Here is a 72,089-nt window from a genome sequence, read left to right as displayed (position 1 = left end):
TGAGTTGGAAGCAACTTGATGGTACTTAACACACACACACACACACTGTATAAAGGACACCCACTGTACATATCAATTGTCTATAAAAACTATGCAACATCTATATACCATACCAATGTGCCTATAAAACAGCAAAAGAGTGGGTAAAACAAGTGAAAAAGTAATACGCCTTCCCTAACCTCCTCAAGGTATGGGTGGCCTATTTTGATGGCTGACAACGTTACCAAACAACTGAGATGACTTGTGCAGCTCCCATTTTGCTTCCCTGCAAATTGCTTCTAGGGAATAACTTATATCTCAATAAAAAAATATGTCATCACTCAACTAGAAGACAATGCAGATCCAGGAAATTGGCTGCAAATATGTGCACTGTGTACAACAATCAGCTCAAAAAATTGGTCATAAATCAAGCGAAGTTTGGACACCATATCCCTGCATAACTGGCAAATGGAGCATGGGGGATGTAAATTCATTTATGAAAAATGTAACTGCTTGCCACGGAGGGAAGCTGGCAGTGAACCTCTCACGGATGGCATGTAATTCTCAGAACACACCAACTACAAGGAGAAAATGCTGCAGTAGTAACGAATATGAGTTAGAGGTAAGTTCGCCATCACGTCCGTTCTTCAGGAACTTGACAGCTGTGGCTTTTAAAAAAGGTTTCGAACAGAACACAAGACAGGCATTTCCAGCATATTCAGGAGAAAGAGAAGACACTGTGTGTCTCGACATCATTATTTTTTTTTCAGACATCTTGCACTTCTCCAGCCAATGCATATCATTATCTCTAGGAAGAAAACTGAGTCTCAGCTACTCATGGGAGCCTCATACTTTTAGGGTGTACCCAGATGAGCTGGAAATTTGAAATTTGGACCACGTTGAGTCCAATATAGCCTTATTTCTACAAGATCTGAAAACAGGAGATGTGTAAACTGGACATTTCCTTCAAAACAAAGGACATCCAGCATGCCTCAAAACGGTTAAGGTATGTTCCACAGAAGCCCAGCAGCAGACACCTCATAATTCTTTATGACTTAGGATGCTATCATAGCTGTTCAAAGTGTCCAACTCTTGTTGGATTTCAGCAGCTTCGGATGGGAAGGGATGATTCACAGTGGCAAACAAACAATTTAGATGTCATTGGATGAGATATTGGTATTTCCTGTGATTTGCTTAGTTCACAGCCCACACTAGCTCTAACACACAGGAGAATATTTCATTGTTTTTTACTCATTTTTTCTTCCGTTCAAAAACTCTGAGAAGATCCAACCACGAATCCCCCAGAATTACATCTGTTTTATTTCCAGGGTGGGGGGTAAAGGGCAGGGCTCCAGACAGGTAACCAGGGTAGGGTTTAGGGTTGCCAGGTCCCTCTTTGCTACCGGTGGGAGGTTTTTGGGGCAGAGCCTAAGGAGGGGAGGGACTTCAATGCCATAGAGTCCAATTGCCAAAGCGGCCATTTTCTCCAGGGACACTGATCTCTATCAGCTGTAGATCAGTTGTAATAGCAGGAGATCTCCAGCTATTACCTGGAGGTTGCAACCCTAGTAGACTTCCCTGATAGCTAGGGTTGCCAACCTCCAGGTAGTAGCTAGAGATCTCCTGTTATTACAACTGATCTCTAGCCAATAGAGATCAGTTCACTCGGAGAAAATGGCTGCCTAGCCAATTAGACTCTGTGGCATTGAAGTCCCTCCCCTCCCCAAACCCCACCCTCCTCAGGCTCCGCCCCAAAAACCTCCCACCAGTGACAAAAAGGGCCCTGGCAACCCTACTGACAGCATGTGGTTGGGAGGCTCTGCTGTAGAGGGCCTTGTCAGAAACCCTGGGCCCTGGCAGCTACCCTACCTGAGGGGGTGCTGGGGCTGGCCCTGTAGAACACTTTGCCCTTTTCCTGCACCCCTAAGGGCCATAACAGATTTGAATCTGTGGAATCTTTGTTTGGGATGTCCCAGAATTTCAATAAGTTTAGTAGCTGCTGCATGGGATCCTGACACTGGTGCCAGGCAGAAGAAGAAAAAGAGTTGGTTTTTATACCCCGCATTTCTCTATTTTTTAAAAAAGGAGTCTCAAAGTGGCTTACAATCACTTTCCCTTTCCCTAATCTGGTGTTAGGTAAGTGGAGCTGAGAAAGTTCAGAGAGAACTGTGACTAGCCCAAGGTCACCCAGCAGGCTTTATGTGGAGGAGTGGGGAATCAAACCCGGTTCTTCAGATTAGAGTCCACTGCTCTTAACCACAACACCATGCTGGCTCTCAGTGTGATTTTGCCTTTCTACCTTTGCATATTTGCGCACATTTAAATTGACCCCACCCCACAATTTTTATTATTCAAGGAAAAAAGGACGTACCCTTTCTCTGCTTTGGTTTCTTTCTCCCTTCCAAGGCTAATGAGTGAGGAGGAGAAGGAGAAGGAGAAGAAGGAGAAAGAAAAAGAAGAAAGAAGAAGAGTTGGTTTTTATATGCTGACTTTCTCTACCACTTAAGGGAGAATCAAACCAGCTTACAATCCCCTTCCCTTCCCCTCCCCACAGACACCCTGTGAGGTAGGTGGGGCTGAGAGAGCTCGAAGAGAGCTGTGACTAGCCCAAGGTCACCCAGTTGGCTTCACATGTAGGAGTGGGGAAACTAACCCAGTTCACCAGATTAGTGTCCGCTGCTCATGTAGAGGAGTTGGGAATCAAACCTGATTCTCCAGATTAGAGTCCACCGCTCCAAAACACCACTCTTAACCACTACGCCATACTGGCTCTGCATGCTGAAAAGAGAAGGAGGTTGGTTTTACTTAGCAAAAGCACGAGAAAGTAGAAGGGTTAAACCTACCCCTCCCACTGTGCACCATGGCTGTGCTCTGAGTTGGGGCCCCTGCAGCAGCCCTACAAAATGCTAGGAAAATCCTTCAGGGCCTCATGTCTTTGGGACCTAAATGCCTGGTTACAGATAAATACGTGCATGTGTACATATATTACACATTGAAGCTCTATGGGACGGGAATGGGGAATGGAGATATGAGAGGGGAGAGGCTACTTATCTGCCCTAAATTACCCCCTCCACTTAGGATACCCTTGCTGTGTGGAGAAAAAGAGAGGAAAGGAAAGAAATATTTGTCTTCCTCTTTTATAATATTTTACCTTGTGATGTCACTTCCTTCAATTAGACTGGATGCAACCAGCTTCTCCACTTGTGATATAAAGGAGAAGGGAGTTCCCTTTCACCATTAAAAAGGCAATGTTGGAGATCATGGAACATAAGCCATGTAGCACAGGGGATGTAGTATGGAGGGGAATTAGGTAAGACAGGGAGAAAAAGCTGGCTGGATCCAACCACCTGAGCAGCAATGGACTTGGAACAGACAAAGCACTTCTTCACACAATTCATATTTGACAAATGGAATTAATCACCACAAGATATGGACATCTCCACAGGCTTACATGGCTTTATAAGAGAGAGACCCAATCTACCCATGGTTCTTTACCATGATGACTAAATGGGTTCTGAAGCAGTACCTCTCTGAATGCCAGATGCTTTGGACAGGCCTACATTATTGTCTGTCTACAAACATAATGCCATCCTTTTACTTACTAATTTGTGCATCCTTCTCGGTGGGTTTACTGCCCTATAACATGAAACACAACCGTGAAATTTTCAAGTGGCAAGGATTTGAAGCCAGGTGTGACTGGACCTGCACACTGATAACACAACTGAATGAAAGTGAATACTGAACATTTTAGAACTTTGAAACTAAAACTTAAAGAAAAAAAAAAAAGCACCTGAATCCTGCTATGGCTGTGTGATGTTTTTCTGCTTGTGTGATGTTTTTCTGCTTCTTCAGTAACAAGCAAGTTAAATGGTGAGTCTGCACAAGAAAGGTGACATTTGTTCAGTTTGCAATATGATACGTGTCTAAATTGAATGTTCTCTTTTTCTGCTTCACTCTCTTTTTTAAATCTCTAGGCTATATATAAGTTTTTTCACATTAGAGAATACTGGAACTTCATTCCTAACAAAAGATTTTTCTATACCTTGAAATATATGGTTGACCCCTGGAAAACAAATGTGTGTTGCCTTCTTTTAAGAAATCAGAATTGGGGTCATACGTCACTTTGAAAACTCAAGGTGCTTTCTTTAAAATCAGAATTAAAGCGAACCCTATTAATAAATCTACCGGATGGTCATTTTCTTGGTTTCAATTAGAAGCACATTTCCAGGTGTAACTCCTACCCCCACTCAAATGGGAGAAAATTCTCAGAGATTGCACCCCTGACCAAAGGGATCCTTGCCTCCAAATTTCAAGCAGATAGGCGAAAGGGCGACATTTAGGGTTGCCAACCTCCAGGTACTAGCTGGAGATCTCCTGCTATTACAGCTGATCTCCAGCCGATAGAGATCAGTTCGCCTAGAGAAAATGGCTGCTTTGCAATTGGACTCTATGGCATTGAAGTCCCTCCCCTCTCCCAACCCCGCCCTCCTCAGGCTCCACCCCAAAAACCTCCCACCAGTGGCAAGGGGGGACCTGGCAACCCTAGTGACATTGTACAGGCCATTTAACATCACATCAAGTCATGAAAGTGAGCTTTTCCTTCCTTTCCTGGGATCCAGGCAGGGAGAGTCTTTAAAATATATCTATAAATATAATGCACAAGTTAGATGTCCTAAATCTTGTACCCTAACTTACCTCACTCTACACAGGCCTTTTTGGCATTTTTCTTCCTGCATGGCTGATTTCCCATATCGAAATCTGTGTGGGAGTAATACATGTCAAGCACGGGAATAAAATGTAGAATAAGTGCATTCTAGTTTTGCTCAAAAACACCCCCACCTTCTTTTGGTGTAAACAGGGTGTGCTTATGTTTAGTGTAAACAGGAAGATCTGTATTGGGGGGAAATTTCAACCAGTCAGTACTTTTACATGAAATAATAGAATTTGAACAATCTCAGGTCAAGAATCTCCTATTTTTCATCAGATAGAGACATGGCTTGATCATTCTTCCCCGGTCAGCTCTTGCATCTCATTAACTTTAGTGTGTATGTATTGATGGGGGAAGTGGGGAGAGCACAAACCTTCCACAAAGAAGTGGGCAAGAGGAGGGGTGGACACTATCCAGAACAAAAACCTAAGAAGAAGAGTTGGTTTTTGTACCCTGCTTTTTCTCCACCTTTAAGGAGTCTCCAAACGGCTTACAATCGCCTTCCCTCCCCCTCCCCACAACAGATACCTTGTGAGGTAGGTAAGGCTGAGAGAGTTTGGAGAGAACTGACTAGCCCAGGGTCACCCAACAGGCTTCATGTGGAGGAGTGGGGAAACAAACCCTGTTCAACAGATTAGAGTCTGCCGCTCCTGTGGAGGAGTGAGGAATCAAACTTGGTTCTCCAGATTAGAGTCTGCCACTCTTAACCACTTTCCATGCTGGCTCTCCATCTGACACAACTACAGTTGTGATCTACACTTTCATGTATACATATGAATTTTTTTCATGTGTAAAGGTCCCCTGTGCAAGCACCGGGTCATTCCTGACCCATGGGGTGACGTCACATCCCGACGTTTACTAGGCAGACTTTGTTTATGGGGTGGTTTGCCAGTACCTTCCCTAGTCATCTTTCCTTTACCCCCAGCAAGCTGGGTACTCATGTGTAATGGTGTTTAATAACATCCGTTCCCTGAGGAACAGCATAATTGTTATGTATACATATGTTTGTAAGTGAATCTGTTTCTCTGATCTGGTTATGCTGATTCTGAGGTTCTACGATTGCATCTAGTTTGTACATGACATTGTGGTTACACACTAGAAAGGCTGAATTGTGGACTTGGCCTTTGGGTGTGTCTATCTTTGAGTGGCATGATGACCCCCCCCCACTATCTTACAGATCTGATAATGGAGCCCCCTGCTTAGTTTCTACCTTACTTTAATGGTGAAGAGTGATACGTCAATCTAGGGCTGCATACAGTTGCACATGGCTTGTTTTGTGAGCCTGCTGGGACCCAGATAGACATCTTTTTAGACAAATGTATACACATCCAAGGTGAACAGAACTTGGCTCTCCTTGTTTCCTGAAGTATACAACTCCACCAAGTGCTGACAAAGTAGCCCTTCTGGCTATCAATGGTGTCACTTTTAAAATACATATCAATTGACTTTCAAAAATAGTGCTGAATGCATGGTTAAATAGATGTGCACGTTTTTTAAAAAGTTCAAGGTCCATCCACCACACAGAGGTTGGGGGATGGGATGAAAATCCAATGTGAATTTGTGTGATGCTAGAGGAGCAAGGCAGAGAGAAGCAGAGTTAGCCCTGCAGTAGAAAAACAGGCACCTACTCTTGCAGGGAATACAACCACTATGATAGAAAATAGTACAAACACCCATCCTCTGTATTGAAGGGCACAGGCTTTTGGCAGAGTCTGCATACATGCCATTTCCATCAAACGTAATGGCTGAAGAGAAGCAAAATTTACAAATTAATTAGAATCAAGAAGAAGAAGAAGAGTTGGTTTTTATACACCGACCATCTCTACCACTTAAACTAGAATCAAACCAGCTTACAATCACCTCCCCCTCCCCACAACAGACACCCTGCGAGGTAGGTGGGGCTGAGAGAGTGAGACTAATCCAAGGTCTCCCATCTAACTTCATGTGTAGGAGTGGGGAAACAAATCCAGTTATTAGCGTTTGCCGCTCTTGAAGAGGAGTGGGGAATCAAACCCGGTTCTCCAGATCAGAGTCCACCGCTCCAACCATCGCTCTTAACCACTACACTGTGCTGGCTCTCTTGAACATTGCATATTTGTGCAAACCACTTCCATCCATCCATCCATCCATCCATCCATCCATCCAATACTTTTAATGCATTGACTCAAAGTCATAGCAAACAACAGACTCAGAATAAACAATTTCCACCATGTCTAGAATGACAGCCCATCCTTTAAGATGATATTCACACACTCATCGGTCAAGTTGGTTGTTGCTGCAGTGCAGAGTCCACGGAAGTTGGTTTTTGGTGCTTCCTACAAATAGAGGTACTGTTCCCACCCCCCGTCTTGCTCCTACACCTTTAAGAGCAATCTCACCGCACAGAAAGCAGACGAAGACTTTGCCACCTTCGTTTCTATGAGTTGAGCTGGTGTTCAATAATCAAGGCCACTGAAGCAACCCTTATTCCATTGCTTCAGCAGCTCATAGGGTTGGGCAGTCAGAAAGCACCAGAGGTACTCCATACATGTCAAGAGGAAAGCCCCAAACAGCCAGCCTCTTTAGGCAGAGCTCATTTTAAAATGCTGTTAATACCCAGATGGCACACTTTTCATCACAGTGGAACAGTGCTGAGTTGACAGAAAGCACGCTGAGCGTGCCACATAGCAGGAACGCCCCCACACAACCTCTTACTTAAAGCCCCGATTCAGGTAATATGTTGTTAGTGTCCCGCCAGGATCAATTTATGTCTGCTAAGCTGTGGATTCTCTGTTGCAGGTTTTTTTTTTCTTAAACTGCCGAGAAAGCGCTTATGCAAGCACGCACGCAAATGAATAGGGGCAGAAAAATAATAGGCAGAAGTATGGATGTCAGAAGAAGTAGACCCCAAAATGTTATTTAATCTGGGGACTCTTTGTTTCCTGATTTTTTTTTTTTTTTTTTTACAGGGGCGAGTCAATGTTCCTCATTCAATTTCATATTTTTGTCAGCCGTTTTGGTTCTCCGTTTTTCATTCTTGGTTTTGTAAGTTCATTTGTTTTAGACCAGCTTTTCTACATGATTTATATGTATAATGTGTGTCATTTACATGTATAGTATGTGTATAACACAGCTCTTTAGTTTCCTGATGTACAAATAATGTTGAAAAATGCTTACACCTAGTGGGAAAAGTTTGGGATGAGGAAACAGGAAATGGTGTGAAAATAAAACATCATGGGTTTGATTTGCACAAGGGAGAAGAAAATTTAAAATGGGCATTTGGAACTGAGCCAGTAGGGATGAAAAGTTCAACACTGTGTGTGTGTGCACACAGAAACACAAATGTGCATTTAGATAGATATATAAACATATATTGATATAGAGAGGAATAACCGAAGAATAAATGCTAGCTTCTGAGGGAATAACAACTGCACAATGCCTAGGAGGCAAACCTTCATGGGTAGGGTTGCCAGCTCCAGGTTGGGGGTGGAGCCTGAGGAGGGTGGATCTTGGGAGGGGAGGGACTTCAGTGGGGTATAATGCCATAGAGTCCACCTTCCAAAGCAGCCATTTTCTCCAGGCGATCTAATCTCTGTCACCTGGAGATCTGTTGTAATAGCGGGAGATCTCCAGCCATCACCTGGAGATTGGCAACTCTATTCATGGGGGCACTGCTGTGCCCACGGAGCTCTGCATTTGAATGGGTAAACAGAGAGTCTTGTGGGGGCACAGAAGGCACAGTCCAGCCAAAGTGAAGCACCTTTTACTCCCATTATGTCTGCCATGAAAATCAATGGGAATTAGGGCAAAATTAGATGCAGTGATGGGACTGGTAAATTGAGCTCTCATAGTATTTGGGGTGTGTGTGTTTAAACAGAAGACTTGTGGGTGATTGGAGAGGGGAGATTTTTATCAGTGCCACAAGTTTTTTAAAAACTTTTCTTCCTACCTCATTTTAGTGACCTATTTTTCTCCTGCCTGAGCTGCTATTAGGACTATGTTTCTCTTAGGTAGCTGGGAAGGGGGTTTGGTGAGGGTTAGCGTTGTCAGCTCTGGGTTGGGAAATACCTGGAGATTTTGAGGGTGAAGCCTGAGGAGGGTGGGGTTTGGGGGAGGGGAGGGACTTCAATGGGGTTTAATGCCATAGAGTCCACACTCCAAAGCAGCCATTTTCTCCAGGGGAACTGATCTTGACCACCTGGAGATCAGTTGTAATAACAGGAGATCTCCAGGTGCCACCTGGAAGTTGGCAACCCAAGCCCCAGATCACTCACCAAGAGCAGAAATCAGACAGTAACCAGTGTGAAGAAGAGCCATAGCGGGCACCATCAGCCTCGGTTGACTGGTAATGGGTAGAGAAGGAAAAGAATGAGGCATCACCCCTGCAAAGATGCTGCTCATGCCCCACAGCAGAAACCTGCGATCTTGGGGCAAAGGCCTTTTGGAGTGGGAAGGCATGAGTGGGAAGCATGCTGGAAGGGAGGTGGCAGGGGCTTGGGAAATGAAGCAGATTCAGAAGGCACAGTGGGAATGTAACTTTGGGCATGAGTGAAGAATCCCTTCCAAGTGGAAGTAACTTTCAGGAGCATGTCTCACCTTGGCTTATCAATAGGGTTGCCAGGTCCCTCTTCGCTACTGGCAGGAGGTTTTTGGGGTGGAGCCTGAGGAGGGCGTGGTTTGGGGAGGGGAGGGACTTCAATGCCATTGAGTCCAATGGCCAAAGCGGCCATTTTCTCCAGGTGAAATGATCTCTATTGGCTGGAGATTAGTTGTAATAGCAGATCTCCAGCTAGTACCTAGAGGTTGGCAACCCTACTTATCAAGCAGGATGTACTCCAAGCCATAACAATTTCCTAAGTGTATGTGGGTGCGTAGTGTGAGTGTTTTTTAATTGAACTTTGATACAAAAAAAGTCAGAAATAAGTGCAATAATCTGTTGAATCCCCTTATAAAACTTACCTTCCTACTCTAGAACATTTCCAACAGATACAAAATCCATGTATATCGTTCAGTGCTCAAGTGATTCATTTCTAGGGCTGTGCCACAAGTTCACCACTGAGGTGAGAATTCTAACTCCACCCTCCTTCCACAAGAAGCCACCAGTGCTGACGACCCAGGGAGGGAGGAAGAGAGAGAAGGCATGGCACCCTGGCACCCTAGTTTACTGCCTAGTTTGCCTATATGATAGGACAGACCTTGTGGCTTAAGAAAGTAAAACATTCCAAAAACCAACACTACTAGCAGTTTAAAATTAAATCTTTTTTTTTTTTTTTTTTTTACAAAAAAGACACAATATCAAATCAAATCAGTAGGAACAGAAACCAATGCATTAACAATAAAATATAATGGGTAAAAATGGGAGGCCTGAGGCCTGTTTGACCTCCAAAAAGGCTATGCTGGAGATCTTGGGACCTGTATGGATGAAAGCCATAAGGAATGGGGGTTGTAATAAGAAAAGGAACTGGGTGAGATCCGGCAAAAAACCTAGCTGGATCCAACCCAACATATACAAGCAGTATAGATGGGAAGGCCAGAAGAAAAGTGCTGAGCCACAGTACCTCAGAAGGTAGATGCGCAAACAACAGGATCTCCATAGTGGCCATTGAGGATGATGAGAAGAAGAGTTGGTTTTTATACCCCGCTTTTCTCTACCTTTAAGGAGGCTAAGTGTGGTTTACAATCGCCTTCCATTCCCCTCCCCACAACAGACACCTTGTGAGGCAGGTGGGGCTGAGAGAATTCGGAGAGAATTGTGACTGGTCCAAGGTCACCCAGAAGGTTTCATGTGGAGGAATGGGGAATCAAATATGGTTCTCCAGATTAGAGACTGCCGCTCTTAACCACTACACCTCACTGATTGTTGGGCAGATTCACGCAGGAGAATGCGATTGTTTAAACCAGAGGTTTGAATTCTGGCTCATGGTTTTATGAAGGCAGTCTACCAGGTGCAATAAACTGGAGCAGGCTTGATGGTATGGTATAATCCTCCCTCTCTCCAGGGCTGGCATCAGAAGTTGGCACTGTAAGGCATCTGCCAAGGCCTTCAGCCCAGCAAGGGTCCGCTGATACCCCTGGAGCTGCTGCTTCTTCCCTTTGTAGATAATGCCTGCTTAATTGCTGCCTTTGTGAGCTAATAGAGACAAGAAAGAGGACATGGATAAACCACCAATGTTCACCTTGCCCTCTTCTTCTGGGGACAATGTGGATCAGGCCCACAGGGAGAGAGCAAGGAGGTGGGCCCACTGAGGAAGGGTGGACCACTAAGGTGATTTGTCCATGGGACCTCCTAGAACTTGGACCATCACTGCTCTTCTCACTAAAAGCCAGTACCAAGCACAAACCTATGCAGCTGAGGGAGCAGCTACAGACCTGATTCTCAATAATTGGAGTTGATTCCCCCATCCAAATGGCGTTTCCAAATGCACCCCCTACTTTCTTTCATATGAGCAAATGATTATTGGTTCCTCTCCTGGGGGAAAAGTAAGGCGCCGCGCTGGAGGTCAGTGAAGGTAAAACCTGTGCTGAAGGTCAGTGAGGGTAAAGTACTGGGCTGGAGGTCAGTGAGGGTAAAACCTGTCTTTGACACTGGGTGGCCAAGCCTACACTAACTGAATTCCTGCAAGGGGAGCCATGCACCTGAGGTAAATGGCACCCTCTTAGAGGCCCTTGAAAAATGCAACTACTCCTTTTGAGCACATATAGCTAGCTGGGACTTGAAATCCATTTGCCAGTCCATTCTCTGGATACAGACAACACCTTTGTGCTGACATGTGGCATGTGAGAGAAACAGGAAGGTATGGATGGCCTGAGAGTATTTACCCAGGAGCTTTGGCAGGAAACAGTGTTTTCCATAGATATGCCCCATTAGGAGTCATCTCATCGGATGGTTTCAAGCATCTCCTGCCGCCCACCATCCAGTGGAGGTGAACTCCGCAAAAACCTGCTCCTAGAAATGAAGGGGCGGGTGCTGAGGAGGGAGAGAAGGCTTTACACAAGGTCATATTGTGAATTTTATACGCTGTCTTTTTCATTTAGTGTCGAATTATACGAGGCTAGAAGACAGCCATTTCCAGTTAGTTCACATTTGATGAGGTTACTGGAATTCACGGAAGATTCTTGAGGAGAACTCTGAGCTGCCAGAGAATCATACCTTGGAGAATAGTGCATAAGAAAACATAATCATCTCTGATCGATCAATCTGGTAATCCAACCCTAAATAAGTTTACTTAGTAGGAATTCTCATTGATTGCAATAGCACTTTCGACAGAAGAAAGAACTAAGGTTGCAGCCAGCCACACCGATTCTTTGGATATTGACTCCAGAAGCAGGTCCCATTGAATTCAGCACGGTTTACTACTGTGCAAGTGTGCCTAGAATCGCAGGGTGAGCATGAGAGCCTGCGTCACTTCTCAGCCGAGTTGGCTCCAGTCCCCCGGGGCGATGTGGAATAAAGTATGAACCAGTTTCTTTTTAATATGCGGCTGAAGTTGCACCGGTAAGATCCCCGAGGATGATAGGAGGCTCGGTTATATATTCAGGAGCGGAGCAGCAGCGCTCTGTGTGTGTGCATGTAAGCAGCTGGGGGAGTGTAGCGGCAGATGCTCGCCTGCGCTAAGCTGATTTACTTGTTTAAGATCTGACCTCATCATTCTGTCAGAATGGATTCCCACCTATACAGTTAGGAAGAGCTTCGAAGAAGTGCTCCCGACACGCAGGAAGCAAACAGAAAGGAGAGAAGGCATACCAGCTTGTGTGTGGGTTTCTTCCCCCCCTTTTGGATTAAGAGAAGGCACTGAAACAGAGGAAAGAAACAGACTCCATTTCCTTTCTGGAACAACAGGATTTGTGTCTGCTCGTGTGTTTCTCTCTCTCCCTCTTTTTTCCTTGACCTGCAAAGATGTCAGTGTCTGGAAAGAAGGAATTTGACGTGAAACAGATCTTGAGGCTTCGCTGGAGGTGGTTCAGTCACCCTTCGCAGACTTCCACAGGCACCGGAGGTTGCCTACAGCAGGAAGGATATGAGCATAGAGGCACGCCGGTTCAGAACAGGCTGAAGAGCCACTCACGGGACAGAAATGGGCTGAAGAAAAACAACAGCCCAATCCATCACAACATCTTGGCACCGGTGCCCGGCCCGACCCCGGTGCGCCACCGGCCGATTCAAACCTGGCACGGGCAAAGCCTCATCGAACATCTGCAGGCGACTGAGCCCATGCCAGAAGCTGGCCCAGAGGAGAGTGGTGACAAAGACCCATCGCACAAACACACACAGGAGCTGCAGATGATCACAGAAGATCACAGCGATGAGTCCGTCGAGAGGTAAGTGTCCCAGATGGTGGGATTGCAGAAGATAGTCTGCTGAGTGGCTGGCCAAAACTGCTTTTTAAACAAGCCCCAAACACCCCCAAACCTCTAGTTCTCCCTCTCGTCTCGGAGCTATAGAAATCCCAAAGGAATATGAAATCCAGATCGTAGATAGTCTGAGAAAGATGAGGCTTGTAAGCCAAAGTAAATGAATTGCTTTTTGGTGCAATTAAATGCAATTGCTGCCGTGTGACTCTGATACATTTTGTGGCTGGCATTTCCTATCTGCCAGACGCATCTCCCAAGGAACCAGCTCTTTCACGCTTCACCTGGTTTTTGGATTCTCTTTGCATTCGCAGGCACTCGGCAACATGTTTTAATTTGTCCTAGGATCAATGATCCATCCTAAAAATGTCCCTTCCTTGCAACTTTATCAATAAGTGCAACTTTGATGAATGGGAAGCGGTTGGCGCACACACACATGCTGTGGTCTTGCTGCTGGCATCTCTGCTGCTTCCCTTGATTGCCTGTGCGATAAACATAATTAACCTTGAACCTTGTGAGAAAGCAGCGAGCTTCTGAAAGGGTTATTTCCAAACTGCATTAATTTCACCGACAGTTTGGGTGCAACGGGAAACTACTCTCTTGCCTGCATGCTTACTTGGGAGTAAGTTCCATTGCACTCAATGTGCTGTAAGCTCGCAGTCCTCAGCACACCACCAGCCTCATCTCAAAGATAACCTCCCGTGAAATCAATGGAACTTACTCCCCTGAATAATAGGGTTGCCAGGTCCCTCTTCACAAACGGCGGGAGGTTTTTGGGGCGGAGCCTGAGGAGGGCGGGGTTTGGGGAGGGGAGGGACTTTGATGCCTTTGAATACAATTGCCAAAGTGGACATTTTCTCCAGGTGATCTGATCTCTATCGGCTGGAGATCAGTTGTAATAGCAGGAGATCTCCAGCTGGTACCTGGAGGTTGGCAACTCTACCGAATAAGCATCCACGCAAATGCAGCTTTACTTGGAAGTAAATGTCACTGAAATAGCAGAGATGCTTTCTGAGCTCAGGATCAGGGGGCAAAGTGCTTTCTTTTGAATTGAACAAGATACATTTAAGAGATAGCAATAAGCTCCTGATACAGAAAGCACAGATAAGTGTGTGTGTCCTTTTAAAAAAGAAGTTCAGATAATTCTTCTTGGCCCTTCCTGAACATGCATTCTTTTACAGGGAAATTTGTTATTTATAAGGAAATGACTTTATCTGTGGTTGAGGAGTCCAGCTCCTTCAGAGAAATAGGATGAAATACCATTTATTTTCCTTTTCAGTAATTATTTCCCCCCACTCCCTGTAATACAAATAGTCATGCAAGATATGCTTTACACTCCAGCATGTTCTGGGACTAAAAATCAAACGAGAGAACCTGCATGTTTATTACCCCTCGTTGCTCGGGGAGGTAATGTATGACTGCTCTGATTCCTTAAAATCTATGTCTGGGGAACCCGAGCCAGAAAATGTCAGCTTGTCGAAATGTATTGGAAGCTGATTTGATGTTCAACAGTACAGGTGTCACTCTGGGCTCCAAACTGCCCTGATAGTATGCATGTTTACTTCGAAGCAAGTCCTGGTGCGTTCTTTGGGGTTGCTTCCAATTAAGTGTGCATGGCATTGCAGACTGAATCTGAAGGCCAAACAAATACGATCTTGGGGAACGGTGATCTGGGCACCAGACCTCTGCAAATAGCAGCTACGGAAAGGATGAGACAGGTTGGAGCCACTATGCTGGGGAACAGGATTTAATTCGCCCCAAGCCATTTTTCCTGATTGGTGATGTCTGCTCTCTGGCTGCTTTAAACTCAGGAAGGGGGAAAGACAGGGACAGTACAGGGATCGAAGACAATGCCAATGACAAAAGCAACTCGAGGGCTAGGTGGGGGGGGGGGCTTCTGATCAGGGAAAGAGAGCGTAGAGGGGAAGAGATAAATGCTCCCTTCCCCAGTGCCACTGCCCCAATCCACATAACCTAGGGTTGCCAGGTCTCTCTTCACCATCGGCGGGAGGTTTTTGGGGCAGAGCCTGAGGAGGGCGGGGTTTGGGGAGGGACTTCAATGCCATAGAGTCCAATTGCCAAAGCGGCCATTTTCTCCATTGGAGCTGATCTCTAGCGGCTGTAGGTCAGTGGTAATAGCAGGAGATCTCCAGCTAGTACCTGGAGGTTGGCAACCCCATAACCCCTTCTCCCCCGGAGCTGATTTTTACTGCTAAATTACATCTAGGGCAACATGGTCAGTTTGGACTTGACTGAACAATGGATGTGTTGCCATGATTCCTTTCTGTAAAATTTTAAATGAATCGATGTAGTTGCTACTGAAAACGAGTGAAACTTGGCAGTCCATTGAAAATATTCACATTCCCTCCAGGAATGTGGAATGGGGCCCTAGAGTCTGACAATGTGATAGTCAAGCTCCACGTGGTAATTGCTTCTCACCACTATGGGCCAAACAGGGTAGCATCCCTCTGATAATGATAAAGTAGCCTCTGCTGCTACTACACTCCTGCTATACAGAGGGGAAGAAGGAACAGCTTAGGGGACTTCATTGTGGAATTTGAATGGTCATCTGTAGTTGTTGGCCAGGAATTAATTGGGCTTGTTTCAGGATTATTAGAGGAAAGCCCTGGAGAGACTCCCACATTTAGTTTCAAAAAGTCTGGATGTGTTAGTGTTACCAACTCAATTTGGCCCCAGGAGATAGTTGTCTGACAAGGGATATCCACACTACAGATTTAAACTTTTAACTGTCATTCGTAAACCCATTCACATGTCCCAGATGAGGAATTGTAAATAGAAGCCAGGAATCTCTGAAAGAGAATTCTTGGCATCTCACTAAACTACAAATCCCATTGTTCGGGGAAGCCATGACAGTTGATGTGCTATAAAACAGACGTAATTTACTTTGTAGATTGAACCAAAGAGCCATCATGGGAAAATGGCAAAGTCAACATTTAAGAGGAAACTTGCCAAAACTATTATTTTCTTAGGACAATAATTAATGAGATTTTCACATGGTTGCCAATCTCCAAGTGGTGGCTGGAGATCTCCTGCTATTACAATTGATCACCGGGTGAGTTCACCTGGAGAAAATGGCTGCTTTGGAAGGTGAACTTTATGACATTATACCTCATTGAAGTCCCTCCCCTCTTGAAGCCCCACCCTCCTCAAGCTCCACCTCCAAATCTCCAGGTATTTCCCCACCCAGAGCTGGCAACCCTAAGGGGCTGTTACACAAAGAGTGGAAGGTATGGTCAGTGATACTGCATTACTAAGCATGTTTGCTCAAAGTAAATTGTGCTAAACTCAGTGGGACTTACTCCATAGTCAGTCCAGTTGGGAAATACCTGGAGATTTGGGAGTGGAGATTACTATTTATCCCAAACACCTAGACATGAAACCAAAAGCAGATAAAAGCTGGATCACAGGGCGGGGTGGGGGGAAGTGTACTGTATAGTTCAGCTCTGAGAACTGAGAATGGTACCATATATTCATGCATCAAGTTCAAACTGTAAGGATACTGAGACAGCTGTGGTTGGTAGCTGCTCTCTTTGGCTGCCATCTATCTCACACTTCCAGTGGATCCCAGGGAGGCTGTAGCAACCCTGAACTGGTGCCTAGAGGCAGTTTTGGAGTGGAAGCGAACTAATAAACTGAAGCTTAATCCCAACAAGACAGAAGTACTACTGATGAGTGGAAGGTCTGACCCAGGATTTATGGTGTCATCTGTTCTGGATGGGGTTGCACTCCCCTTAAAGCAATAGGTCCATAGTCTAAGGATGCTCTTGGACCAAGGCCTACTGCTGGATAAGCAGGTGACAGTTGTGACCAGGAGTGTCTTTTACCTAGGGATGCCAGCCACCAGGTGGGCCCTGGGGATCTCCCGGAATTACAGCACATCTCAAGACTACAGAGATCAGTCCCCTTGGAGAAAAAGGATGCTTTGGAGGGTGGACTCTGTGGCACTGTACATAAGAACATAAGAAAGCCCCTGTTGGATCAGACCAAGGTCCATCAAGTCCAGCAGTCTGTTCAAACAGTGGCCAACCAGGTGCCTCTAGGAAGCCCCCAAACAACTGCAGCAGCATTGTCCTGCCTGTGTTCCGCAGCACCTAATATAATAGGCATGCTCCTCTGATACTAGAGAGAATAGGTATTCAGCATGAGAATAGGTATACCTCACTGAGGTCTCCGTCCTTCTCAGGCTCCATCCTCTCAATCTGGATCTGTCAACCATACCCCTCCCCCCTCCCCTACTGGTGGCCAGCGGGGATCTGGCAACCCTACTTTTACCAGCTTTGACTGGTCAACCATCTGTGGCCTTTCCTGGGCCGAAAAGATCTGGCCACTATGGTCTATGCCCTGGTTACACATAAATTAGATTACTGCAATGTGCTCTATATGAGGCTGCCCTTGAGAAGTGTTTGGAATCTTCAGTTGGTACAGAATTCTGCAGCCAAGATGTTGACTGGAGTGGGTCGAAGGGGCCATATCAATCCAGTCTTGGCCCACCTACACTGGCTGCCAATTTGTTTCCAGGCACAATTCAAGGTGCTGGTCTTGACCTTCAAAGCCCTATATGGTTTGGGACCAACATACCTGAAGGACCACTGAATGCCTTATGAACCTGCCCAATCGTTATGGTCATCTTTGGAGGCCTTAATTTGGGTGTCCTTGTCTTCTGAGATGAGATAGGTTGCAACCCAGGAGAAGGCCTTCTCAATCATGGCCCCAACGCTCTGGAAGTCTTCGTCTATGCCCTTCTGTTGACATCTTTTTTTGCTTTGTTTGGCATTCTCTTCGTGATTCCTCCATCCTGACTAATGTTTTAATTGCTGTTTTTATGTCTTTGTGTATATTTTATCTCTGTTTTTAATTTGTTTTAATAATGTTTTTTTTTTGGGGGGGTAGATTTTAATGGTTTTAAAATGTTATTTTTATCATGTACATTTTAAACGGTCAGCTGCCTTAGTGGCTTGTGAGGATAGAAAAGCGGGATGTGAATTTTGTAAATGAATACGTTTGAGATGGGATAAGAAGTGAAAAAAAAGGATAATATTTAACATTTCAGAATGGAACAACTTTAAGGGTCACTTTCCATTTGTTGCCTCCCTTCGCAAATCACATCAATACATGCTTACTGTCTTTCATGTGCTTGGCTAAGTGATGTGCACTGCAATTGTGGCACCCATCTAGTGGGAGTTCTATTGAGTCATAGCCTATTTCTATCAAGTATCCTCGGCTGTCAGCAGCACTGACTAGGTGTTATGTATTTCATACCCCCTTAAATTGTTAAATTCTCATTAATCACACATTGTTGTGCTCCTTTATCCAAAAATGCCCAGTGTTTTAGCAAACATTCAAAACATTTGCAGCATGGTGGACTGTTGCTTTGGGAATTTATTCTGTGCCAGAAAATATGACATTTACATCCAATTAATGTTAATTATTGCTCGAAAAACGATCACTCCACCTGCCTCTCCATTTCTGCCTCTCTGTTATATATAACAATATAACTGTTGAGCCCCGCGGCGCAGAGTGGTAAGCTGCAGTACTTCAGTCCAAAGCTCTGACCACGACCTGAGTTGAATCCCGATGGGACTCAGTTTCAGGTAGCCAGCTCAAGGTTGACTCAGGCTTCCATCCTTCCGAGGTCGGTAAAATGAATACCCAGCTTGCTGGGGGTAAAGTGTAGATGACTGGGGAAGGCAATGGCAAACCACCCTGGTAAAGTTAGTCTGCCTAGTAAACGTCGGAATGTGACACCCCGTGGGTCAGGAATTACCCGGTGCTTGCACAGGGGACTACCTTTACCTTTAACACTATTGAGATACACACACATACAGCTCATTCCTGAGCCTTGCAGCAGCCAGGGATAGCACAGTGCCTCCAGAGAGGCATGCTGCAAGGCTTAAAACCCGGATGCTGCAAGGCGTAAAAACCCCTTCAAAAAAATCCAAAAATGGGGGGGAAAGCCCCATTGAAAACAGTGATGCTGCGCCTGGAAAAACCTGGTGCATCAACACTGTTGCTGGAAGGGGTGTTCCTCCATCAGCTCCGCCCTGGGGAACACCCCCCATACCAGCGCTGCATTTCTCTTCCAGGATTTAGGTCCCGGAGAGACTGCAGTGTTGGAGGAGCGGCGTGCAGCTCTACAGCGCCAAAGCAACTGTCCCCACCGCCGGCATAAATGCCTCTTATTCTGTGATAAGAGGCCACTTACGCTGATTGCGGAGTGACGCCGCCCCCAGAGCACTTTCAGCCCCCCACCTCAGAAATGGACAGATGGACACTATTACTGATATTTAATAAAATATTTAAAAACCTGTCCTTCCATTCATAAAACAGATCCCCAGGGCAGGATGATAAACAAATGATGAAAAACAACCATAAAATGGCCACCAGGACAAAAAAAAACACAACCCTATCATTTTATCAATCCCTTCTTCCAAGAAGCTCAGGTTCTCCTCCATTTCATCCTGTGAAATAGGATAAAGATGAAAGAAAGTGATCAGCCTCGGATCACCCAGTGGGTGTCATATCTGAGTAGGCATTTCTTACTCTCCCGAAGCTAGCGGTTGAATGACTATTAGAGGCTCTCCAACTTATTAGTTGGATGACTATTGAGGCTCTCCAACTTACTCTCCCGAAGCTAGCAGTTGAGTGACTATTAGAGGCTCTCCATTAGAGGCTCTCCAACTTATTACTATGTTGCCCAAACAACAAAACACATCAGCAGTTATATTTTTATAAAATATATAAAAACTAGTCTCAACTTTTCCACAGCAGCATAACTAGGAAAAGCCATGGTACAAGGTAGTAAGCATTTAATCAAATGTTGATATAGCACAAAAGTAACAGCAGAAAAGATAGGTCCTTGTCATAAGGGGGAAACATTGATTCAGTGAGTAACCTTGGGCCAGCCATTTGGGAACCTTTCAGTTTAGACCTGTATAAATTACCTCACAGGTTTTTTTTTTTTTTTTTTAAATGAAGGTAGAAAGGAGTAGGGAAGCACCCTGTATACTATCCTAAGATCTCTGGATGATGGGATAAAAAGGTAATAACAGAAATGAGTACCCAGCTTGCTGGGGGTAAAGGGAAGATGACTGGGGAAGGCACTGGCAAACCACCCCGCAAACAAAGTCTGCCTTGGAAACGTCGGGATGTGACGTCACCCCAGGGGTCAGGAATGACCTGGTGCTTGCACAGGGGACCTTTACCTTTTTTTAACAGACAGACATTAAGACAGGATGGGATCAGTGATGGCTTCATCACCTCTGTGATTTTCTATAACACACTTTGTGAAAGTGAATAGTGAGTTGTTGCCGACACCCAGGACTGCACTGCAGAAATCAGCAATATGTAGGGATGCCAGCCTCCAGGTGGGAGATGAGGATCCCCTGGAATTACAGCTCATTTCCATACTACAGAGATCAGTTACTCTGGATAAAATGGATACTTTGGAGTGTGGACTCTCTGGCATTTCACCCCACTGAGGTCCTTGTCCTCCCTAGGCTCCATCACAAAATCTCCACGAGTTTCCCAATCGGGCTCTGGCAACCCTACCACCATGGCAAATTCTTAACCCTTCATGGAAAAACTCTTGCTTTTCCACATCCAAGCACTGGTTTGATTTGAAAGTTCAAGTTTCTGTTATGGTTCCTCCAAGGTCAGGATGAAATTTGCAGTCATCCTTTTCCCATTTGAGCATATTTACTAACTTATATAGAAATGTTGTTGCCAAATCAGACACGTGTTTTTTTTGCCTATGAATGGTGTAAAATGATTTTAAAATGGCATGGAAGAACCAAACACAAGTGGGATATTTGCCAAAGAAAATAGGAGGGGTGAAAATGGTTTTCCCAACAATGTGCAAAAATTGTAAGATGCAAACGCATTGGTATTTGTGCAGTCTACTACAATGTTTAATCCCATCAGCGTTCACATTTATTTCTAGAAGTGTTGCAGCTGGTTCCCATGCTTGGGTAGAAAGGCAGTGCTTGGGTAGAAAGGACTCATGCAGTTGTTCCTCTAGCTTCTGCATTCATATGCTTATTGTAGCCATGTGGAATCTCTGCACTGGCAGGCAGCTTGCAAAACGGCTTGAAGTGAGCCTGAGTGGCCCCAATCCACACTTTTTGCACATTTTGTACTCTTCTTGGATCCTATTGGCACCTTGGAATCTTGATCTCTGCAGAGTTCGGCATTTAAATTTCAAGTCACGTCTGCACTTTCTATGCAGATGACATTGAACTGGAACGCCAAATAGCCGTGTAAGCTTATTTCAGGCTCACACAATGACTCCCAATCAACGCCACCTAAATATGGTCAGGGCTGGCTATACAGAAAATCATTACACAGTCTCTTGGCCTGCAGCCTTTGAGGGTGAGATTGACAAGGTGAGATTGACACGTGCCCTGCCTTCCCAAAAAAGATAGTCAGAGGTCCTTACCTGCTTTGGCTTCTGCATTCACATGGATGCTGAAGGTGGGTTGCCAGATGCCCTGTATCATTCAATACCAAAATAGCCATACTGTTTCATGAGGCACAGCATTAAGAGATAAAAATGGGGCAATTTAAAGGCTCAGACAAAGAAGCAGGAAATTGCTGTCCTCGTTGGGAAGCAAGGTAGTCTTTTGTCTACGTGAAGAGACACAAGGAGTTAACAGTGCAATCCTAAACAGAGCTAGAATACTTTTGGTTAAGGATTGCATTGTAAGATTTGTAAAAAAATATATTGAGAGGGTATCTGACTAGCACACCTATAAAAAATAATGGTCTCCGTGTAGAAGATGAGAGTACAACAAAGACTTCAAATAACAGAGACTTTATAAGGAAGTGCAAAGCAACCTTCCATAGTAATGGAAAGGGAACACCACCATAATGGGATTAAGAGGCAATTGAGAAAAACCAGAACATGGAATCTGACATATGTCTTGGGGCAAAAACGCATGGTCGCTTTATCCTCCTTTAATCCCTGTTTCAACCAGGATTCAGCCAGGATCGAACGCATGCATTTCGCCTAATGTGCGTTCGATCCTGGCTAAAACAGGGATTAAAGGAGGATAAAGTGACCATGCGTTTTCGCCCTTGGATTCTCTTCTGGGAATCTTAATATCCATATTACTGCCCAAAAATCTTACTCGTGACTTGATATTTTCCTGCCAATATCAAGCTGGTGTACTGTAGTAATTAAAATGAGCTGTGATCCAGTCCTCTGAGATCAAATGTTCAAATATCTTCGTTGTTAAAGATGTAAAATGTCCAGAAATTTTGAAGCTGGGGGGAGGAGCGAAAAAAGGGGGGACAATTAAAGTAGTAGTAGAAGAAGAAGAGTTGGTTTTTATATGCCGACTTTCTCTACCACTTAAGGGAGACTCAAACTGGTTTACAATCACCTTCCCTTCTCCTCCCCACAACAGACACCCTGTGAGGTAGCAGGGCTGAGAGAGTGTGACTAGCCCAAGGTCACCCAGCTGGCTTCATGTGTAGGAGTGGGAAAACCAACCCGGTTCACCAGATTAGCATCTGCCGCTCATGTGAAGGAGCGGGGAATCAAACCCAGTTCTCCAGATTAGAGTCCACCACTCCAAACCACCACTCTTAACCACTACACCATGCTGGCTCTCTGGCCATACTTACATGATTATCAACCCTGAACTTATTTTACTGCTTTAACATCATGCAATGCCTCATTTATAACTTCCTATAGAAAAACTATTGGGCATATTTATGAAATTTTAAAACGGTTTTTCTACAAGAAAATTTTTTAAAATGTACAAAATTGGAAAGAGAGTGCTGCAAATTGCTGCCCTCTGTGTTACCATAGCATATGAATCTTAGCTTTTACCGTCTGGTAGGCAAGGAGAAAAATACAAGTTGAAACTAGAAAACCCAGGTGTTATCGTAAACAAACAAAATTAAGTGTATAATTTGTACAGAAACATTCTCATAGCTAACCTTTCAACATTGAAAATGTCATACTCTTCAGTAGTGCATTGTCCTCATACACATTATGGCATATCAACTGTGGACAAAATTAGACACGCTTAATACATCCTTGAAAATATTGTCTACCATACATACAAGAGTGGCTATGCATTAATGTTGTAGATTGCCTTATGTAAAAATCTGCATACTACACATTTTGTGTGAGTAAACCTTGCCTCAAAAAGCCCTTCACTCAGGGTCAAACTACACAGTGCAATTTTTAATGAGTCTTGGTTGGGCTTTCCCCACAGCTGCTGCAGGGGTTTGATTCAGCTCAGGACCGCAACTCAGAGCAGGGACTCCTGGCTCCCATTTTTCCGAGCCAAAAGGCCCCGGGGGAGTTATTTGCTCCCCCCCTCCCATGGCATGGTCTGAGATGAATCCGGCCCCTGCAAACTTTGAAAAAGTCATTCTCCAGAGCTGCAGGGCCGCTGCAGGGAAAGGGACTTAGATCCAGACTCATTAAGATTGTATTGTGTAATTCAGCCCTCATCCTAAAAGACAAAATGTTTCATAGGGGTTTTTTTTAGTGCCCCCCCCCCCAAATGTCCAATTTTCCCCATGAAAAAACTGAAAAAATAAGTCTGTGGAGATACCCTGGTGCCCAAACCCAAGTATTTTTCCTGTAGATTTTTCTGTCCCCACCTGGGCCTTCACGTCTCTAGTTCTAGTAGGGTTGCTCGGTCCCTCTTTGCCACTGGTGGGAAGTTTTTGGGGCGGAGCCTGAAGAGAGTGGGGTTTGGGGAGGGGAGGGACTTCAATGCCATAGAATCCAATTGCCAAAGCGGCCATTTTCTCAAGGTGAACTGATCCCTATTGGATGGAGATCAGCTGTAATAGCAGGAGATCTCTAGGTAGTACCTGGAGGTTGACAACCCTAAGTTCTAGCCATGAACTCACTAGGTGGCTTTAGAGAAACTACTCTCTCTCTCTGTTTCAGATCCCTATGGCAGTATGGGAATAATAATATGGACCTACCGTACAGGATGGTTGTTGGAATTACAATAAAATAGTGTAGTTTGAAAGTTCTCAACATAATGATCATGCATACTAATAGCTAGTTAGGCCCAACTGCAGTGTTTCCCCCCTGGAACCTTCTCTCTCTTTTGGCCCTTCTTTTCGGTAGCTTCCTGACTCCTCCAATTATTGTCCCAGCAACGTTCTCCTCCTTACTGCTAAGGCTCTTTCCTTCTGCCACCCCAGTATCCAACAGCCGTTGTGTAGTAGTGATTCCAGTGCTGAATCTGGAACAGAGGAGGGTCTAGGTTCAAATTCTTCCTCTGCTAGATTGGGTATGCTGCTTCCTAGCGAAGTCCAATGGAAGTGTCCCCCCACCAACAACATCTTCTGTCTTTTGGCTTTCATATTCAGAGCGGCAGAAAGAAAGAGGCCAAAAGTAGGAAGCAGAAGCATGCTATAATTATAATTGGAAGCATCAGGAAGCTAAAGAAAGGAAAGGTCAAAAGATAATCACTGCGAGACCTTAGTCAGTCATTCTCTCAGCTAAGGCTAAAACGGGGAAGTGAAGAGTTTTAGAGAAAGGGTGGGATAAAAATATAACAGCACTGGATATCTAGTGGTTTACTTTCCATTAGGTCTGTTATAATCCACACTGTGGGACCAGTGACATCCAGACTATGTAGATTTCTTGAAGAACGGCTGCAAATCTAGAATGTGGCTGTACAGGTGAGCAACCAGAACCATGACTGGGTATCCTCTACACTCTCTGTTGGACGGGTTTCTGTGGCCAACGCAAAGTGACTATCATTGCTTTCAAAGACAGGAGTGGCCTGGGAGCAGAGACTCTTCAGGAATGCCTTTTCCCATAGAGCCCTAATTCAGGTCCTCTTCACAGGTCTTTTTCTGTGGACCGACACCATCTGTGTTTTGATGGATAGCCATGAGAAAGAGGGACTTTTGAACAGCAATGACACAACTATGAAACTCTCTAACAAGGGAAGTCCACCTGCCCCCACTCCTACTGCTGATGTTCTTTGAAAGCATGTTTGGACTTGACAAACGAACAGCGCATTCCTGAGCTCTTTGCCCGAAAGAGCTCAGGTGGCAAAAAACAGGCTGTGCCATGCAGTGCGGCCTGGATGCCGTCGGGAAGGCCCCGACGCTGTCCTCCCTGTGCTGCCCGGGAGGGCGTTCCTGGGGTGTTCTGGCATTGGGCTGGGGGAGGAGCCGCCTTTAGGTGGCCTCCAAAGCTCTTTCGGCTCGGGAACGCCCTTTTTTTATTTTTTGCGAGATACGCCACCTTTTTAGGGTTTTTTACACTGCGGGGAGGTTTTTTTTGGGGGGGAAACTTCTTTGGAGGCTGTGCAGCTCCGCTGCCTCCTACAATCAGCACAGCCATTCCTCTCAGTAATGTGCTGTATGGGGTGGTTTTGTATTTGGGTGTTGGTAATGCTGCTGACCTTACAATGACTTCAGCTTGTTGAAGAACCAGCATGGTGTAGTGGTTAAGAGTGGTGGACTCTAATCTGGAGAACCGGGTTTGATTCCCCAATCCTCCACATGAGCGGCCGACCCTAATCTGGTGAACCGGGTTGGTTTCTCCACTCTTACACATGAAGCCAGCTGGGTGACCCTGGGCTAGTCACAGTTCTCTCCGAACTCTCTCAGCCCCATCTACCTCACAAGTTGTCTGTTGTGGGGAGAGGAAGGGAAGGAGATTGTAGGCTGGTTTGATTCTCCTTAAAAGGTAGAGAAAATTGTCATATAAAAACCAACTCTTTTTCTTCTTCTTCTTGCTCTTTTGATTCGGTGCAGTTCGCTATATGGTGGTCTTTTGATTGTTAATTTTTTCTTAATTTCCATTGCCTGGGGATTCTGAAGGGAAAGACAGAAATGGTTTCAACAAATCAATCATCAAATAAACGTTTTTCTACGTACATGGATATTTTTTTGTCATCCAGGTCTCAAATTCCCAAGATTCCGCACTCCCATGACTGTCCATTACCTTTCTGACATTGTTCTGCATGACCTTTTTCTCTCAGCCAAACTAACCAACTATTTCCCTCACAGAAGCAGTACTATGTTCCAGCATTCTGTGCTGACGGCCTCTCTAATATGTCCATCAATGGCTGTATGTGTTGCAGATCATAGACAATGAATACACGGTGCAAGTTTCCTTTATATGAAATCATGGCAGCTCAACCAATGGCTGTGTACATTACAGGCCACAGAGCGCAAACAATTCTAGTCTATTGTACGTATTACATAAGTCAATTTCATGTGGCTGGACCAGATGGCCTCTAGGGAACCATTTCAACACTGCTGGATGAAGAAAGCAACATATCCTCTATGTGAATGTATTTAATGTTCAGATGTTGTCCCCCCCCTTTCCTGCTGTTCTCTTGTGCTAGTGTTGGCCTGTTTTAGACTCTATATAGGAACAGATTTCCCATTTAATCATATTACACACAGCAGGCATATCATTTTGAAAACAACCTAAATTATATATTATAGCTTCTCATTACAGGCAGGAAAATTGGCAGTAGCTGTTAACCTGAGAGAGCAGCACAAGTCAGTTAGCACCACAAAAGTAGCCTTTAAGTAAAGCTTAGGCACAGATGTGGTAAAATCTGGAGGTATTAAGAGAAGCTCTTTGCACTTCCGCAGTGGTTTTCTTTCTTTCACACTGTGCAAATGCTCGGATGAGATTCCCCCCCCCCCTTAACAGGCAGTTTGATCAAAACACTGTGAAACAATTGCACAAAAGGTAGAATGGCCCAACAGCTACAGTAGCTCAGGATCTTAGTTAGGTTCTATACCATCCCACTTTGAAGCATCTTCTGCGTACTGAAGAAGTACTCCTAAATACATGGCATTGTCCCCTGCTGTCCATGACTTTAGGGTTTGAATTTTGTGGGTTGGGGCTGGGACATAGCCTAATGAGTGTCTATGTGTATTTCAGTAAGAACAAAGGAAACAGGGAGGGGACCCAGTGCTACATCAGCCCTTGCAATTGGCAGACAGTATGGATAGGGTTGCCAGCCTCCAAGTACTAGCTGGAGATCTCCTGCTATTACAACTGATCTCCAGCCGATCGAGATCAGTTCACCTGGAGAAAATGGCTGCTTTGGCAAAATTGACTCTATGGTATTGAAGTCCCTCCCCTCCTCAAACTCCGCCCTCCTCAGGCTCTGCCCCAAAAGCCTCCTGCTGGTGGCAAAGAGGGACATGGCAACCCTAAGCATGGAGCCTCTGGGTTGGCCTGAAGAGTGATAAATGTTAGGATTGTCTGTCTTTACCGGGTTCCTAAAGCCCTCTATACTCCAAGTTATCAATATCAGTATCAATATCAAAACCTTTATTGGCATAAAATAAATATATACATATTTAGGTAAAAAGAAGGTTTTAAAACTAGAGTTGGACTCTTACTTAAAATCATAAATGTGGATTAGAGTAATTTAAAATAAGTCCCAGGAAGCTGGCAACCCCTGCAGTAACCTGAGAATGACTATCGCTTAAGAGAAATCTGACTAGCTCCTTGTAGTGCCACCGGGGCTGTCTTTCAAGAGGGGTTCAATGATCTGTTCGCGAAAGGGTAAGCCATGCTCACAGTGTAGCAAAACATGGTTCACTGTTTCGGCTTGGCCATGAGCACAAGAACATAGCCTTTTCGCGTGGGGGATCTTAGCATATCTGCCCCTGGTCCAGGCCGTGGGAAGGATATTTAAGCGGGCCTGCATAAAAAGGCGTCTGAGGGAGAAGGAGGTCAGAGTGTAGAAGTAACCAGGTAGAGAGCTCGGGGTCATGGAGATACCAAAGAGTAGAGGCGAGCAAGAGCTTACGGCACTAGCAAGAAGAGATTGTTTCCCGATGTCTGTGATCCTTTGTTTTAGGATTCTAAAGGCTTGCGCCTCGGTTAAGGGAAGTAACGCCTCAAAGGAAATCCCTATGGATTTAATTTTATCTGTGATGGTCCTGCTCCAGAGGGAGACCGAGCGGTCGGAAAGCATATGCCACGTCAGACACGATGGGGTGGCTCTGTAGTGGATCCTCAACCGGAATTTAAAAATAAGCAGCCAGACCTTGGTTTCTAAAAGGTCTACTCCAAGTTCTAGCTTCAGTTCAGGCCTTGGAGGATCAGGGGGAACTCTGCATTGGGTTGGATCCACTGGAATCCACAAAATGTGCCGGCAGGGCGGATTTCCCCCTACTTTCTCCTTCCCCTAGACAGCCTGGAGTTTGTCCCAAAACTCCTCTCAGAGGATCAGAAGAACATCAAAAGCAAAATGTGCCACAGGATGGGTATGTGTGTGCAACAACAAGGGGGAATCAAATAAAATGGCTTCTTTCCCCTTCTTGAGTCAGCAGAAGAGCTCCCCCCATCCCTGCAGCCCCCCCACCCCATCCTGTGGCACAATTTACTTGCAAGGTTCTCCCGATGCTCCGAGTGGAGTTTAGGAACTGGCAGCTTTCTGGCAAAAGGAAACATGGGGAAAGATCCACTCTGCTAGTATCTTCTGTGAACTCTTCCAGGGGATCCAACAATAGATATAGATATCGATATAGATATTGATAGTCCTGCAATTATTTTTCCTCCCTGGTTTTATTTTTTTCTAATAGAATGAAGTCCTGTGATCTAAAGGGGGGAGTGGTGCAGGGGGAGAGAAGCTATTCAACGCTCTTCCCTCTTGCCATTTTCCTTCTGAAAATCACCATTCCCAAGCCATTTTACACCTTCAGGAAAAATGTACAGATGCCCATAGGTAAAAAAAAAAAGCTTGAGGAGGGAAGCAGTTTTTGGTGGGAAAGCAGTACAACGGAAGAGTTAAATGTCTCCTATCCCCCTGTGCCCCTTTGAATCAAGGCCCCACGGTTGCATCGTTAAAAAAAAATCTTCAGGAAACATATTCATGGAAATGCACCTAATGTATTATTCCACTCTGAGAGACTGAATTTGGGTATGGCTAACTAGGACCAGACTCTAGCTCCAGCAAGAAAATGCCAGTATTAGAAATAATGCCCCCAGTGTTTTATTTAACATTGTTCCTCTTTTTATCATCATGGGAAATCAAGATAATGAAACAGGCACATCTTATCCTTTCCAATTATAGCTGGTCAGCCTTTCAGAACAGTTCATTAGTCTTGCAAAAATCATCACTGTAAAAAATGTGTGCCGAAAATGTATGAAAAAAAAGGGGGGGGGTCCACTGTGGTGAGATGGCTTGAGAACGTTTGATTGTTTTCACAAAGAGGTGGGGCGCGCAACTGCAGCATCAACAGGAAACGGCATCACGGTGTATGCGTTTTTAGAAGGATAAAAAAAAAACCCCAACGATTGCTCTGGTTTATAGAAATGCAGTCTGAAAGCACTTTAGAGCTAATGGACAATTAAAGGTTGTTTTATGGTGAAATTATTGACTTCCCAGCTATTTATGGGGAGATCCAGCCAGGCCATTAAACAAAACGTGCTTCATGTTTGAGAGTGTACCATTAGGCAAAGAGGTTGTGTAGGTAGTGGCACATATTAAAATTTAGCTCTTGGGTTCCTTACCATGGGGTTAATGTTGGCCTCCAAAGGAGGCAGTGCATCAAAAGCAAAATGCTGCCATTGTTCTGTAATGCCCACATTAGATAAATGGTACAATGGCATTATTATCTCCATTTCCTCCTGCTCTGCTAACAACCATGTGCAACACGAAGGGTCCCAAATACCCTTTTTAGGCTGCTTCTGTAACCCCCAAGAACTAGTTGGTTTAGCAGAGTCCCTTACTCAGCTGCAGGCTGGCTGCTGGAGAGTTTGAATTACATTTTCTGGGCTCTTATCAACTCGTATAAGGGCTATGTCTTTCCAGCTTCATATTGTAGTCTGATTACTGCATTGCCCAATTTATTAGAACTGAATCCCTCTGAACCACAATTGGATGAGAAGAATCCAGCACCTTGGTGGGACTTAATTTGGTGGGACTTAACTCAAGCAAGAACCAGTGATTTACTGAACTCAGCAAGAGTTGCGGTTTTCTGACCACCACTATATTTATGTGTTACTAGTTTTGTTGCATTGCTCTGTATGGTGGACTGAGTTAAAGAAGCTCTCTTTTAAATGGTCTTGCAATTTTTGTGGCTGAAGTACCCCATATGGGTGGTGGGGGAAAGTGCCACCAAGTCACAGGCAACTTATGGCAAAGTCGTTGGGTTTTCAAGGCCAGAGATGTTCAGAGACGATTTGCTGTTGCCTGCCTTTGTGTAGTGAGCCTGGACTTCCTTGGTTGCCTCCATCCAAATACTAACCAGGGCCAACCCTGCTTAGCTTCTGAGATCTGACAAGTTCAGGCTAGCCTGGGCCATCCAGGTCAGGGCAGCCCCATAGTACCCACACAAAAAGAGGTTATACTGCCACACGTCATGCTCTTTCCTGATTTTCCCCTTCCTCGATGCACTCTTTCCCAAATCTACCTTGCTTTTTCTTTAAGAAGTCAGAGGTTTGCAGAAAAATCTGAAATCTTAAAAAATAAATACACTGTGGGATTAAAAAAACCCAGAAACAACAGCTGTAGCTTTGAGAGTTGAATGTCCACTGACATGTTCCATTGTCATGGCCATTTGGTGGCCATTTTGGGTGTTGCTGGGCAACCACAATAATATTGCCAAGCCTTCTGTCAGTCTAAGGACAGGGAAGGGGTACTGAAAAGTAACAGTTAGGAAAGAGGGCAGAAAGCAGGATAATCGGATAGAGGTGCTGCTGGACAACTGCTGCAACTCATCTTAGATTGGGGTGTAACCCAGTTGTACGCTTTGACCGTTGAAGACATATGCCCCAGGATAAAAGTAATTTATTATGAGGCATTTTCATCCCATGTCCTCATAGCAACCCTGTGTAGGTGAATGAGGTCGACAGAGAGGACAGGCTAAAGGCCTGCTACTGGCTAAAGGCCAGTTGCTGAGCTTCGTGTGCAATCTTACATACAAACCTGATACAGTGCTACTGTGCCACAGAATCTTAAACCCTCTCCATCCAGATTCTGGGTCCTGTTGTTCTTCCACCCAACACTAAACCAGTTCATTCAGGATTCCAAGCCTTTTACATTAGCATTCGGATGCTTCTCCCTGTGTTCCCTGAGACTCTTAGGCGCTAAGAGCTGTCAACACCTATTCATTCCAAAGTAAGCAGAAGCCCCATGATATTTTTCAGGATCAGGCCCTATGCTCTGCTTACAAGCTGAGGTGGGAACTGCTAAAACACACAGAAGCTCCATGTGGGAGGAGAACTATTCTGAGACCTTCTGTATGGTTAGGGTTGCCAGGGAAGCTGTTCCTTCACAGCATGTTTTTGGAGCATCCTTACTGTTTTATTGCCAGTCTGAATTGAGATGTATCTGTCACATTTTTTAGACTGCCAATGTGCCATAGAGCTCAGAGCAGTGTACCTGGTTGTCCCCATCTCCATTCTTTCTTCTCAACAACCCTCTGAGGTAGATTAGGCTGAGAAAGATCACCTGGCTACGTGAAGAAGCAGAGAGGGAATGTGGTGTAGTGGTTAGAGTGCCAGACTGGTTCAAATCCCCACTCTGCCATGATGATGGGTGACTGGCCCAGTCACTCTCTCTCAATCTTATCTAATTCACAGGATTGCCAACCTCCAGGTAATAGCTGGAGATCTCCTGCTATTACAACTGATCTCCAGCTGACAGAGATCAGTTCTCCTGGAGAAAATGGCAATTGTACTCTATTGCTTAGAGTACAATTGCTTTGGCAATTGTACTCTATGGCATTGAAGTCCCTCCCCTCCCCAAACTCCACCTTCCTCAGGCTCTGCCCCAAACACCTCCCGCTGGTGGCAAAGAGGGATCTGGCAACCCTAGGTTGTTGTGAGCACAAAACAGAGTACAGGAGAACCATGTTTGTTGCCCTGAATTCATTGGAGGAAGAACAGGATAAAATTTCATAGATGAGAATGTGCATATCCCAGTTCCAGTAATCTAACCACTACACCACTCTAGCTCTCTCCATTCTTACTTGTCTTCTGACATCCTGGGCTTCACATGAGCTGGCAGTAATGGAAGACTTAGCCCCAGAAGCCTTTTTCAAGTTCTCCTGAATGGGACATATGGCCAAATGATTACGAACATGGCGCTTTTGAGCATGTGCAGGGTCCTTGTTTGTCATCAGTGAGATCTGGTTCATATGCTCACCTGTCTAATATGTGAACTGTGAACTGTCTAATATACTGCACATTGTGGAAAATGTCATCCTTTCTGAATTCATTGGATTCTCACTTTCCAACCACCCGCTCCAGTTGTCAATGCTGTCTTCCAAACCTCCTTTTGACACCAAGTATAGTCTTCTGCGTCATCAGGGCAACAGTGTGAAGGTATCATCGGGACACCACGTTGTTTCCCAATGATCTTGTTTCTAAGGGAACAACAGTTTCTAATTATGGCAGGCATTTCTGACAGTTTATGCAAAACTGTACATCGCTTTAGAGGAGGACGGCAAGGCCCCCGCATGCTCTTTCCCTTCCAGGATCCATTAGCAGAAGCGTCTCCGGTTCCCAGGTGCTCAATTACTGGTGTCTTTAGCAATTGTTTACTGTGCCTTTTTGGTAGAAATGGTTTATCAAAGAACCACAGCTGGGCATGCTGTGAAACTGTGCATAACGAGCATTCCACCTCCCGGGTTGCATCTGACGTTTGGCTGCCCACATGAAAGAGGGGGGCCTTTAAGGCAGGTGCTAAGGAGAATACGGCATGATACGATTACGAGGACGGAAAACGAGCAGAGCTCGATGTTGGTAAAAGGAGGTAACAGCAGAAATGTTTGTTAGGTTAAAAAATCAATACGGATTGTGGATACATGCACATTTTTCTTACAAGCGCAAAGGAAGGTGCTGGTTACTTGAAGGACTGCTTGTACCCCTATGAACTTGCTCATCAGTGAAGAGCTGCAGGAGAGGTCCTGCTTTGGGTGGTCCTGCCATTGTAGTGCCTAGCCACTAGAGACAGGGTCTTCTCAGTGGTGGAGCATTGGTTTTGAAACTGCTTCCCCACAGCAGTTCACCTCAAGGTAGGGTTGCCAGGTCCCTCTTTGCCACCAATGGGAGGTTTTTGGGGCAGAGCCTGAGGAGGGGAGGGTTTGTGGGGGGGGGTGTCTTCAATGCCATACAGTCCAACAGCCAAAGCGGCCATTTTCTCCAGGTGAACTGATCTCTATCGTTGGAGATCAGATGTAATAGCAGGAGATCTCCAGCTAGTACCTTGAGGTTGGCAACCCTACCTCAAGTCCAGTTTATCTAGGTTATTTTACAAGGAGGATTGCCAGGTCTCCCCTGGCCACTGGCAGGGGATGGGTGGTGGTGGTAGGGTTGCCATTTCCAGGTTGGGAAACGCCTGTAGATTTAGAGATGGAGCCTAGGGAAGACAGGGACCTCAGTGGGGTACAATGCCCTAGACTTCACCCTCCAGAGCAGCCATTTTCTCCAGGGGAACTGATCTCTTTAATCTGGAGATAAGCTGTAATTCTGGAAGATCCCCAGGTCCCATGTGGAGGCTGGCATCCCTAGTTACAAGTAAAGACTACCTTATTTATCCAGACTTTTTCAGAACAGGCTTCAATATTTTAGTTAGTAGGTTCAATTTCTTGCTGGTATTATTTCAGATTTTATTGCTGGGTTTAGATTTCGTTGTTTATATTCCTTAATGCTATTCTTATGTATGGGCATAAGACACAGAAAACATTTATTGTGGTGGCAAATGACATTCTGTGAGCAGTCCTTCATTGTGGTCATGAAAAATCAGATTCCAAGAGATGCACACAGTGTGGGAAAACTATATTGGAGCTATATTGGAGCCAGCCCAAGTCATGACCAAGGCAGCTCATGTTAAGGAGATTGCTCATCCACGTGGGTGAGGGAGTCTTCTTCAGAAGGACCATGAGCAGCTGACGGAAGCTAACGTTCTCCAGACTGGGTTTATCGATATGCACAACCCAAGTGTTTAGGATTCCACCGCAGCTAAGTTTGAATCTGAATCTTTCTGGCTTTTTGTCTAACAATCTAACCATCCACTCGATTGAAGATGACATTTATAGAGAACATCTCAAAAAGGTACTTACATAGGGATTTAGTCTAGATATTTGACTAATTGGTTAAAAAAGGTGATCAGTCAATAAAATGTTGGTCAGTGAGTCGACAAACTGGGCATTGCATTTTGACCACAATTAGGAAGAAATATGTACTGTAAAAATAAGGCACACTAGAAATGATGAACTACAATAATAAATATGCACAGGGAATTTAAACTGAACATAATCATGAAATTGCCGGGCCATCTCAAAATGATAGAACTAGAAGGGTCATTCTGAGCTGGAAAGGAAAAAACACGCGAAATGTGTGTTAAAATTTGTTGTCCAAATGCAACGTTGTTATTTTTGGTCCTCGCTGTCCCATTTATTCAGCAAGTCGTTTTACAGCCTTCGTTCTAATCTAAATCAGATATTAAAATGTATAAGCAATTGCTAAATAAATAAGATTAATTGCCCAAGCAATTATGACGGAGCAGCTGGGTGAATAATTACTGACTCCAGCATAATTAGTCTAGCGGCACATGATCACTGGAAATAAATCAGGTCTTCTGGATTGCTGCAGTAGGTTCCCACTTACAATAATTCCTCTGCGTTTCATAACCTTTGGACTTGGACAACTAATCAAGCCATAATTGGCTGTTTACCTGACAAACAAAAAAGATTATTAGTACTGTGGAGCAATGTGCAGGCTTTAATTTATTATCTTGTACTGGAAGGCAGATCTACTGGGATGTTTGGGAGCATAATGAGAATATTATTCATAAGGTCAAAGTTGCCAAATGGTTTCAAATGCTTTGAAAAAGCTGACTGGCAGGGAGATTCTCTAAAGTTTCCACGGGGCTTCTCAAAGTTTATCAGTCAAAGGCACTTTTCCAGGTCAAAGAAAATCACTCGAATCTGCTACATAACTTGGTTTCCTTCCCAGACCTATCCGTCTGCTTGCCCTCTGCCTGACAAATATGATGTTACCAGACCTTATTTTGTCAAAATTTACCACCTTGCCAGAGCAATACTCTGAATTAACCTACATAAACTACTGTATTTGTATTCTTCACAAGAGAAGGACTGCAAACAGTAAATGAATTACAAATGGCTGCAAACCAAGAATATATACGCACTGATGGTCATGAGTCAGTGATACTATGCACACTGTAAGTGTACAGGCAAAGGGTAGAGGTTAGAGTGTTGGACCAGGATCTGGGAGACCCAGGTTTGAATCCCCACTTGGCCATGGAAGCTTGCTTGGGCAAGTCATATATTTTGGTTCCATAAATATATAAACAACGTAATTGAATGATTTTATTCAGATGTAAGCAGTGCCATGCGTGCCACAAATACCAAACCCAGCAAAGGCCAGCAATAACACACATGCTGACGGTCATGTGCCAGCAACATTGTGCACACTGGAAGTCGTGTACACATACCAAGGGAATGCTTCTGTTCATACACTGCGCTTTTCTGCCCCTGGCTCCAGACGGCCAAAATAAAGAAAGATTTGCTCCTGTAAGTTTAAAATCCAATTTTTCATTTTCATTCAGGCCATTTATGCAGGGGTATTTAGTTCGCAGTCCCTGCTGGACTGCTTCGAGGCTTCTTTTGCATTATTCATGATTTTATCGACCTTCAGACGTGACTTCACTCTGGCCTCGTTCTTCCTCCACAGTTCTGGGATCCTGTTTTAGGATGAATTTAAATACTGCTTCGAGGCAAAAGCAATGCAAATTCCCCCTATTTCCATGCATAGCTCTTAACCTCAGGTTTCTCTCCCCATGGCCATTTTGGCTTCTCCCTGCCACATGTCTGTTCCTCCCTTCCAACCCCTTCCCTCAAAGCAAAGCACAAAAGAGGGAGTTAAACCATCATGAAATGTACAGGAAGACACAGAAGAGAGGCTGCAAAGGTTGGAAGGCAGCTCCTGGCAGGGAGCTGTTGAAGAAAGGCAGGGAGGAATACCCAGCAAAAGCACACGCAGCCCTTTAAGAGGTGACCCGCCCCCTCCAAGTAAAGTGCAACAAGGCTGCGTTTTCAGGGGGAGGAACTCAGAAGCTCCGTGATTCACTGGGGATGCCTAATTAATCACAAGGTACCAGGGTTGCTATACAGAGGAAGGCACTGGCAAACCACCTCTGTTAGTCTCTTGCCTTGAAAACCCCATAAGGGGTCGCCATAAGTCGGCTGCGACTTGACGGCACTTTACACACACACACACACTCCTGGAATGGGGGGGGGGGAGAATCCCTCATGCATATGATGTTTGAGAATTCAGAGCAGAAAACTGTGCAGCAAACCAAACACAAATTCCCCCTGCGTAAATGAGCATTGGGTTTGGGTATTGGGCATAGAAAAGTCATTCTCTGTCATACTGTCCTTCTATTCAAAGATTCCTTTTAGTTTTGGCTACAACACTAACTAATGGATGCTAGTAGGGTTGCCAGGTCCCTCTTTGCCACTGGCAGGAGGTGTTTGGGGCGGAGCCTGAGGAGGGCGAGGTTTGGGGAGGGGAGGGACTTCAATGCCATAGAGTCCAATTGCCAAAGCGGCCATTTTCTCCAGGAGAACTGATCTCTATCGGCTGGAGATCAGTTGTAATAGCAGGAGATCTCCAGCTAGTTCCTGGAGGCTGGCAACCCTAGACACTAGTTACTGGGCAAACAAGGCTAGGCAGGCAGGGAGGTCCCACCTATCTGGCAGAATGTCATCAGAGATCAGTATTCTCACCATTGTGTGTTCTACCTGTGTGTGTGCGGTGGTGGTGGTGGGAGTCACAGTTTTTCATGTTATCAGAGAGAGAAAGAAAAAGTCTGGAGCTAGCTGAGAAAGATTGTTTATAAATTCTTGGGATAAAAGAAGCAGCCTGCAGAGAAGCAGAAAAGGGCTACCTGTGCTGTTGATTACTTTGAGAATAGCACTGTGTGTGTGTGCATGCTTGCTTGTGCTTGCTTGCTTCCCATCTGCTCGACCGGTATAATACCCCCCATATGAACAGATATTACCAACCTCATTCCTCTGCAGTGCATTTTTTGCACCCACTTTAACTCACATTACTATTATAATACAAGGAGCTTGTAAGAAATCCAATAACCACAATGCATTAAGACAGAGTAACGAACACTGAATACGCTTCAAGTCTTAACATTTCTGTGTGATAGCAGAAAGGAGGACATTTTATCCTTGGGTCTTGGTGGCCCCTAACTACATATTGTAATGAATTTGCTACTCCCGTTTAAGTCTCTTGATATTCCTCCTTCATAAATATAAACAAGTTTGCTGTTTTCTGAACCATGGAAACATACAACAAGAGACCTAGAAAAGGCAGAGCAGCTCATTTTACTCCCAGACTCATAAAAACAGCCCAATGATGATAAATGAAAATGATTTTCCACAGTCGTCATCATACGAGTTACCCATTAATGTTACATGAGTTTCCTGTTATATTGGGACCCATCAATATCATCTGCAGGGGACATTTTTATAAGCATTGGAAATATTTTCAAGAAGGGAGAATCAGACAGTTCCCGGCTGAAGCTGATGAAGACCCCTTTCCTTTTTTGAAAAACTGTATACATAGATATACATTAAAATGTGCTCACTTTGCTTTCCAAAAACTGCCTTCAATTACAATCCCCCTATTGTCTTTTACTACCCTGCTGCGCTCGATGTCAGGATGGTTAAAGACTGTTCACAAGAAGAGCCCTGTTGGAGAAGACCTAGGTCCATCTGTTTCCATCAGTGGGCAGCAAAATGCCTCTGGAAGGCTCAAAAGCGTGTCATGAAAATGATGGTCTGTTTCATGTTGCCGAAAGAGACGACAGCATAAACTTCCAACAACATTTGTAGACTAAGAGAAAATTATTCCAGTCCCTCTCGGTGATGGTGACTACAAGGGTTGCTCCTTCTTCCAGAGCAATTCAGTCAAGGACAGGATCTCTGCATGAAGACAAGTTCACTCGCTGTCCCATCTAAACACTCATGGTTCTGAGGCCATAGACCCTTTGACTCTTTGCGATTGTGTTTTACATTTGATGTGTAGGGCTGCCAGGTCCCTCTTCACCACTGGTGGGAGGTTTTGGGGGCGGAGCCTGAGGAGGGTGGGGTTAGGTGAGGGGAGAGACTTCCAATGCCATAAAGTCCAATTGGCAAAGTGGCCATTTTCTCCAGTTGAACTGATCTCTATCAGCTGAAGATCACTTGTAATATCAGGAGATCTCCAGCTAGTACCTGGAGGTTGACAACCCTATTGATGTGGCAGGGGATGAGAATGGGACAGAAGCCAAGGGGAGCAAATACAGGAAATCATCAGCCCTTCTTCGTACTATGCAAGCTCCACATTGTAAAGATCGCAGAAATGGCATGAACCAACTTGAAGGCTATTTCTGCTGAGCTGTTGAATTTGGAGTAGTTGCTCTCATTGGCAGCTCTGCCATTGTTAAGTGATTTTACAAACATACAGCTCGAGGCTTAAAGCTTCTGTGTGATGCTGGGGAAAGGATAGACTTCCAATAATATTTGTAGAGCAAGAGAAAATTTGGGTCCATGTTGATGATTTTCTCTCTCTGTGTGTCTCTCTCTCTGTAACAAACCTACCTGACCACTGTAGTCATCTTCAGAGGTCCCGCTTTGGGTACTCTGCCTTCTGAGATTAGTAGGATTGCCAACCTCCAAATGACCAAAATCAGTCCCCCTGGAGAAAATGGTTAGTTGGGAGGGTGGGCTCTCTGACATTATACCCTGCTGAGGTACCTCCCCTCCCTAAACCCCACCACCCCCAGGCTCCACCCCCAAAATCTCCAGCTATTTCCTAATCTAGAGTTGGCAACCCCAGGTGGAAACTCAGAAGAAGGCCTTCTCAGTAGTGGCACCAAAACTCTGGAACTCTTTCCCCAGGAAGATTCACCTGTCCCTTTCTGTTGCCATCTTCTGCCAGTGGGTGTAACCATTTTTTGGTTTCACATAATATTCCGTCAGTGATCCCTCCTTCCCCCTTTTAACTTTTGACTTTATCTTTTGTACTTACTTTAAGTTTTGGTTTTAGCGTGTTTGAATGCTGTGTTTTTGTGTTGGTTTTAATGGCTTTTAGGATGATATTTTAATTTGTATGTTTTAATTTGTTAGCTGCCATGGTGGCCCTATGGGGGCAGAAAGGAAAGGTAAAACTCTTGTTAATAAGTAATACATAATAAATGTACAGGTCCTCTCAGAGGTATAAAGAGTCCTTTCCCTTATATATTTTGAGGCCCAATTCCACATGATGATCATTAAAAAAAAACAAGTTGTGAAATGTATTAAATGTCAAACAGTTCATGTATGTAAAGTTGAGCCCCCTGAGTGTGAGGCCCAGGCTCACTGTCCTTCCTGCCCTCCTCAGTTGACCACACACACTTACCTCTCACCCCCAGAAACACCTTCCTATCATACACATCTATGGTAGGGTTGCCAATCTCCAGGTACTAATTACAAGCTTACTTGGATTGCAATATATAGTTAGTCAACAAAGAGCAATCACTATGGCTATTTAAACAGAAACCAATGATAGCAATATATTATAAGCACAATTTCTTTTTAGTCTTTTGTTTCTTCACAAAGACATATACACATATAAACGTATCCAACAAAATTCAGATTTCAAAACAACAATATCAAGACAGGCTTCAGCACAACTCCATGAGTCAGTATATATATTCCATGATGGGATACAATGGGGAGAGTGGGTGCGAGATTTATAGAAAACGCCAGTATCCAACATTCAATTACAGTTAAAATTCACAGAAAGGCTGAGTAGTCGCATGCCGAGTTCAGTCCATTAGGGATCATTGTATTGAACATTGTAATGAAGTGAGCTTCTCTCTGGTGCAGTATCCTATCAACATTCTCTCTGTTAAAACGTTTCCTCTGATATTGCCAGAGAGCAAAACACCTCAGGTCGGTATCACAATGTTTAGCCTGATTAAAATGCGCGACAATCGGCGCCTCCAAAACAGAATTGCGTATCCACGACCTGTGTCCTCCGATCCGTATCTTCAAGGATCGATTGGTCTTGCCTATGTACATTAATTGGCAAGAACATAGGACGGCGTAAATTACATTTTCAGAACTGCAATCAGTATAAGATTTAATTTCAAATTTAAATCCCGTTTTGACATAAGTAAAGCTTTTAACAGGGAGCGCACATGGACACATAGTACAAGAACCACATCAATAATGGCCCCTCCTGGTAGTTACAATAGGCCGATCGATTCTAAAGAGAAACTCCACTAAAGTGGCAGACTTTGACAATGCCGCCTTCTTGTTAAAATGCACCCTCGTCAATAGGGGGTATCCTATACCTTTAATAGATTCAGCAAAAGAACGAGCGGATACACAGGCACGAGATCAGATGTTTTCCCATTCTAAGAAAAAAAACTACCAGATTGACTTAATCCTTTCAGTACACTCCGTTAGTGGGTGGTATACGTAAGATCATTAATAAACATTGGCACATTGTTGCTTCTTTACCTGATTGCTCAGAACCACCACTCTTAGGACATAGGAGGACTATGTCCCTTAAGGACCAACTTGTACACACAGATAGAAACAATTGGCCCATTGTAACTACCAGGAGGGGCCATTATCGATGTGGTTCTTGTACTATGTGTCCATATGCGCTCCCTGTTAAAAGCTTTACTTATGTCAAAACGGGATTTAAATCTGAAATTAAATCTTATACTGATTGCAGTTCTGAAAATGTAATTTACTCCGTCCTATGTTCTTGCCAATTAATGTACATAGGCAAGACCAATCGATCCTTGAAGATACGGATCGGAGGACACAGGTCGTGGATACGCAATTCTGTTTTGGAGGCGCCGATTGTCGCGCATTTTAATCAGGCTAAACATTGTGATACCGACCTGAGGTTTTTTGCTCTCTGGCAATATCAGAGGAAACGTTTTAACAGAGAGAATGTTGATAGGATACTGCACCAGAGAGAAGCTCACTTCATTACAATGTTCAATACAATGATCCCTAATGGACTGAACTCGGCATGCGACTACTCAGCCTTTCTGTGAATTTTAACTGTAATTGAATGTTGGATACTGGCGTTTTCTATAAATCTCGCACCCACTCTCCCCATTGTATCCCATCATGGAATATATATACTGACTCATGGAGTTGTGCTGACTAAAATATAAGACGTGGAAAGTTGTCTGTAAGTAATATGAATTGTACATTTGTATTTTTGTTATGCTGCATGTTTTTTTAATTTGTTAATAAGATCCAATGATACTATATTGGATTAATATTTCATTTAGAAAAGGAAGCAACGTGGGATGGCCATTGAGCATTGATAACCCTCACCACTTCTTCAGTAAGAAACCTGAAAAAAGAAGAAAAAGAGGATTACTTCTTATGAACTATAAAACTTACCTAATAATACTTACCAACTGATGAAAGTTTGCATGAAACAGGACAGTTACCGGAAGCCTGTCTTGATATTGTTGTTTTGAAATCTGAATTTTGTTGGATACGTTGATATGTGAAGTTTATATGTCTTTCTGAAGAAACAAAAGACTAAAAAGAAATTGTGCTTATAATATATTGCTATCATTGGTTTCTGTTTAAATAGCCATAGTGATTGCTCTTTGTTGACTAACCTCCAGGTACTAGCAGGAAATCTCCTGCTATTACAACTGAACTGCAGCTGATAGAGATCAGTTCCCCTGGAGAAACTGGCCGCTTTGGCAATTGGACTCTATGGCATTGAAGTCCCTCCCCACCCCAAACCCAGCCCTCCTCAGGCTCTGCCCCAAAACCTCCCACTGGTGGCCAAGAGGGACCTGGCAACCCTATGTATAAGCTTCTGTGGCTGCACACTGCATAGGAAGATCAGCCACAGAGGACATGCTGTCTGTCAAAGAAGCTCATTGATCAACACTTACCTTGTTGAAGAACCCCTAGTGAGCTTCTGAGGACTTTTTTTTAAAAAAAACACACACACACGAGAGCATTCAGAAATGGCCCTACCCATCTACAGTCTGAAGTGGCCTAGTATTCTAACCCCTGATAAGGCTGCATGTATAGATCAGACCTTAAGAAGGAGGGCAAAAAAACTACCTAAGTTATTAGGAGGAAGGAGTTTGCTCAAGGCATGGGAAAAGCCTAAAAAGAAGGCATGGAAGTAGAAATAGGAGAAGATGGCACAGAAGGCTTGCCATTATTTCTGGTTGAAAGCAAGCTAATGATTAGGGTTGCCAGCTCTGGGTTGGGAAATACCTGGAGATTTTGGGGGTGGAGCCTGAGGAGGGTGAGGCTTGGAGAGGGAAGGGACTTCAATGCCATAGAGTCCAATTGCCAAAGCGGCCATTTTCTCCAGGGGAACTAGGGTTGCCATGTCCCTCTTCACAACTGGAGGGATGTTTTTGGAGTGGAGCCTGAGGAGGGCAGGGTTTGGGAAGGGGAGGGACTTCCATGCCATAGAATCCAAATGCCAAAGCAGCTATTTTCTCCGGGTGAACTGATCTCTATTGGCTGGAGATCAGTTGTAATAGCAGGAGATCTCCAGCTACCACCTCGAGGTTTGCAACCCTACTAATGATTATACCATAAATCTTTTTGGCAAGACAGTGTACAAGGAGGGGGATAGAAAGCAGAGTTTAGAGAGACAGGCAAGCTGCTGCTGAGTCTTCATTTCTGATCCATTTTTGAAACAATTGCATCAATAGGATTATACCCCCCACATACATCGCTGCCCCCAGGATGTTTCTGTCCTCATAAGTAATTTCAGCACTAGCATGCTGTCATCTTCGTCCCAAAATGCAACACCAGCAATTTAAAGTGCTATTTACCTAACAGTCCCATTTTTGAGCTCTTGTCTCCCGTATTTATCTTCTAATGCAGCTGCATAGCCGGAGCCTCTGTTTGAAATGTAGGGGCATTCCAAAGCATATAATGAGTTTTCGTCAAATGCTCAGTTAGCTGCTGGCTCTGAGGATAACTCATTTTGACTGCAAATCGGGGAGAGAGAGTGGAAGAGGGAGTGAAGCATTCTCAGGCAACGAGAGCAAATCTTGTCGGTTGCATACGGATGGTAATTTCCATATGGTAGTGGAACTGGCTTTTCCCTCTAGCACTAGTGTAGCGCTAACTGTGGGTCAAACTAAATGTTCCTGTTTTTAAAGAGCACAGATATGCCATGCGGAGCAGCAAAATCAAGGAAACAATTCTACCCCAGTGCGGTTTTCGTATGGGAAAAGTGCTTGCGGGGGCGGGGGAGGCAGGAGCCCTTCCTCCTCCCATAGTGCCATTCCGAGGTTATTTGGACTCTCCTTTTTTAAAAAGAAGCCATTCCCTGCAGGTGTTGTATGGCTTCAGGGAACTCTTTAAAACTGTAACATTGAGTTTGGTCCTGAGAGCCAGCACCAGTACTTTGATACTTGTATAGGGTTGCCAACCTCCAGGTAGTAGCTGGAGATGTTTTTTTTTTATAACAGATTTTTATTGATTTTTTAAAATATAAATTTAACAACATTTAAACAACATAGAAAAGGAAATATCATAATCACAAATATATCGACTGTTGTTTTGATTATAACTAAACATCAAACTATATTGACTTCCCCTCCACCTCCGTCTACCTCATAATAAAATGGTATAATCTATCGTTAATAAGTTCTGATCCTAATAATAACCTACTAGCTGGAGATCTTCTGCTACTACAAACGATCTCCAGCGGACAGAGATCAGTTCACCTGGAGAAAATGGCTGCTTTGGCAATTGGACTCTGTGGCATCGAACTCCCTCCCCTCCCCAACCCCACCCTCCTCAGGCTCCACCCCCAAAATCTCCAGGTGTTTCCCAATCTGGAGCTGGCAAACCTGTACAAATCTATCAGTACATTTAATTCTCAACACGGTTCCATCTTTGGATATTTAAATCCGCAAATTAGGCCATGTTGAAAGAAAACAGATATTTCTACAAACTTGGGGGATTCTACCTTTTGCCTGCTGCCACCGGGCAATTGGCAAGCCTACATAGACTCCACCCTCCAAAGCAGCCATTTCCTTCAGGGGGAACTAGTGCTACCAACCTCCAGGTAGGGGCTGGAGATCACCCAGAATTACAGTTGCTCTTCAGATGGCAGAAGTAAGTTCCCCTGAAGAAAATGGTGGCATTGGAGGGTGGACTCTACAGAATTATACCCTGCTGAGGTTGCTTCCATCCTCAAACTTTGCCTTTTGAAGGCTGCACCCCCAAATCTCCAGGAATTTCCCAACCTGGAGCTAGCAACCCTAAGGGGGAACTGATCTCTGTAGTTGGGAGATGTGTTGTGATTCCAGGAGATCTCCAGGCTCCATCTGGAGGCTGGCAACCCTAGAGAGAAGGAATTAGGAAAAGGAGAAGCTATGGGGGTTTTCAGAAAAAGGAAAGAAGAAATAGTGGGGGAGGGGGAAATGAGGTACCTTTGCCAAGTCCTTGTGGGTTTCCACTTGCACACTATAATTTATTTATTGAATTTAGGGTGATGAGTGTTTAAAATTCCACTGCCAAATCTTTATGGGTTTCCTATTGTTCTCCCCGTTTCGCGTAAATAAATTTGCATGAGAATATTATCTGCTAATTGTAAACGGCAAGAATTAAGTGTTATTTGGCAAACATCCCAGAGTGTGACTCAAAGTAAAAACTGAATGTAAAAAGTTTTAGGTCTAAGAGAACGCAATTCATTTGCTCTTCTCCCCCAAGATACCATGGAAATGCCCTAATTTCTTCCTTACTCCCCAACAGGGTGTCGATAAGCAGCAGCTCCCCTCCTTCAGGAGGGAACAACAATGGCTCAGATGAATATTTCCATTCCGCGAATCATGCCGAGCAGACATTCCGCAAGATGGAGAATTATCTCCAGCAGAAGCAACTGTGCGATGTTCTCCTCATCGCCGGACATCACAGGATTCCTGCTCACAGGTAAATCGCTCGACCCTCCAGCTTCACGTTCTCATGCTGCATCTCAGGAACTTCTTGTCTTCCTCCCCTTTTCCTTCCTTCCTTTGGATAGAAGGGACTAATATCTCAGGAAAAGGAATTACTGTTTCAGTCTTGGTACAACTCTCAGAAGAAGTGATGCATTTGCAGTAGGGTTGCCAACCTCCAGGTACTAGCTGGAGATCTCCTGCTATTACAACTGATCTCCAGCCGATAGAGATCAGTTCACCTGGAGAATATTGCCGCTTTGGCAATTGGACTCTATGGCATTGAAGTCCCTCCCCTACCCAAACTCCGCTCTCAGGCTCCGCCCCCAAACCTCCTGCTGGTGGTGACGAGGGACCTGGCAACACAGGAAGTGGGCCCATGGCATATTTTAAGGAGGGATTGCCCCCTAAACCCCCTCTCCCTGTAGCCATGGGCATAGGGTGAGATTTGATCCAGGGACTTCCTGATTTGTAGCTCAGTCTTAGCCCCTACTAACGTCAGCTCCCCAAATGCATGCACATGCATGTGTGAACCAGTCCTAGGCCTTTTATGCAGGGACATTTCCCTGCGGTCACCTCCGCCAATTGTGTCGGGGCTTCCTTTTGGTTATGCGTGCCTTTTCTGCCTTTCAGAGGTTGCCTCACCACCACCACCACCACCCCGGAGCGTTTTACCTGTATTTTCCACATTCTGGCTAAAACAGCATCTGGAAAATGTGGGCAAATGAGCGGGGAGAATGAGGCAACCTCTGCTGGGCAGAAAAGGCATGCATAATCAACAGGAAGCCCTGAAGCAGTCAGTGGGGGTGACCATGGGGAAACGCCCCTGCATAAAAGGCCCCAGTGCTTCTTGCATCCAAAGCCATCTTAGGCTGGAAAAGCTGGTGATATGACAACCTCCTCAAAGTGACTAGCCAATCTACAGTAAACCAAGTGTGTAAAATCACCCCAGTCTCCTGCTTCGAGAAACATTTACATTGCCCAGTCACAATGTAAGAGCGATTTGATTTTGCTTGCTTGTAAGAGCGATTTGATTTTGCCAGGTAAGCAAAGCAGCTCTCGAGGAGAACATTAAATTACTTTCCCCTCCCCTCTTGATTGCACACATGTGTAATGTTCTAGTTGCAAGCCAAAACAATGTTATTCCAGGCGCACAATGCATCATTAAAAGAAGAAAGAAAAAGAAATAGCGACAAATATGCAGCCAAGCAAGGCTGATATGTCCATTGAGATCAAGGAACAGCAAGAGATTTTCACAAAATGCTTCGCTTCCCAGGTTAGTTCTGAGTGCAGTGTCTGACTATTTTGCTGCAATGTTCACCAACGATGTCCGCGAAGCAAAAGAAGAGGAAATCAAAATGGAAGGCGTGGATCCTGACGCGTTGCAAGCACTTGTGCACTATGCCTACACAGGTAAGTCAACTTCCTTCAGTTAAAAATGGGTTCAGTGCAGTGCAGCTGTCTTTGTCGTTCCCATTTGGATTGGGGCGCTGGAGTCAAACTGGAACATTTGAATGCTAGAGATCTACATCCAAAAGAAGTCATATTCAACTTTTTCACCTCTGCCCCCCACCTTGATTTTCTAACGACAGTTTCCCCAATTTCTAAATACATTTCTTGCCAACAACATGTTGTTCTTTCTCTCAGTGGGTCCTTTGTAAGGTTTTCCTCCAGGCTTTTTTTTTTGGCAAAGGCATCTCATTTCTTCAGTGCTGATCCCCCCCCTCTCTGCCCATCACTTTCTCTGACTTCCAAGTGCCCTTACCTAGCAGGTCCCTCATGCCTGCTCTGTCACGGGTTTCTTCAGCCACCTTGTCTCTGGCGATACTTCCTACTTGCCTTCCTGATGTGAAGCCATTCAGCATGGCTACTGCCACATTTTCTGCCTTCAGACACAGCCCAATCCTCTCCAGAGACCCTATGAAATCGCCTCCCCATTAAACAGGGCTTTCTCTCCTGTCTCAGTATCTGTACTGTTTTCTGAGCAGCTACAATATTGGTGAGCCTTGTCTGACATCACAGCAGCTCAACCAATGGGAGGGAGTGCTCTCACAGGTGAGAGGCAAGAGGTTGCTGATAGCTGAAAACTACTTTAAAAAACTGGCCCAAATCCACAATTTAAATTATTTCTTCAGGACAGCACTTTAAAGATATATGTGGCTCACTTTTAACAAAGATTTCTCCCAGGTTTTTCAAATATATATATAGTCAAGCATGTGTGTTTTATTTTTAAACCAAACAGGTGTCTTGGAGCTCAAGGAAGACACCATTGAGAGTTTGCTGGCTGCGGCTTGCCTCCTTCAGCTTTCGCAAGTGATTGACGTTTGTTGCAACTTTCTCATGAAGCAGCTTCACCCTTCAAACTGCTTAGGGATCCGGTCCTTTGGAGATGCTCAGGGATGCACTGAACTCTTGCGAGTGGCACATATGTATACCATGGTGAGAACAAGAAAACAGGCTCCTGGTCAAGCATTAATTGTGGAATTTGTAAGTGGGTATTGTAAAAGGCAGCAGTAAGAGAAGATGCTGGTAGAATCGATGGGGGGCCAAAGAACTTAGTATATTATTAATATGAATCAATATTGAATAGAAGAAAATGGTTTATGCTAAGTGAGACCATTGGATCATCTAGCTAAGTATGAGGTCTCTGCACCAGGGGTAGCTAGAATGAGTTCTCATGAGCCATATGTGCCCATAAAACACCCTGACTATTATAAAATAAAAAAGAGGAAAGAAGAATGAGACACCATTGCTGTGGTTTATTCTTGATATCTCTGGAACTGCAAATGTGAACTTTCCAAAATAACAGCTCTGCTCTGACAGATTCATTGTGGCATAGCTTTTTGAGGATTAGTACCTACTTCATCAGATGCATGTTCTAAGTTGACAGATACATATATGTGGGTTTAGAGGGGGAAAATGGTAAACAGGGAAATGTCCTCAAGAAAGTGCAGTGAACATTCACAACTGCATTAATAGAATTGCTGAAAGGGTTATTACACTGCCATTGTGGCCCTGATCCAAGTTGGGCCCTGTTACTTTTAACTATAAGTAAAGCAAAGCTTAGAAAGATTCAATGATGTATCACTCCGCATCTCCTCTAGTTTGGCCCTCAACCACCACTATTTTCTACCTATCTGAAAGCAGGAGGTTTGGCATAGAGACAGAACTAAGAGCTGAAAATAGGGTTGCCAACCTCCAGGAACTAGCTGGTGATCTCCTGCTATTACAACTGATCTCCAGCCGATAGAGATCAGTTCACCTGGAGAAAATGGCCGCTTTGGCAATTGGATTCTATGGCACTGAAGTCCCTCCCCTCCCCAAACCCCCCACCTCAGGCTCTGCCCAAAAAACCTCCCACTGATGGCCAAGAGTGACCTGGCAACCCTAGCTGAAACATAAGAGTGGAAGCACCTGGGAATGAATCTGTGGATGGATTATATTAATTCAGATTCTAGGGAAGAGGGAGAGAGAGAGAGAGCAGATACTCATTTGTATTTAAGTATTTTATACACATCCCCCGTGCCTAAACTGGTACAGCCCGGCCACTTATCATCTGGGATGTTTGTTCATGTGTTCTAGTTCTGAGATCCTGATGTGACCCCTGTGATAGATGAGGAACATGAGCCCATCTGCCTGACTCCATTTAATTTGAAGAGTTTTAAATCTGTGACTAGGATAATCGATTAGCTGCACCGATGAAAACACTCATGCTTGCTCCTTCCCTAGTCCTTTTTTCAAAGGGCAAATGGATGTTCCCCCCACCCCCGTTTCAAGGTGATAGTGCAAACACTAAAAATACCCTTTCGGATTTTGCAGTCAAAGGAAAGAGGGCACCTATTTGTTTTTGCTGGACTTTGTGTGCCGTTGGCAACAAGGAAATTGCAGTGCTGCTTTCAGAATGGGAACAAAATAGGGAGGAAGGGGCCAGGCCGTGTGGGTGGGGAGAGAAACTCTGGAATATAAGGAATGAAAGATATTTAGAGCACTAGAATGCCCTCATGGAGCTTCCTTGCTCAGATATTAATCTGTTGCTAATTCAAAGTGGAGGGGAGAATAATCGGGCTGTCAGATGAGAAAAGGAAGCTTGCTGTGAAACAAAACCAAGGCATAAATATTTCAGAAGAGAAGTTCCAATAGAACCACTTTGTGCCACTTCAGATGCATAAAAAGGGCACTGCAGCAACTTGAGGCCTGAATGTGAATGGAAACTGCTATGGGGATGTGAAAGGCTGAGGTGGTTGAAACCAAGATGATGTACAATCTGAAAACAGGCTAAAACCCTCCGGAAGCTGTGTGTGTGTTAAGTGCCATCAAGTCGCTTCCGACTCATGGTGATCCTATGAATCAATGTCCTCCAAAACATCCTATCTTTAACAGCCTTGTTCAGGTCTTGCAAATTGAGGGCCGTGGCTTCCTTTATAGAGTCAATCCATACCTTGTTTGGTCTTCCTCTTTTCCTGCTGCCTTCCACTTTTCCTAACATGATTGTCTTTTCCAGTGACTCTTGTCTTCTCATAATGTGACCAAATTACGATAGCCTCAGTTTAGTCATTTTAGCTTCTTAGGGTCATTTCAGGCTTGATTTGATCTAGAACCCACTGATTTTTTTTTTTTGGGGGGGTGGCAGTCCACTCTCCTCCAACACCACATTTCAAAGGAATCTACTTTCTTCTTATCAGCTTTCACCATTATCCAGCTTTCACACCCCTACATAGTAATAGGGAATATGATGACATGAATTAACTTGATCTTGGTTGCCAATGACACATCTGGGAAGCTAGCAAAGGCCAATTATGCCTGGTTGTTTCCTCACTGTCACCCCTCCGATTACTTTGGGGCTTTGCTTTGATTATGCTTGCATTTTCCAACTCTCAGAGGTCGCCTCACTCTCACCGAGTGTTTCTGCTCATTTTGCCTGCATTTTCTGGATTCTTGTTTAGCCAGCATCCATAAAATCCAGTGAAAACATGTGTAAACGTGCTGGGAGAGCAAGGTGACCTCTGACAGTCGGAAAATGCAAGCATAATCAAAGCAAAGCCCTGAAATAGTCAGGGGTGGGGTGACTGCGAGGAAACAGCCGTGCATAAATGGCCAAAGAGAAAGTTCCTTTTAAAAAAATGACACATGGGCCTTTTATGCAGGGACATTTCCCTGCGGTCACCCCTGCCGACTGCTTCGGGGCTTCCTTTTGATTATGCATGCCATATCTGCCCATCAGAGGTTGCCTCGCTCTCCCCATGCATTTTGCCTGCATTTTCCAGATTCTGGCTTAAACAGCATCTGGAAAACACAGGCAAAACACGTGGGGAGAGCGAGGCAACCTCTGACAGGCGGATAAGGCATGCATAATCAAATGGAAGCCCTGAAGCAATCGGCATGGGTGACCACGGGGAAACATCCATGCATACAAGGCCGTGGTACACCCAGAGAACAACTACCAACTGAACTGAGCAAAGCTCAGGCTACAGATGGTGTTATGGAGGTTATGGAGCCTCAGCACTGAGACTTATAGAGAACATTTAATGGGGTAACTGACTGTACCTTCAGAAAAAGTTGGGAAGATCTGATCACAGATTTCCCAGTGTCTCACCTGGTTGGCCCCTTTTTATTTATTTAGAGCATTTATACCCCATCCCCCTGATCTTCTCTGACTCAAGGCAGCTCACAATGCAACACCAGGTTCCAACACACACAAAAAACACAGTCCAGTCATCCAGATATCGAAAGCTACACAGATTAAACACAGAATTTAAAAAACAACACCGCTCAGAATTTAAAAGAATGCAGCCAAATCTGCCAAAATACTTAACTCTTATGCACCTTTTTAAACCCATTCCAGCAGGCCATTCCAAAGTACTGAACCCACCACACAAAAAGCCTTGACCCGGCTATTACCATATGAACAATCCCAAGGGAGGGAACATAAGAAGAAGACTGTCAGAAGAGCGTAGCTAGCCCATGAGAGTTCACTGGCAGCCCATTCTTGACCCTTTGGCAGCCAGGGACGGCATGGCCGTGGTGCCGCCACAGCACCTTCCAAAACAGTTCCCTGGGTGCTGAAAGGCTTTAAAAAGCCTTTTAAATTTATTTCGTTTGAAAATGGTGCATTTTGCCCCAGTGAAATCAGTGAGGCTGCGCCAGCAAAAAGCTGATGCAGCAGCGCTGTTCTTTTACATAGTGTTCCCAGGGCGAAAGGGGTCAGGAAGCTGCCTACTGGCAGCTCTGCCCCCTGGCACGACCCAGGAATGCCCCCCGGGATGCTGGTGCAGGGCTTTGCTCCGGTGGGGTGCTGGCGGGAGACCAAACTGGCGTCCCTGGGCTGCGCTGCCATGACAGTGCAGGGAGACCAGCGTGAGTGGCCCAATGCAGGCATCCCTGCCTCTTGTGGCAGCGCAAGTGGCCCGGGTGCCGGTGCAAGCAGCCCAAACGTTGGCACGGGCACTTGCACTCTTCCTGATCGCTTTCCAGCTAAGAGCTCAGGAATGGGCTGTGGGAAATGCAGGTTGATCAGTACAAGGGTTTTGCCTACAAATGGCAACAGGCATAAGGAACCACCTTGCATCTTCCACAAAAGCAGCCAGCTCAGATACCATCCGTCACCACAGCCCATCAAGAAGAGTTTCCTATTATTTTCCCTTTGCTATTATTGATGTTGATTATTTACACTTTCCTGCCTGGGTAATCTCGCTTTCCCAGATGAAATCGTTTCCCATCAACAGCTTGTGCTATTTTGGGAGTCTGCAACGACTGTCCAGTCTTCCTATTTTCTGAAAAGTTACAAAGAGCAGGAAACGCATAAGGAGGGAAGCCAACATCTCCCTTTTCACTCTCAAGAAACATGCCTTAAAAAAAGAAAGAAAAAGGAACCCCATTGAGAAAGCAGAGATACTTTAAAAACAACAACACCAAAACATCATGAGTACCATCATCTATTGCCTGGAGTCACTCCAGATGAGATTGAGATCGTGGCTTTTCCAACGTCTTTAAAGCTAAATTTCAGGTGTGTGGTGCTCCAATGAAAAACAAAGCTATACAGAAAGAGACAGAGGGATTAATCTTTCCACTCCTACCTATTGACCAGACAGTATCCTCCCCCCACCCTCCTATTAGTCTTGAAAGGAAACAAAGAAGGATGCCACTCGAAGAAGAAGAAGAACAGTTGGTTTTTATATGCCGACTTTCCCTACCACTTAAGGAAGAATCAAACTGGCGTACAATTGCCTTCCCTTCTCCTCCCCACAACGGACACCCTGTGAGGTAGGTGGGCTGAGAGAGCTCTAAGAGAGCTGTGACTAGCCCAAGGTCACCCAGCTGGCTTCATGTGTAGGAATGGGGAAACCAACCCCGTTCACCAGATTAGCTTCTGCTGCTCACGTGGAGGAATGGGGAATCTCCAAACTACTGCTCTTAACCACTGGCTTTGCCCATCTTCTTTCTTTCCTAGGATACTAGGAGTGATTGTGTGGGATTTTTAAAAAAAGCTTTTCCCCCTTTTTATTTCCTCCAAACAAAAAATTAAAAGAAAAAAATCTACATAAAGTAAATACAAAAATATAACAACAGTGGTGGCGAATCTCCACATACGTTTCTAGCGTGGGGTTTCCAAAGGCGAATCTGCACAAGGATCAAAGGTTTAAACCTCCTCTCCCAATCGCTTTGGAGCCCCATCTGGTTCCAGGCCCCATTTTAAAAATGAAGGAAAGATATGGTTGTGGATCCCCCTCTTTTTGTAAACAGAGAAGTTGGCATAATTTGGAAGGTGTGAGCGAGGCATAAACATCGATCACTTGAATGGATCACCTTTAAATATCACAGTCTTTTGCCCCAATCCATAAATCTCTTGCTGGCACAGAGGAACATGGAGCCAGAAAGAAATGGAGAGAGGAAAAAGGACCTCAGTAGGAGACCATGAAAAAAATCAGAGGGGACTCTCTCTGGCCTCATTCTCTCCATGTATTTCCCCCATGTTTTCTGAATGCATCCAGAAAACATGGGGAAAACATGTAGAGACGTGCGGGAAGAGTAAGGTGACTTCTGAAGGTTGGAATGCATGCATAATCAAAACAAAGCCCCAACGTAGTCAAGGGTGGTGGTGACCATGAGGGAAACAGCCATGCCTAAAAGACTACTCTCCTTTTAAATCTTTGAGGACTTGAAGCCACCACAAACACCCCATCTGTTCTCACTACAGCAAAAGTTTTTGAAACTTTCTACCTTCTGAGAGCTCAACTCATGCTCAGATTCTCTTCCAAGGAACCATCACACATTTCCATGTATTTTGGGATTGGGCAGGGGAGTATTCTTTGGCTCACACGAAGTTCACACAGAGTGGTGGCCAGACTGGGAGGACCTCTGTTGGTCTAGCAGGAACTGAGAATGCATCCTAGAACATACCCAACAACCAGCTATAGTGGCACATCACAAACAAATTCCTTGGTATCCATGTGTTCAAACACCTGTAGTGAGCCTTTCATGTGTACAAGTGTGAACATGCTCAGGGCTTTGTTTTTAGCAGTGTTCTTAGTTGCATGGAAAAGACCATACATATGTACTAGATACTCATGCATAGGGCTCTTTGTAGACATTTGGCTAAATGAAGAAGTATCTCAGGTGGGGCAGCAGGCACAATCCCTCGCCCCATGCACATGTGGGCATTTGAATTTCTGCACAAGCCAACATGCTATAGGAAACAGCTCTACATTGCCACATATGAAATATGGGGGAACAGTTGCTGGACTTGACCAAAAAGATCACAGATGCCAAAGTGGGAGTCTAGAATCCCACTTAATCAAGTGGGACAGTTGGCTATTGTTAGGAGATGATTCTAAAATCCAATAAATAGGGAAAGTTGCATTGATTGAGAGTGTCTTCTCAGAAAGGCCTCCTTGTGAGTGACCTGCTTACTTTTGGGGTAAGAAACTTTTATGGGCCCGTGTAATTGCTCTGCTTTAATTATCTATGCAACAATGATGGATGGGTGGTATTATGCTTCATTGATTTAAGAATGCAATAATTATGCTTTTAAAAAAAGAGCTTAGAAAGGAAGCAGAGATTCTCTAATAGTATTTACTTGTGTATAATACCCAGAACGAACTTATAGCATTACTGAGGTGTAACTCTGGCTAAGAGTTCAATGATCTGGTGTAGAAAAGCTGATTAGCTGCCTAGGGTTTCTTAAGTGCACACCTATATCTGAATCAGGCCTGGCCTGAGTAATCCAGAACAATATTTTTGCCTCTTTGTTCCTGGGGTTGCCCTCTCGAATGAACAGAATGGAGACACATAGTGGAGAACCGAGTTTGCATTGTTGTAGACATGGAACCATGGGTAGAAGTCATACTGAGACATTTATCTCAATGGGGCTTATGTTTGGGTTAGTTTTTTCTGGGTTAGTTGTTACTTGGAATGAAGTCCCATGATAGCATGAAGCTCAAATAAATGTGTGGAACAAGACCATGTCTTAAATCTAATACACAATCCATTAAATCTCCTTGGCTAACAATAAAGGACATGTGGAAATACACCCATAAATATGGAAATTTAAGCCAAATGGAAAACGTTTATTTTAGCACTATATAATTATGTTATACATTAGCAGTCCTTTATTATAGTCATCAAAAATCTGATTTCAAGAGATGGTCATGGATGCAGGGAAACATCATGACCTTTAGTTTGAGAGCAGGTTTTTTGGGGGAGGTAGTGATATCGTAGCCATCTGAAGTCATGACCAAGGCAGCTCTTGTGAAGGAGATTGCTCATCCACGCAGGTGAGGATTCTTCTTCAGAAGCCCAATAAGTCGCTGTTGAAGCTGGTGCTTTTTAGTTGAAGGGTATATCCCAGCAGATGGGACTGGGTGAGTCCCGTCTTTTAAGTGCAAATCAGCCCACTGCCTGGTTAGTCACACCAAGTTTGCTCCGATTACTTGACCCCTACCTCAAAAGGGCCCCATCTATGGGGACCTAACAAAACTAGTAAAAAGACAGAAAAGGGAGAAAGCACAGAGCTGGGCATCTGAGCAAAGGCGAATAGCTGAATCCGAAGAACCCGAATAATTATTCAGCTTTTTTGGGAATCACCTATTTCGCTTCGGGCAGATTCCCAGGGTTTGGTACTCGGTCAACCCAAAACCCGAATATTGCTGAAACGACTAATTTCGGATTTATTTTCTTTTTGGGTATATTGATATGCGCAACCCTAGTCCCAAGACTTTCACTGACTTCCCTGCAAATGTTAATTTCTTTTTCCTCCCTTCCTTAGGAACATTTCACCGAAGTAATAAAGAATCAGGAATTTCTCTTGCTGCCAGCCAGTGAAATTGCTAAACTCCTGTCCAGTGATGACATCAACGTTCCCGATGAAGAAGCCATATTCAAGGCCTTAATGATGTGGGTTAGGCACGACTTGCAGAACAGACAGAGAGAGCTTGGGATGCTTCTCTCCTATATCAGATTGCCCCTGCTCTCCCCACAGGTGGGCTGCAACATCGGCTGTGTGGGGGATGCATTCTGAGTTTGGGGAAGCTGGGATGGCCTGAGAAAGGTTTGATTAAAGAAGTTGGTCTTAAGGAAGGGCTTAAAAGCAAAAAGAGAAAAAAAATGAAAGTAATGTAACAGCCTGAATTTCTACCATGATTCTCTACAGCTGAAGAGTGAGGCACTGCGCTCCGTCCCTGCATCTTTGTGGAAAGCTATGCTTTGTCTTAGAGTGGAAACCAGTCCAGTGGATCTGTACCCTCTTGCTTAAAGATAGGGACTCCTTTGTGAAGTAATGTTTTCTAGTTTCTCGGTGGTACCTGAGGTGAACAAAAGGGGAAATAAATTTGAGATGACTGAAGATGAATTTATGAAGAAAAGAAAGCAAAGAGGAAATGAAGGCCCAATTTGTAGGGTTGCCAGGTTCCTCTTCATCACAGGTGGGAGGTTTTTGGGGCAGAGCCTGAGGAGGGCAGGGTTTGGGGAGGGACTTCAGTGCCATAGAGTCCAATTGCCAAAGTGGCCATTTTCTCCAGGTGAACTGGTCTCTATCAGCTAGAGATCAGTTGTCATAGCAGATTGCCAGCTAGTACCTGATTGGCAACCCTACCAATTTGACAAATTACTGAAGCAGCCCCCGCCCCCAGCCATGATTCTACATTGCTTCAGTACCTACGTGGTCATGCTGCCACATTGCTTCGGTACCTACATGGTACTTCTCCTGCCAGAGAGGTGGTCTACATGGTGACATGAACTTTGTGGTACTTTCCTGCACTAGCGTCTCCCTTCCTGGTAGGGATCAGGATATCTGGGAAAGATATTAGCTACATTCCCTGAGTTCCCTCCTCCAGATATTATCAAAGTGCTAGTCAAGAGGGGAAAAGGCAGGGAAACACATACCCTCTAGGTGACTGTAGGTCAGTTGCTCTCAGCCTGACCTACCTCACAGGGTTTTCAGGAAGATAAAATAAGGGGAGGACCATATATGTTTTCAAGAAAATAAAATAAGGGGAGGACCATATATGGAAGGGCAGGATAAAAATGTGATAGGCTGACAAGAATCAGGCCAGAGATTCAGAGGACAAGCAGCAAACAGAATTTTGGAAATTGATGCTCATGCAGAGCGCGAGTCAGTCAGTCATCCAAGCACTCTCTCGTCACATTTTTCTCCTGCCTTTCCCCTACAAAGCTCAGGGCAGCATGCATAGAGTTCCCTCCACTAAAGTTTATCCTCACAACAATTCTGCAAGGTAGGCTAAGAGAGAGTGACTGACCCAAGGTCACCCAGTGAACTTCATAAATGGGGGTTGAATCCAGGGAGGTCATAGTTGAGAGCTCTAGCCACACAAATCGAGTGGAAGAGGAGAAGGATTAATTTTCCAGTTATTACAACACAATTATTTTGGCCCTTCTTGTGTCCCAGCTACTAGCAGATCTGGAGAACAGTCCCATGTTCACCAATGACCTGGAGTGCCAGAAACTTCTCATGGAAGCCATGAAATATCACCTCCTTCCAGAGAGGCGGTCTATGATGCAGAGCCCTCGTACCAAGCCGAGGAAATCGACCGTGGGCTCCCTTTATGCTGTGGGGGGCATGGATGCTACCAAAGGTGATCCCACAAATAGTTCCCATCATCCCATCTTGACCTTGATTTTTTAATTTGTTTGCATTTAAAGTACATTTAAAGTCGAGTATCCCTTATCCGAAAATCCGATCTCCAAAAGGATCCAAAACCTTTTGAATGCCCACAAAGGAGAGTAAAATGGCCCATATTAAGGTCAGTCGCGCCAACGGCAGGTTCCCCACGATGCCCTGCATGCACAAAATTATTAAAAATATTGTATAAAATTACCTGCAGGCTATGTGTATGAGGTATATAAAAACATAAATGAATTTTGTGTTTAGACTTGGGTCCCATCCCCAAGATATCTCCTTATGTATATGCAAATATTAAAAAACAAACAAACAAACAAACAAAACCCAAAATCTGAAACACTTCTGGTCGCAAGCATTTTGGATAAGGGATACTCAACCTGCAGTAAGGTAGAGGGAGTTATAGGATTGCCAGGTCCCTCTTTGCCAGTGGTAGGAGGTTTTTGGGGCGGAGCCTGAGGAGGGTGGGGTTTGGGGAGGGAGGGACTTCAATGCCATAGAGTCCAATTGTCAAAGCATCCATTTTCTCCAGGTGAACTGATCTCTATCAGCTGGAGATCAGTTGTAATAGCAGGAGATTTCCAGCTAGTACCTGGAGGTTGGCAACCCTAGGGAATTATCAATTAGGAAACTGCTGCTTCGGGGTGAGGCCAAGGACAGTGGAATATGGCATGATTGTCTAAGGGGCCGATAGCGAATTGGTGCCTTCCTCTATTTTCCTTGATCAGGGTGTTTTCTCTTGACTGTATTTGAGTTTCACCCTGCTGAGAGGTGACATCATTTCTGTGTCTCGCACATAAGTTAGCCTGCAGTGGCTTAAGTAGCCAACTTAGTGTTTTCAAGGCAAGAGACTTCAGAGATGGTTTACCATCGCCTGCCTCTGCACAGCAACCCTGGACTTCCTTGGTGGTCTCCCATCCAAATATTAACCAGGGCTGATCCTGCTTAGCTTCTGAGATCTGATGAGCTTGGGCTAGCTTGGGCTATCCAGTACAGGACATACAAGTCCACAAAAGCTTTTTTTTCCCCCCAAAAAGGAAAAGCATTAGGTGTTCTTGCAAAAAGAGCAAGCAAAATGGGACGAAAGAGGAACTAATTTCAAACCCAGTGTTTTGCTACCTTATTGCATTTTGCTCTGCCGAACGAATGTTAATTTCATTCAACTGCAGTTGGTCCTACTGCTAGCAGGCTACGAATCATGGTGCTTCATTTTTTCAGTGAAGAAAAAATCAACTGTTTTTGGAGTGTATATGCTCCATATGACCCATTTCCTGGGACCTGACCCTGCTAATTTATAGTCACTGCTTGTCCCTTTTTTTTTTTTTTTTTTGCCATTGGGAGATATTAACTTTGTTTTTATTTAGTGTGAGTGGCTAGAGCTGTCATTCTTCAGGGTATAGCTCCCGCTCAGACCCTCCAGAAATTCAGTCTCAGAAGGTAAAATACACTTTTGAAAATGAATGTTATGACATCCTGAACTTTTGTTTTCAGTTTTGTTTACTACATCCTAGGAAATGTTTGCTCAAGCCAGATGCACATTTAAAATATTTTTTATCTCACACTCTTTGTACAAAACTCCTGGGGCAGCTTACAAAAGACTGAAAGCAAAATAATTAAAAAAACAACAAAAGCAGCTGCGTAAATTCAAGTATAAAGCAGCATAGAATTTGTAAAAGATATGAGCAGAGCAGCAAAACCATGCAAAGACTGCAACATTCAAGCAGCTAAAGCACAACTAATTAATCAACTTTATCAGAGAATTAAAAAACCCCACACACTCCTAAACAAAAAGGCATCAAGCAAAGCAAAATGAAATAACGGTGTGCAGTCCTAAGCAGAAGGACCACACATTGATTTCAGGGGAATTAGATCAGAGTAACTTTGCACAGGGGTGCATTCCTATTAAACTACAGACCAACCATTAATACAGAGAGATTAAAACTGGTTTTTTGTGGGGCAGCTAGACTCAAAAAGCCTGGTGCCAGATGGCATGACATGCTACTGGGAAAGAGTCCAAAAGCTGAGGTGCCGCACTAGAAAAGTCGCCATCTCTAATGGCCACTCACCTTCCCTCCAAAAATACAGACACACCAAGAAAGGCTTCTGAGAACATAAGAATATCTTCATTATCAAACCTTTATTGGCATAGAAGCAAAATATTGACATACATAACAAGAAGAGAAAAATAAATAAATAATGCCAATAAAATATCAATAAAATATCGATAAAATATCAGTCCGTCAACTGTGGGAGAGGCCAGTCACTGTTCAAAATTTTAGATCAGTTCCCAGAAATCTGGCAACCCCCACTGTAATGTGCGGGCTTAAACCATTCAACAGGTGACGAACCAGCCCCTCATTGGTTCCAATGGTGCATTTCTTCAGAAGCGGCTCAATAAATTGCTCACAAGGGTGGGATCCAAGTTCACAGTGGAGCAGGACATGTGCTACAGATTCCACTTGTTTGGCAGAACATGAGCATAGTCTCTTATCATATGGAAGCTTTGCGTATCTGCCCCTAAGTCATTGCCGTGGGGAGTAGGTTGAATCGGGCCAGCATAAAATAACGCCTCAGTTGAGGAGAAGTCAGTGTGGAGAAATAGCTAGGGAGGGAACTTGGAGAGGGGTAGATGCCAAAAACTAAAGGTGAGCAGGTTGCGTGTGCCCTGGCAAGGAGCAGCTGTCTTTCGGACTCCATGGTTTTTTGCTTTATAACTCTGAGGGCCTGGGTCTCCTCGAGGAGAAGGAGTGATTCAAAGGTGATTCCGGGAGATTCAATTTTCGTAACTATGGTTTTATCCCAGGGGGAGATGAAATGGTCGGCGAGCATGTGCCAGGTCAGGCAATGAGGGGTGGTTCTGAAATGAAGTCGGAGCCAAAATTTAAAAATAAGTGGCCAGGCTTTAGATTCGAGAAGACTTTGGCCAGTTTCCAGGTATAAAGGAGAATAGGGAACACAGTTGGAAATTCCCAGAAGTCGGCACAGAAAGATGGCCTGAGCTACCTCTATCTTCTGGCTGGATTCCACTCCCCATAAGGAAATTCCATAGAGTAACTTGGGGAGTAGCTTCGCTGTGAAGAGTCTAATAGTTGCTGGGACATATTGTCCTCCTTGTGAGTAAAAACATCTGATGATAGCGTCGGGTTTGTGTCTCAGTGAATTTACTGACCTCTTCACCCGACTGGTCCATTTAAGACTATATTGAAAATTTACACCTAGATAGCGTAAAACTTTCACCTGTTCGATTTGGTGTCCATTTAGTTTCCAGGATGAAGGTTTCCAAGATTTGGAGAAGACCAAAACTTTAGACTTGTTGTAGTTTATCTCAAGGGCGTTTTCAGTACAGAAGGTCGCGAAAGCCTGCAAAAGTCGGTTTAACCCAACCCTCGTACAGGATAGAATCATCACCGCATCGTCCGCATGAAGGAGCAGAGGGACTCGATGAGTGCCGAGTTTTGGGGAGTGACATAAGAATATAAGAAAGGCCATGCTGGATCACACTCTGGTCAATCGAGTTCAGCAGTTTGTTCACACAGTGGCCAACCAGGTGCCTCTAGGAAGCCCACAAACAAGACAACTGCAGCAACCTGTGTTTCAAAGCACCTAATATATTGGTATGCTCCTCTGATTCTGAAGAGAATCAGTATGCAACATGACTAATATCCATTTTTACTAGTAGCCATGAATACCCCTCTCCTCCATGAACATGTCCATTCTCCTCTTAAAGCCTTCCAAGTTGGCAGCCATCACCACATCCTGGGGCAGGGAGTTCCACAATGTAACGATGCATTGTATGAAGAAATACTTCATTTTATCTGTTTTGAATCTCTCACCCTTGAGCTTCAGCAGATGACCCCAAGTTTTAGTATTATGAGAGAGAGAAAAGCTTATCCCTGTCCAATCTCTCCATAAAACAGTAAAGGTCCCTTGTGCAAGCACCGGGTCATTCCTGACCCATGGGGTGACGTCATATCTTGACGTTTACTAGGCAGACTTTTGTTTACGGGGTGGTTTGCCAGTGCCTTCCCCAGTCATCTTCCCTTTACCCCCAGCAAGCTGGGTATTCATTTTACCTACCTCAGAAGGATGGAAGGCTGAGTCAACCTTGAGCCAGCTACCTGAAACCGACTTCCGTCGGGATCAAATGTCATGAGCAGAGCTTGGACTGCAGTACTGCAGCTTACCACTCTGTGCTACGGGGCTCCTTACAATCTCTCCATACCATGCATAATTTTATAGACCTCTATCATGTCTCCCCTTAACCGCCTACTGTCCAAGCTAAAGAACAGATGGGGCAGTCTCACATGTGAGTCGTTGGTCCTTTTGAAACCCTGTTCCCAGACCCTTTAGACTGTAAAGGTAAAACACAACACGCAGCAGAAACAAGTTGCCAGCCGATGCAGTTGTCTAAATATGGGTGAGATGTGATGTTTGCAGTGTGGATAAGGTAACCATCTGGCTGCTGTATTTTGACCCAGTCTTCAAGAACTGCCCTACATGGTACCACATTGTAGCAATCTAACCTTGATGAGATCAGAGCATGGAAACGTGTCTTAGCTCTGAAGAGAGATGCTTTTTTTTTTGTCCTTCACCCCTGCCAGTTTCCCTTGTACCTTGCATTCTCCTGCAAATAAGTAAAATGTTTTACTATATAAACCAGGAAATAAATGCTGCTTTAAAAAACACACACACACACACCACTGGTTGCCCTGAAGGTACTGGATGACTCTTGCCAACAAATTCATGGTGGCACTCGGCCTACCTGTCTTACTTGGCCAGAGGCTTAAAGCAGCTCTTCCCTACACAAGTGCTGCTCACAAATGATTCACTGAAATGACTCACAGCTTTTCATTAAGTGTCAGTGATGAGGGGGTGGGGAACTGGGGGCCTAATGTTAGAAAGGAAACCTTTATTAAAGTATTTGCAAAACAAGTATAACAATGGAGAGCCACAGACTTCCTTGCTTAGGTCAGCAAAGCTTAAAATAGCAGACGTGAGAGCCCAACAGGGCAAGAGAGGATCCCTGACCAAGCTGCAGTGGCCTCTTTTTGGTTCTGTGAGACTGTAGGCTTGCCAACAGGCCTGGAGGGGGGAAATATCCTGCCTATTTAATAGAGTTTTAATATATGAAATTGGACAGCTGAAGGGTTACATGCATGGTAAGCAGCACCTCATTAAGCCTCTATGAAAGGACAGCACATATTTCTCCAGGCCTTTTGGCAACCCTACGTAAGATCCAAACCGTGTGTGTTCCCCACTTAGGGCTGCCAACCTCCAGGTGGTGGCTGGAGATCTCCCGCTATTACAACTGATCTCCAGCCGACAGAGATCAGTTCACCTGGAGAAAATGGCCACTTTGGTAATTGGACTCTGTGGCATTGAAGTCCCTCCCCTTTCCAAACCCTGCCCTCCTCAGGCTCCACCCACAAAACCTCCAGGTATTTCCTAACCCGGAGCTGGCAACCCTATCCCCTCCAAGTAATCAATCCATTTTCCCATGCCCACTAAGAAAGCAACTCAGGTTTCCATATTCCACTAACATTGATAAACAGCATCACACCACTGGTTCCTGATTCTTTCTCATACTTCCTATTCTTTTGAGAATTATTATACCCACGGCTAACTTTGAAAACACTAACAGTCATATATTAAATGCCACCTTATTCTTTCACTAGAGATAAAGAAGTCATAAGGACCCCCGTGGCACAGAGTGGTAAGCTGCAGTACTGCAGTCCAAGCTCTGCTCACGACCTGAGTTCAATCTCGATGAAAGTTGGTTTCAGGTAGCTGGCTCAAGGTTGACTCAGCCTTCCATCCTTCCGAGGTCCGTCAAATGAGTACCCAGCTTGCTGGAGGTAAAGGGAAGATGACTGGGGAAGGCACTGGCAAACCACTCCATAAACAAAGACTGCCTGGTAAACGTCAAGATGTGACATCACCCCATGGGTCAGGAATGACCCGGTGCTTGCACAGGGGACCTTTACCTATAAAGAGGTCTTAGCCAAGGAGTTTCTTTTGTGTGTGTATCTGTTGAATTTCAGATAATGACTAGCTAGAAAAAATTCATGTAGATAGGCCTTTGGTATTCTACAAGTGGAATAACTGTGGGAAAACAGGGTTAAGCCATAATTCACGCAAATGAGAGAAAAAAAACACCCGGAATGTACATCTCAAGTATAACTTATGCATTATGAAATATCGCTTTGGAAATGAAGACTTCTACTTGCAAATTGGAAATGCGACAGTCCTCCCTCGGGCACACGTCAGATCTGGCATTTCTGTTTTCAACAGGGACGACGACGATTGAGAAATACGACTTGAGGACAAACAGCTGGATACAAATTGGGACTATGAATGGGAGGAGGCTACAGTTCGGGGTGGCTGTGATTGACAACAAGCTCTACGTCGTGGGTGGGAGAGACGGCTTGAAAACATCCAATACGGTGGAATGTTTCAACCCGGTAACCAAAGCCTGGATCGTGATGCCTCCTATGTCAACTCACAGGCACGGCTTGGGTAAAGATATATATGTATATATATATTTAACATTGTGTGTTCTTAATTTGCCATTTGGGCATTTTAATCTGTGTTTTATTCTTGTTCATTGGACTGTTTATAATTTGTGTCCTTGCAGCCCGCTTGCTTCGTTGTTTGCTTCCATGAGACTGAGAGGAGGCAGGGCAGAAATGTTCTAAGTAAATAATTAAATGTGGCTCACGGAAGGGTTTTTGCCTGCAAAATTCTTATCTGGTGACTCGACAGCGACAGTTTATTACACTTAGACATACGCTATAACAAGGAGAGCCTTGCTGGGTCAGACCAAAGGCCCGTTTTGGAGTCCAGCATTTGTTCGTTCTTTCTTTTTAAAAAAATAAAATGTATTCATTTACAATAAGGGGTACAGAAAAGAAATGGGAAAAAGACAAATGGGGAAAAGTTGACATTTCATTTATGTGTCTGTGCCCTAAATAACTCACCCCCCCCACACACACACAATAATATCTCTTATAAATATGCAATGTTTAGCTGGTATTTCAAGACTCATTAATACTTCATTTCTGTTTTGTGGTTTGTTAATGTTTACTTAAAAACTGTTATAGACGTTGACCTCAGGTAGTAGCTATATTTCCATCATAAAAAGCTAAGCCTATTATTAAGATGCTATAATCAAATCTATTTAAATTACCTTTAAAATCTTGTTAATATATGAACCTGATCCCTCTTTTCATATACATAATTATGTCATACATATCTGTAAAAAAATGGTTGCCATTTCTGCTTATAATCATCAATCGGTTTTTGGAGTCCAGCATTCTGGTTGCCGCAGGGTCTAGCCAGATGCCCCTGATAAACCTAGCAGAAGGTGAAGAAAGCAACAGCCGATCCCTGTGGCTTATCGCCAATAACTGCTATTCAGTCATTCTAAGGAGAAGTCAGCATGGTGTAGTGGTTAGTGTCAGACTAAAATCTGGGAGACCTGTGTTCAAAACCCCATTATTCCATGCAGCTCTTTGGGTCACCTGGGGTCAGCAGCTCTCTCTCTCAGCCTAACCAAACTCACAGGGTTGTGTGAGGCTAAAGTGGGGAAGGAAGACCCCTGAGTGTCACCCTGAGCTCCTTGTTTGTAGGCTGGGATAAAAATGCAGGAGATACACAGATGATGGAGGATGCATCATCATTGGGGAGGGGCTGTGGCTCAGAGGTAGACCCTCCACTTGGCAAGCAGAAGATCGTTTGTTCAGTCCCTGGCATTTCAAGTTAACAAGATGGAGTAGTAGGTGACATGAAAGAGCTCTACCTGAGACCATCCAAGTACTGACCCTGCTTAGTTTCTGAGATCTGGCGAGATCAGAATATACTATACCAGTGGTCAGCAAACTCATTAGTCAACAGAGCCAAATATCAACAGTACAACGATTGAGATTTCTTTTGAGAGCCACCTAAACAAATAAAGGGAGAAGAAAGAGGGGGCAGGAAATCAGCTTGCTTTCCCCATCATTTTCCCCACAGTTACTTATGGAGCCTTCAGCTCGCTTTTATTAAGCCCCATCAACATAAATAACACCATTAGGGTCGCCCAAGTCCTGCAACTGAGATTTTGCTACTAGGTTAGCAATGGGAGGGGGGTGGAAGGAGCCCCAGTGTCTGCCTGCCCTCAACAAATGCTGTATCTTCCATTCAGCCCCTACACAGCAGCCACCGACTCTATGGCTCAGGAGTGATCTCGTGCAAATCGCGCCCCGCCGCCGCCGCCATCTCCCCCCAACCCCACCCAATGCTTTGCACTCCGGGAGGGATTCTCCCCCCCCGTGCCCCACTGCCACCGCCTTCCCCTCCTTCCCGGGCCGGCTGGGTGAGGCGGCGGCGACGGGAGCGCACAGGGTGTGTACCCTGCTCCTGCCTAGCGTGAGGCGGAGCCTGCCTCTCCCCCCACCTTGCAGCAGCAGCCTGGGCGGCCGGCCACCGCCTCTCCCTGCCGCCTCTGATCCCTCCCTGCTGGAGAGAGAGAGGAGGGGAGGCCGGGGAAGGGGGCGCCGCCTCCCGCTCACGTGCTGGCTCCTCTCGCCTGGGGCGCGCTGGAGCCTGGCGGGAGCGCAGCGCCTCTGCCTGGCTGGGCGCGGGGATGCGGAGGAGCTGGTCAGCCGACAAACGGGGGGGGGGGTTTGGCAGGGAGCCGCACTCAAGGGGCCAAAGAGCCTTATGCGGCTCGGGAGCCGCGGTTTGCCGACCACTGTACTATACCATTCCACATCCCTGATGGTCTTACTAGCTATTAGCCATGATTGCCAGTCACCTTAAGGACTCATTAGTTAGACAGATGAGCTACAAATCTATTTAAAATCCAGTATGATTTACTTATCTATTTCCACCACCCCCTTTTTATCTTAAGGCGTGGCAATGCTTGAAGGGCCAATGTATGCTGTTGGTGGTCATGATGGGTGGAGCTACCTTAACACGGTTGAAAGATGGGACCCCCAGGCACGGCAGTGGAACTACGTCGCCAGCATGGCGACTCCTCGGAGCACAGTGGGGGTTGCAGCACTGAACAGCAAGTATGTATGACACAGAAGCCCACAAGGTTCCTTCTGCTTAAGATAATGTGCAAAGAAAAACTATAGATTCCCAAGAATGCAGACCAGGGTAAGGTAATGAGGCCTGTTACAGAGTATGTTGCTAACGTCTCCTAACATGCTTTTGTATGTCTGTGTACAAGCAGAATATAGTCTCCATACTGCCTTCACCTGAGAGCCCCGTGGCGCAGAGTGGTAAGCTGCAGTACTGCAGTCCAAGCTCTGCTCACGACCTGAGTTTGATCCCGACAGAAGTCGGTTTCAGGTTGCCGGCTCCAGGTTGACTCAGCCTTCCATCCTTCCGAGGTCGGTAAAATGAGTACCCAGTTTGCTGGGGGTAAAGGGAAGATGACTGGGGAAGGCACTGGCAAACCACCCCATAAACAAAGTCTGCCTAGGAAACCTCAGGATGTGACGTCACCGCGTTGGTCAGGAATGACCCGGTGCTTGCACAGGGACTATCTTTACCTTTACTGCCTTCACCAGCATAAAGAAATGCCAGTATTTTTCCCTGCATGTTGCTAGTTTTGCCCATAGCCCACCGTAGCCCACCCTCTCCCTTCAGCATCTAAAAATTAAGTGAGAGCTGGTAAGCAGCAGGTGGACTTTTCCTAGGTATGCATTACTCTTAACAGTCTTGGTGATTTCAAATGTTTGATCTCCTGCTCTGACTCCAGAATCGCCGTTTCAATTTTGCTGCCCCCTTGTGTGCACTGAAGACGTTATTTTGACACCCCTTACTGTTTTCTCCATATTGTCTCCATATGCATTTTCAATGTTAGTTGAACTTTAGTACATGGTCATTATATAACATACATAAACAATATATATAAATGCCATATTCAGTGCATAGATAAACCACATCATGAAAACGTAATTGAAAACAATTGACAAATCTGACTGTAAGCACATAGAATTTAGCCACTGAAAAAATGATACATGAATATATTAAACAAATTTGAGAACATATGTTCAACCCCAACATTAAAGTCTTATATATAGCATACTTATATATTATATAAGAACCAGCATGGTGTAGTGGTTAAGAGTGGTGGTTTGGAGTGGTGGACTCTAATCTGGAGAACTGGGTTTGATTTCCCATTCCTCCACATGAGCGACGGATGCTAATCTGGTGAACTGGGTTGGTTTCCCTACTCCTACACATGTAGCCAGCTGGCTGACCGTGGACTAGTCACAGCTCTCTCAGCCCCACCTACCTCACAGGGTGTCTGTTGTGGGGAAAGGAAGGGAAAGTAACTGTAAGCCTGTTTGATTCTTCCTTAAGTGATAGAGAAAATGGCTTCTTCTTCTTCTTCTTCTTCTTCTTCTTCTTCTTCTTCTTCTTCTTGAATTCTGTAGCTTTAAAAAATACTTCATGCCATCAGAGAAAGCCACAGCTCTGCTAATCTCCGCACATTTTCCAAGTGTTGATTGAACAATGGAGGGGAAAGCCTATCAATATTGAAAACACCTTCCCATGAATGTGCAGCTGCTGGGAGTTGGGGAACAAGGTGGCAACCCAGTAGACATATGGACAATGCAAACACAAAAGCTTCCTGAAATAGACTGCCTCTCCAGCAGGGCATTTTGAATGTTTGGACAGCACGTATGGTTTTTGCACAACCACTTCATTCTTCTGTGCTTTATTGTGTAGGTTGTACGCAGTCGGCGGGCGAGATGGCAGCTCTTGCCTGAAATCCATGGAGTGTTTCGACCCTCACACCAACAAATGGAGCATGTGCGCATCAATGTCAAAGCGGAGAGGAGGCGTCGGCGTTGCAACCTACAATGGGTTCCTGTATGCCGTGGGAGGCCATGACGCTCCGGCTTCAAATCACTGTTCTCGACTTTCGGATTGTGTAGAAAGGTAAAGGGGGAAGAGTGGAAGCGCTTGTTGTTTTTGCTGTACATTGCAGCAAATCATTCAGTTTTCAACACAATGCTTGGTACATTATAAATTGGATTAAGAAGAAGAAGAGTTTGTTTTTATATTCTGACTTTGTCTACCACTTAAGGAAGAATCAAAGTGTCTTACAATCACCTTCCCTTTCCCTCCCCACAACAGACACCCTGTGAGGTAGGTGGGGCTGAGAGAGCGCTAAGAGAGCTGTGACTAGCCCAAGGTCACCCAGCTGGCTTCATGTGTACGAGTGGGGAAACCAACCTGGTTCACCAGATTAGCGTCCACCGCTCATGTAAAGGAGTGGGGAATCAAACCCGGTTCTCCAGATTATAGTCTACCGCTCCAAACCACCGTTCTTAACCACTACAGGCTCTCTTTGTGGAGAGAGCTTGGGACTGGCGGGGACTGGATTTTGTCCGGTGCTCAGTCACAAGGCCCCTTATGTAACCTTGGGCCTGGCAGCTTTCTGGCCCTCAAGATCCTTTCGAGGATAAAATGGGAGATAAAGCTGGTTACCCAGATTTCCTTGGAGGAAGGTGGGGGGAGAAATGTGATAAATTCAGTTCAATGCTCTGACATGAATCTATATGTAGCTATGCAACCAGGTCCTGCTTGAAGAAATTCTCCTGCATTGCTCTACCCAGCATGGTGTAGTAGTTAAGAGTGGTAGTTTGGAGTGGTGGAGTCTGATCTGGAAAACCGGGTTTGATTCCCCACTCCTCCACATGAGCGGCGGAGGCTAATCTGGTGAACTGGATTTGTTTCCCCACTCCTACACATGAAGCCAGCTGGGTGATCTTGGGCAAGTCACAGCCCTCTCAGCCTCACCTACCTCATAGGGTGCCTGTTGTGGGGAGGGGAAGGAAGGTGATTGTAAGCTGGTTTGAGCCGGCCTTAAGTGGTAGAGAAAGTCAGCATATAAAAACCAATTTAGCAGAACAGCACCTTTGGATTCAGTTTCCCTGAGCAGAAGATGCTTTCTGAAGGCAAAAGAAAGGCTTTGGATCCAACCTATTGATATATTCGTGTATTTATTTACTTCACATACCCCACTTTTCTTTGGAGACCCAAAACAGCTGACATCGTTCTCCTCTCCTCCATTTTATTATAACAACCCTGCGAGGTAGGTTAGGCTGCAAGTGTGGGACTAGCTCAAGGTTACCAAGTGAGTGCTCATGGGATCAGGATTTGAACCTGGGTCTCCCAGATCCTAGTTCAACGCCCTTACCACTACAGACACTCCCTCTAAAAGAGTTTGCTTTTGATTATTAAGCTGTCACAGATTTCTTTCAGGGTCTCCAAAAGAAGGTATACTGAAGGTGTGGATATATACAAATTCTAGTTTAAACAGATCGATCAGTTAAAAGGCAGGTGATTAACCAACTAATGATTTTTGATTGGTTAAAAACATAGAGCAGCAACTGGGTAAGAAATGCTTTGTTCTTGGATATTTATGTGACAAGACTTCACATGGAGAGGAAATATGGAATAGCCGTTTGAGAATTGCAGCATCCCTACTTCCTGCTTCAGGTTTTTCAGATTATACAGCACCTGATCCCGGTTGTTTTATATGACAGGATGTGACCAGTTCGTGGCAGGGATAGATCTTGAATCTGGACAGCCCTCTGGTGGCAGAAGAAGGCTCTGATTCTCTAGATGCTCTGATTCTCTTTCACACATCTCAGTAACAATTGCAAAGATCTATAAACATTTCAGCGGACAAGAGAATAATGGCTTAGGGTGAGACAGGGACAGTAAAATCTAGTCTGGAGTTTTATTACCTACCCTTAAATAACCGTTGGTCAACGTTTCCTACAAACTATTCTAGATACGATCCCAAAACAGATACCTGGACGACAGTAGCGCCTTTGAGTGTGCCTCGTGATGCTGTGGGAATCTGTCCTCTTGGAGACAGACTATATGCAGTGGGTGGCTATGATGGACACACATACCTGGATAAGGTAGAATCGTATGATGCCCAAAACAATGAATGGACAGAGGTAATTGCCTGTACTTATCTCTCTACTCACATATATATTCCTACCCATGATCTTAACTTCTGCAACTATACTACATTCAGCTGTCCAAAGGTCTATCCATTCTGCCCTGCTGCCCTTGAACACATGAACACATGAAGCTGCCTTATACTGAATCAGACACTTGGTCCATCCAAGTCAGAATTGTCTACTCAGACCGGCAGCGGCTCTCCAGGGTCTCAGGAAGAGGTCTTTCACATCACCTACTTGCCTGGCCCCTTTAACTGGAGATGCCAGGGATTGAACCTGGGACCTTCTGCATGCCAAGCAGATGCTCTACCACAGAGCCACATCCCCTCCCCTTCTCTCATTACTCCCTTAAACACCTATTTGTTACTACTTTTCCCTTTTCCTATAAGTCCCTTCTCATAATCCACCATTCTCACAAAGTATTTGGTGCAGCCCTGTAGTCCTTCATGCCTTTTGGAAATAGCTTTGATTACATGCAAGCACTTTCACACATATTCTTCTCCTGCTTCCCGTGCCTTGGTTTTCATTACTGATGTATCTTCCTGTGTTGAAACGTAGAATGTAAATTTCTGTTTATTCTCTGTATGAATCTTTCTGGTGAATCTGCATAATTCTACAGTCAGCTTGACATTAACCCCTTTATATATAACACATGCATGGTGAATGTTTCTTATAAACATACTTCATTTGTTAGGATCTGGGATTTACCCCTTTCTGGACATCATTATTTCATCAGCATTAACAAAATAGGTAAGACAAAAGATTTTCCCTTCCAATAGAGCAACTGAAAGTTGCAAGGAATAGTACTCGGAAAGCAAGCTGTGTTCAATTAAAAAATAAGATCTTAAATGAGGACTGATCCTTAGTGTTGAAGGACACAAATCGTAAACATTCACCTTGCTTCTTCCTGATACCCTTCAACAGAACTTTCTCCTTGCCAAACTATTTCCGCTGGTTAGAAATTCGTAAGTTTAGACGAGCTTTCTTATTGGCGAGATGTAATGCCCTAGATTCAGCCGAGAAACAAAGACGATACAATAAAGTTATTGCAGAAGAATGAAAATGTCCATTTTGTTTGGATCAAATAGACTCCTTAGCCCACATTGTTTTAGCATGTCCACAAAATAATATTGCACGAAATAAATATATCACTCCCGGGATAAAACAGCAAAAGACGCTTTCTGAGAAGCGGATACTGCGTTATCTGCTGTCAAACAGATCGGCTAATTGTCTGAGAGATGTGGCAACTTTTCTCTTTATAGTGTCAAGAAAAAAATTAATTCCATTTCCCCTTTTTAAAGTGTGAAGTGGATGATGGCTAGCCAGTGGCTGTTAAATCTAGGGAAAGGAATACAAGAAAATATTGATAAGTGAGTGAGTGAATGAGAGAGAATGCAGATCCTCATTCATTTAGATCAGGGAGTGTTGTGTTGTACTCTGAGAAGCTAACTAGGTACTTTTGATTTCTTAGGAGGTTCCAGTCAACATAGGAAGAGCCGGAGCTTGTGTCGTTGTTGTAAAGCTACCGTGATAGATGTGATGAGATGTGAAACAACACACATCAGCCCAGCTCCAAACAGCAGCATGACAGAAGAGTTACGGAAACATGTTCCTGAACACAGTGTAAACAGCTTTCATTACAGAAGAGGAGATGAAAGGATGAGCCAGGGTGGAGCTGAGCATGAACATAGCCTTGATCTGCATTCCAAAGACAAACTCAGCCCATGTTTCCTCATCATGGTGAAGTTAACCTCACTTTACAGAGAGGAACTGGTTATTCACTGTGCTTTAAAAATAACATTCTAAGCCAGGGTAACTCCAACTCAGTGTCAAGGGAAACCAGATGGTGCAGGTGAAACGAAACACACACATTTGCATATAATTGCTTATCTTGTTCAAGAAATTCATTCTCCTTCTACTACATATGGGAAGAAGAGCCACAGGGAATCCTGAAGAGCCATCCATCCCATAATGTCTGGAAATCCTCTTTTCCCTTC

General features: G+C 44.6%; 1 protein-coding gene across 1 annotated transcript; it reads left to right on the top strand.

Moving 5' to 3' along the window:
* Positions 1 to 12,530: 12,530 nt before the first annotated feature.
* Positions 12,531 to 71,649, top strand: KLHL4 (kelch like family member 4). The gene is made up of 11 exons (XM_056859359.1): positions 12,531 to 12,985; positions 44,801 to 44,977; positions 46,259 to 46,395; positions 47,225 to 47,421; positions 55,244 to 55,456; positions 56,882 to 57,068; positions 63,404 to 63,628; positions 66,003 to 66,165; positions 67,838 to 68,050; positions 69,915 to 70,086; positions 71,564 to 71,649. Exons 1-11 carry the CDS (start codon positions 12,564 to 12,566, stop codon positions 71,621 to 71,623), a joined length of 2,166 nt encoding a protein of 721 aa, XP_056715337.1. The 5' UTR covers positions 12,531 to 12,563; the 3' UTR covers positions 71,624 to 71,649.
* Positions 71,650 to 72,089: the final 440 nt, after the last annotated feature.

The sequence above is a fragment of the Euleptes europaea genome, chromosome 13 (assembly GCF_029931775.1).
Source record: "Euleptes europaea isolate rEulEur1 chromosome 13, rEulEur1.hap1, whole genome shotgun sequence".
Taxonomy (NCBI): domain Eukaryota; kingdom Metazoa; phylum Chordata; class Lepidosauria; order Squamata; family Sphaerodactylidae; genus Euleptes; species Euleptes europaea.
Note: the sequence above shows the minus strand (reverse complement) of the source record. Positions and strands in the feature narration are given on the sequence as shown.

Bases quoted from the DNA above. Each gene is read 5' to 3' on its own strand.
- KLHL4 (XM_056859359.1), top strand. From the start codon at position 12,564: ATGTCAGTGTCTGGAAAGAAGGAATTTGACGTGAAACAGATCTTGAGG. The intron at 55,457-56,881 runs GTGGGCTGCAAC...CTTGTGTCCCAG, and splicing joins TGCCCCTGCTCTCCCCACAG to CTACTAGCAGATCTGGAGAA. The intron at 70,087-71,563 runs GTAATTGCCTGT...TTGATTTCTTAG, and splicing joins AAAACAATGAATGGACAGAG to GAGGTTCCAGTCAACATAGG.